The sequence below is a fragment of the Nycticebus coucang genome, chromosome 12, assembly GCF_027406575.1.
Source record: "Nycticebus coucang isolate mNycCou1 chromosome 12, mNycCou1.pri, whole genome shotgun sequence".
Lineage (NCBI taxonomy): Eukaryota > Metazoa > Chordata > Mammalia > Primates > Lorisidae > Nycticebus > Nycticebus coucang.
In genome coordinates, this window is record NC_069791.1 from 67078 (window position 1) to 139166 (window position 72089).

The 72089-nt window shown below is 38.5% G+C and overlaps 1 protein-coding gene across 1 annotated transcript; it reads right to left on the bottom strand.

Annotated features, from left to right (window-relative positions):
- Positions 1–12754: 12754 nt before the first annotated feature.
- On the bottom strand, positions 12755–56934 carry CAND1 (cullin associated and neddylation dissociated 1). The gene is made up of 15 exons (XM_053555385.1): positions 56448–56934; positions 46960–47103; positions 38692–38846; positions 30338–30461; positions 28315–28571; positions 28126–28231; positions 26321–26466; positions 24913–25205; positions 23145–23286; positions 21068–22561; positions 20271–20366; positions 17584–17753; positions 17333–17497; positions 15483–15590; positions 12755–14746 (listed from the first exon to the last, which is right to left on the bottom strand). The coding sequence occupies exons 1-15, from the start codon at positions 56930–56932 to the stop codon at positions 14522–14524; spliced, it is 4110 nt and encodes a 1369-aa protein (XP_053411360.1). The 5' UTR covers positions 56933–56934; the 3' UTR covers positions 12755–14521.
- Between the last annotated feature and the right edge of the window lie 15155 nt (positions 56935–72089).

Genomic DNA, 72089 nt, shown 5'->3' on the forward strand with positions numbered 1-72089 from the left:
CCAGTAGGTGAGACCGTCCTGTCTCAGACCTGGGAACATGACCTCACTGGCAATGACCAAGGATGGGTGAGACCTTCCTGTCCCAGCCCAAAGTACATCTCCTCACTGGTGATGACCCAGGATGGTGAGACCTTCTTGTTCCACCTTACAGGGCACCTCCACACTGTTGATGGTCAAGAATGTTGAGACCATCCTGTCTTATCCCAGAGGTCTATTTTGCTGGGGATGACTAAGGACACTGAGACTTTTCTGTCCTCAGGCCTGAGGGCCTCACCAGTCTAGGGAAGGCAAAGGAGAATAAAAGAGACTACTATCTCTACACCTATGGGCATTGTATCTCTGCAGTGAGCCAAGCCTATTATACAAGTGAGACCTTCCTGTCCCACCTCCTTGAAGGTGGCACCCTGCTTGGGAGTATGGAGAACTGTGACACTTTCCTGTCTGCAGGCCTGAGGACACTAACTCTCTAGGGAATGGAGTATGGTGACAGAGACCTTCATGTAGGGAGATTGAGGGCACCACCTCATTGGGGTTGCAGAGGCCCCACACTGAATGAGAATTTCTCATAGACCTGAAGGAAATGTCTGGCTGGAAATAATAACCAAGGTCCCCAAGGTGATTGAGATCTTTATTTGAAAAGGCCTGGATACTGCCTCTCTAGGTACTGCTGAGCTCCCTACAGTCAGTGAGACCTTCGTGTTTCACACCTGAGGACACTGCCTTGTGGGTGATGTTTGAGGATGGTTAGACTTTCCTGTCCCACCAGTGAGGGTGCCACATTCTTGGTAGTGAGGAAGACTGTGAGACCTTCATATCTGTGGGCTTGAGGGCACCAATTCACTGGGGAGGGGGGACAGTGAGACCTTCCTTCAGGAAGTCCTGAGGGCCCCACCTCACTGTAGCTGTAGAAGCCCCATGGTGAGTGAGAACTTCCTGTAGGCAGACCTGAAGGTGATGCCCAGCTACAGACAGTCAAGGGCACCAAAGTGATTGAAACCTTCCTGTCAACAGGACTGTGGGGTATGCCTTTCTGAGGATGTATAAAGAAAGAGGTATCTTCCTGTCCCTACAACTAAAGGCACTGCCTTGCTGGGGAAGCTGAGGATCCTTTTGTGAGTACTTCCTATCCCAGCCCTGAAGGGTGCCACCTCACTTGGGAATGCAGAGGACTGTGAGGGAGTCCTTCTTATAGGTAGACCAAAGGGCATTGCCTCACTGTGGTGGCCAAGGCCCAATGGTGAGTGATATGACCTTGTCAGCAAGTCTGAGGCCAGCCATTGAGACCTTCCTGTCCCAGACTTCAAAACACCACCTCCCTGATGATGAATGAGGATGAGGGATGAGACCTTCCTGTCCCAGCCCAGAGGGCACTACTTTTCTGGTAACAAGTAAGGAGTATGAGAATTTCCTGTCCTCAGGAATGGGGGCACCTCTTAATGAGGAGAGGCCAGGAGAGTGAGGGAAACCTCCTGGCTCTACACCTTAGGGCACCGCATTGCTGGAGCAGTATGAATGCCCCTTTTGAGATGTCCCAGCCCCATGAGGGCATCATCATGCTTAGGAATGGGGAAGACTGTGACACCTTCCTGTCTTCAGGGCTGAGGAGGTTACCTCACTGGGGAGTGGAGGAGGGTGAGAGAACTTTCTGTAGAAAGATCTGAGGGCCCCACCTCACTGAGCTGTAGAGGCCTCCAGGGTAATTCAGACCTTCCTGTCATTGGGGCTGTGGACACTGCCTCTCTGGGTATCAAGGCCCCTTCGGTGAGACGTTCCTGTCCCACACCTTTAGGCACCTCTTTACTTATGAAGGCAGAGGATGGTGAGTGAGACCTTCTTGTCCCAGTCCTGATGGAAACCCTTGCTTGGGAGTACAGAGAATGTGAGGAAGATCTTGTCTGTGTGCCCGAGGGCACCAACTTAGTAGAGAACAGAGGGTAAGATCTTTCCACAGGGAGACCTGAGGGTGCCGCTTTGCTGGGGCAGCAGAAGGCCCATGGTAATTGAGAACTTCTACTAGACAGAGCCAAGGGCAAAACCTGGCTATCAAAGCTGAAGCCACCCAAGGTGATTGAAACCTTCCTGCCAGAAGGCCTGTGGGTACTGCCTTCCTGAGGATGGGCAAGGAGAGTGAGAGAGACCTTCCTATCCCCACACCTGAGAGCGCTGCCTTGCTTGAGAGTACAGAGGACTGTGAGTGAGACTTTCTTGCCAGCAAACCTGACAGCGCCACTGTGGCTAAAGAGGGTTAACGCCAGTCAGTGATACAATCTTGCCTCAGACCTGACAGCACTGCCTCCCTGGTGATGAACCATGAGAGTGACTGACACCTTCCTGTCCCAGCCCAGGAGGCATCTTCACACCAGTGATGGACAAGAATGGTGAGACCTTACTGTCCTAGCCAGAGGCCACCACCACACTCATGATGACTAAGGATAATGAGACTTTTCTGTCCTCAGTCCTGAGGGCACTTCCTGGCTGGGGATGGCTGAGGAGAGGGAGGGAGACATTCTATCTCTACACCTAAGGGAACTGCCTAGCTGGGGTGGCCAAGACTACCAGGGTGAGGGAGACTTTCCTGTCCCAGCCCTGAGGGAGCCACCTTGAATGGGAGTACAGAGGACTGTGATCAACACCTTGTCTGGGGGCCTGAGGACTCCGACTCACTGGGGAGTGGATAAGGGAGTATGAGACCTTCCTATTGGAGACTGAAGGATGCTCACTATCCTTTTAGACAAATAGTGAGTGAGAGAACAATTGGAAAACACAGGAAAGAAATAAATGTAGACATAAACTTTACAACTTAACAAAAAGTCACTCAAAATTATCCTCAGACCGAACTATAAAGATTCTAGAAGAAAACATAAAAGATCAGTGTCTTTGGGTCACCTTACCTCTATGATCTTCCCCAAAATCAATAGCCTCAGAAAAACATCAGGTAATAACAATGGGAGACATTCTCCAGAGTACCTGACCAATCTTCCTCAACGTTGTCAAAGTCATCAAAAGAAAGGAAGTCTGAGGAACTGTCACCAAGAAGAGCCAAAGGAGACATGACTAAATATCATGTGGAATCCTTGCACAGGGAAAGGCAGAACTAGAAAACACAAAACAGATTTTAGTTAATATTAGCATATCAATATTTGTACATTAACTCTGACAAATGATATAAGTTAGGAAGACTTGTGATAAATGCTGATAGAAGAGTTAATAAGAAGGAAACTTGGTTGGAGCTACTTGGGAAATCTCTGCAATTTCTGTACAGTATCTGTGTAGGTCTAAAAGAACTCTGACATAAAACTTTATGGAAAAACATTGCTATAATTTTTTAAACACTTGTCCTTCTGAATCTTACCCTGCCATAATCTACACCTCAGCACATGGTTTCTGAGGGTGTTCCATTTCAATGAGAAGTCAGTGTGTCTGAGCACCATCACATGCAGGTGTTTTGCTCAGAAGAACTCGCAGCAGCTCTGCTGTGTACAGCTACTTCCCCATGCAGAGAGGAAGGCTAGGTGCAGTTGGTTAAGTGGCTGCTTATTCAGGTTCCAGCCCAGAGCCAGGTCTCCAGGTGACACTCAGAAAGTCTGTGAGCCAAATGAATATATGTCCCTGGACACACTGGAGAGGCATCCTAGCTAGGGGTGACTTGTCTGATCATAAGATGGCCCAGGTCCCATATGGAGCCTCACAAGCCATGCTATTATGAATACACCAGCTTGGGGCAACCCAGAGCTCACCTCCAGGAAGTAGATTGATGCTAGTATTTTATACTTAATTAGAGCTGAGGATGCTGCATCTTGCTTCAATTCACAGCCCTCCTACTTCCTGGATGCTATAGATAGTCTAGAGCTCACCTTGCCTTTGCTGACTGGGATCCAGTTCCAATGAAGACTTCCTACAAAATGTCAGGGGCCGCATAGATACAGCAGGATAAATACCTATCTGAGCAAGCTTTTGCCTTTTGGCTTCTGGGGCTGCAAGTGCTTCCTTCTGTCCAGGATACATGAGATTCCCCAGGAAAGAGGCCCCTTATGGCTTAGTGCCCAGAGAAAAACTTCTGTTTTATCTATCCTTCAAAACTCCACAGTCACAAACCCCAAAGTGGTCTCTGCTTAGCCATCACTGGATACAGGATCCCAGCACAGCCCCAAGTCCAGCAGCCATGCCCTGCTCTGATTTACCTGGGACACCCAGGAAGGGAATAAGGTACCCTGGGAGAGGTCATGCTATCTGGGTTCAGCATTCAGGCCCTGCTGTGATCTTTCTAGGGCAACTGTAGGGAAATGGGGCACCCTGAGAGAGGCTGCCACACCTAAATTCAGCAGTCAGGTCCTGCTGTGATCTGTCTGGGACACCCAGGAGGAGGACAGGGATCCTGGGAGAGGGCACAGCACCTGGGGTCAGCAGGAATGTGATCACTAGCAAAGGCAGAGAAACTGTTATTTGAATTGTGTGCCTCCAAATTTATATGTTGAGGTCCTCATCCAGTACCTGTGAATGTGTCCTTATATGGAAATAGGGTCTTGGTAGATAAAGTCATTATATGTAGCCTGAATCTACTATGATTGTGACCTTATAAAATGAAATTTGGACATACATGTGCACACAGGGAATAAAGTTTACAAATATTGGAGCTTTGCTGTCACAAGCCAGAATCTACCAGAACCTGGAAAGAGGGTGGAACAGATCCTTCTCTAGTGCCTTTAGAGGGGGTATGGCCATGCTGACATCTTTATTCCAACCTTCTGGTCTTTAGAAGCCCAAGACAATAAATCTTTGTTGTCCTAAGCCTACCTATGTGTGGTATTTTGTTATGGCAGCCTTCAAAAACTAATACAGTGACATTTTGCTCAGACAGGTACATTTTGCTCAATCCACCACTCTCTCCCCTAACTGAAGTTGCCTCCCCAAAACCACCAACAACAGGGTAAGAGACAGAAGCAGGGTCCTTTACAGGTCACAGCCACTTCTAGGTGGTCACTTCTTGTCCTACTTGTCTGGGAATCAGCACACAGCCTTCTGGGGCCAGTGGGAAGTTGAGGACAGGAGGGGCAGTACCCATGGAGACATCCTTGACTCACACCTGCTATCCCCAGAGCCCAGAAATCCCAGGGCTGGCCAAACCCCACCCCTCACACCTCTCCTGGCCCCTCCCCCTGCCTTCAGTACTTTGGAATAGCCATCACATCCCTTTTAATGTCAGGAGGAAAGGTGACTCAGGAAGGCACAAAAAGAATTGGCACCACCTGGTCATGGTGTCTCACCAGTGTCCACTGGGCCCAGGCTGCAGAACAGGCTCTGAGGCCACATGTATTTTCTCAGAAAGGTCAGGGGTAAACCCAGAAAGGGGAGGGGACATCTGGGGAGCTGTGGGCAGGATGCTGAGGCCAGAGGCCCCTCCCTACAGGTGCTGAGTGGAAGGGGTAAGGAGGGGCTTCCAGTCTCCACCTAGACAGGACCTCTGACCACTGCATAGTGCCTCTTCTTCTTGGGAGGTCCAGGTTCAGCTAGGGGTTAGCCCCAGAGATTCTAGTCCATTTTCCCCAATATGGATAGGATGCAGCTGACCAAGTCAGGGTTCTAGAACTTTCAGGACTAAGCCTGCTGCCTTCCAAAGACGGGAGAAACACAATGCCCTGGGGGTCCTCAGGAAGCCTGTGCCTCTGTGACCAGCTGCCACCCAGGCTTCTTCTTTCCAGGTCTCTGGGTTCTACTGTTTGCGGGAAAGGCCACAGGCCAGGGCTGGGATGGGCCAGAGCTCTATGTATTGCCTGGGACGAGTGAGGAGTGGCATCACTTGTATCAGCCCAAGTGGTCTTGCAGCCACCCTGAGTGGTGGTCAGTGCGCCCACCCTGAGTCTGCAGGAGCCAGCCTGCTGAGGGTTGTGGGGCCCCTAGTTCTCTTGTGCAAGTAGACAGGTGGCTGTCCCCTCCACTCTGTGCACCACCAGGGTTTGGAGCTCCCAGGGGGCTGGTACCAGTGTCCTCCTCCCTTCTTCCTCCTGGACCATGGATTTGCAGGACACAGGTGAGCAGTGCTATGGCTTCCAGATGTGGTATCTTGAAGCTTTTGTTCTTCTCTTTGCCTTACCATCTCTTCCCCTGCCCCACACTTGGGTCCTCCAGCCATGGTTCTCCATTCTGTTATACCTGTTATCCTACGGGAAAGAAGGTCTTTGTGCCTGTGTCCCTAACAGGCTAGCTTTAGACCACATGAGGGCCAGTGCAGAGTCTGGTTTCTCTGGGTCAAGGGCTGCTGACCCCAGCCCAGCCCACATACAGTACTGCCCTAAAATGCGCACGTGGGCACATGAACATCCCACAATCCACATTCCAACCCTAGGACTGTCACAACTGGCCGAGAAATTCAGCTTTCAGGAATTTATGCTCAGAAAATAGCCAGGTAAAGGGTGAAGAGAAGAGGACAAGATGCCCACCCTAAGGCTGTTTATACGATAAAACAGATATATTAGAAACAATCCACAGTCCAGCAATAGGGTACCAATGCCTGGAATAATGCTCAGCCCCACCAGGAAAAGCTAGTTAAGTGAATAAAAGGGGGAAGAGTTCAAAACATTAAACTTTATCTGAAAGCAGCAATTGTTTCACAAATACAATGAATTATAAACCTGAGTGAAAACCACACTGTTCACCCTGCCTGGGCTGTCCTCAACCAGACCTACCTCCCAGTACTCAGGGGAGAAGCCCAACAGACATAAATGTCAGAACTCTTCCCATACCTCACCACCAAGTTAACCAGGTGAAGTCTGGCCATGTGCATGGCAGATGGAAAGTCAGTAACCAGTGGAACATTCTCCTCTCTGTAGAAAAGCCTTTACCACACACAACTTACCTAGGAGATGAATTCTCTCATCTATCCCTGCCACAGTGGACAGACCTACTCTGACTTTGTCTCACAAGCATTTATCAAGTGCCACCTCCAACAAAACTATAAGTGCAGCAGGGGGGCTGGCAATCTCTCAGTGCTTCTTAGCAGAACCCCTTGGGGGACTATGGGGAACTCTAGGTGTTTTATTCAGGACAAAGCTCTGTGTTGAAAACCAGGCAATCTGCATCTGCTCCTCTTGGGTGCTGGGCTAGCCCCTGAGGGGCAGCTCAGTCCAGGCTGCCCCTGACAACTCAAGGTATAGCTCCCCAGAAGGTATAGCGGGCAGCCTGGCCATCAGGCCACTGTACCCGGAAGACAGCATTACACACACAGGCAGCCTCTGCCAGGTTCCTTCCCACCTGGGCCCCTCTGGACCTGTATAGACCCTTCCACTCTGGACTCAGGAAGGATGCTGTCCAGTAACACCAGGAAATAAAGAGAGGCACTTGCCTGTGAGGGCAATGGACTGTATTAGGGTAGGCAGTAACACCAGGAAATAAAGAGAGGCACTTGCCTCTGAGGGCAATGGACTGTATTAGGGTAGGCTGAGGAGTAGTGGGTGTGATGTTCGATTGTAGCCCAATTAGCAGAAGACAGCTAGGAAACTGTTGAGCTCATTCTTTCACTGTTTCTCTCGTAAGTTGACAGAAAAATTGTTTTCTGTAATAGTTAATACCAGGAGACATCTGGTGCTGTCTCTGTTTGACGTTGCAAGGGAAGCTTGTACCCTTGGGGGAAAATAACTTTTTACAAGCAGTGAATTCTTGATGACAGTCCACCAGATACTCTGTCCTTCCCTCAGTCCCAGAGACTAGTTCTCCCTTTGGACTGTGAATTGACCAGCTCAGGCAAATGTTAATGAGGACTTACACCTTCGTCTGCTCTGCTTCTTTTACCTTGCTAGGTAAACTCTGTAGGATATATACATATATAGTATATATATTAGTATGTCTATATTACTAATCTTAGAAGACTAGTTCATACTGCTGTAAGTGGCTGCTACTTAGTAATTTATTTTTCCTTGTTTGCCCATTAGTAAGATCATTCTTTGACTGACCCTACCCACCTCCCTCCTTGGCAAAACAAGCACCAAACAGGTGTGGTGTCTCGTGCAGAAACTTCAAGTCTGTCCAAAGCTAACCCTCCTGTAGGGCTGGCAGTGGTTCTCAACCTCCCTAATGCCTCCACCCTTTAATACAGTTCATGTTGTGGTGAGCCCCAACCATGAAATTATTTTCATTGCTACTTCATAACTGTAATTTTGCTACTGTTATGAATCGTAATGTAAATATCTGATATGCAGGATTTAGGCGACCTCTGTGAAAGGGTTGTTCGACTCCCAAAGGTGTCACGACCCCCAGGTTGAGAACAGCTGACCAAGGGTGACGTGAACGCACCCTTCATTGTCAGATGCCCTGCAGGGTGGTGGCATCTGCAGGGCACATCATGAAGTCTAGCCAAGGACCATGGGCCAGGTGCCCAGTCTGAAAGGAAGGTTCCAGTGCAAGGAACATCAGCCATGATTTGAGGGGAGAACAGTACACATGTCACTGCTGGGGCCAGAGCAGATGGGAGGGAAGGAGGCAGTACCATGGTTGGGCTCCTCTGTGCATCTTGCCACCTTGCAGAGACCTGGGGGACATGGTGAACCCTTGGTAGGCAGAGACTTCCTCAGGCAGGAGCTGCACAGCCAGTGAGATCTCAAGCCACGTTCAAGAATGTGGATTCCCATCTCAACTCAGCCACTGGAAGCCAGCACATCACTAAGTGTATGGCCATCCCCGTTCTCATTGTAACTGCAAGGATGGCCGCAGGGCTCTTGTGAGCCAGGTTCTACACACACTTAATGAAGACTATTACTGGAAACCTAAAACACAATAGCAGTTTATTTACAATGACCTTCAATGAAGTACTGTTCTTCAGTATTGAAAACGGAAAACATTTAGCAAGAGCCTAATAGTGAGTGAATATGTAACACTTGATTTGTAAAGTATTAGGTGACAGTTAATAAAAATTTAAAGAATATTCCATAAATGTTCAGTTTCTCAATGGTGCGCCAGGGTTTTTGTAACCATCCCCCTTACTCTTCACAACAGCCTAACTAGGTGGCCAGAGTGAAGTCCGTGGGCTTCAGCCGGAGCTCCATGAGAAACACGGAGAGGGCAGTGTTTCCCACATGCGGTCACCTAATCCTGCTAGGTTGTATTTTAGAGAAAAACTAATTTCTAAATTTAAATCTTTTAAATGTAGATTTCTGAAGTCTATGAATATAACTTTCAGCTACAGAGAAAACCTCTAAATGTGCAGTTTAAGTGTTCAACATTTCAGGCTTAAAAACCTGACCATTGTGGACTAACTCAAACTTCTGACCCACCAGCCTCATTAATATTTCAGTAACATTTATATAGAAGGTTATCAGTATCTCATGCCAATTCTCTCAAGTGGGACTGACATGGTTGGAAAGCTTAAAGACTACTCATTCAATGGTCTTGTTTCAAACTGGCAATTTGTGGTAGTTTTCCTGTCACCATGTGGGGATCAAAACACATACAGAAGCATTTTGTCTTTAATTGCTAATTCTAGACAAGTAGCACAAACCTGCTACAGGTGGCTTAACAGCTGTTTTTAAATGTTTTGAATTGTACAAAATATCACTATTTGGCAAGTTTTTAAATATCACAGCTAACCTAGAAATTACCCATATTGGGAAACAAGTTATTTAGTTCAAGAAAATAAATTAATGGAAAACTGTTCTCATTTAGAGACTCTAAGTTAATTTTTTTGAGACTATAAAAGTATAACTTTATATTTTAGGAGAGAGCAGGGAGATGGTGTAATATCTCAAAATGCCCACCTCACAGTTAATCATTTTGAAAATCCACTTAGTAGAATTCAAGTAAAATACTCTGGCTACTCATGGCTACTATTTCTCAACTTGTGCTAAAGTGCATCAATTTAAAAGCACTCAAACTGCCTCATGCCCCAGTGTCCCGTTATATTCCCATTTCTATGAAGTGGGCAGAAAGCATTTTATAGTAAGCAAACAACAGGTTGTTAGGGGATTACTGAAAGGCAATTCATTTAAATTAGTGGAGGTAATTCTAGAGAAGAAAACTAAATTGTGACAGTTTTAATTGGTAGAAGAAAATAATCAGAAGTAATAAATAGAAAGATTGAAAAACTGGCACAGTATCTGAAAACTTCTTTTGTGTGTAAACATGGGATGTGTTTGTCTTCTCTGAAGAAACACCAATACAGAATGCCAATTCTATTTAGCTGCTAGAAACAAGAAAAATTTTTCTCCAAAAAGGTCCTTCTCAACTGGGGAAATTTCCCCAAGCCAGCCCCGGAGTAGGGTAGGGGAGTAATTTGGCAATGTCTAGAGACAACATTGGTTGTCATGACCAGGAAGGAGTGGGTGATACTACGAACATGTGGTAGGCAGAAACCAGAGATGTTGCTAATCATCTTAACAATGCATATGATAGCTCCCCCATAACAAAATATTATCCAGTTCAAAATGTCAATAGTGCCATGGTCTAAGATCTTAATCTAAAATAACAAACATAAGTTTTTCTACTAAAGTATAAATTCTGGAAGAAAACATCGATTTTATTTCTGGAATAAGGAACCAGGAGTTTATTTCCAGACCTCTTAGGAAAGCCTAACTTAGTTCATGTATGGGTAATGACTGCAAGCAAATACACATTTGTGGATCTTTGGGGAAAAAACTATGCTAGCATTACAGTAAGCTAACATCACACACATTTAGCTGCCTTTACCTAAGTAAACATTGGGTTTTTACTCTAGTTTAAAACGGAAATATCCGTCAAACAAGTCAAATAGCTTTTCAGAGTAATAGAATTAATACAGACTATTAAAACATGGGGCTACTATGGTATTGTACAAATAACCACTTTTGAAGTACAACTGTTTTAACAGGTTTTTTGTGAGAACACTTGAGTAAAATCACTCAATATGTATCAACCATTAGTTACTGACAATGGCTAGACACTACCTCTAATACCCTTAATCTGGAAAGACTTCCATTTCTAATAATATAAGCTTTCTCTCTCCCAAGATCTCAGCAACATGAACTTGCCAAAATCATGACCGATACTTATTGGAGATCAAAATCAAAAGATATGAAAAGGCTGGAATATTAGGACTCCAATAACAGAAATAGGCATTTCTGTCTCCTAAAAGCCATTCTGAAATCTGACACACTGGCATTACAGGATCCAATACAATGAAACTATTTGCATGACCCATCTCAGTAATTTTAATTAAAGTTGGCTTTTTAAATGTTCTATGAACAACAAATCCCATTTTGGATTCAGAGCTAACTTTCTAAGTTACAAAGAGCAAAAATATATTGCTGAACGATCTTACCCTAAACTACAGCACAGGTGTTCACAAAATCGTTTCCAGTAGTAATGGGAAAACAAGCAACTTGCTGTACTAGAAAAGGAAAATACACAATTTCATTTTGCATTTCTGTAAGACTTATCTGGTTAGCTTTTGGTAGCTTGTGGCCAAACATTTCTACTGTGTTCCCTTTTGCAGCCAAAAATATCAAAGAGAAATTTTTTAATTAGAAAAGTAAGTTAGAACTAGAATATCTTTTTCCAAACACTAAATGAAGTGTTGTATTATCCATTTTCTATTTCATAGATGATTTAATAAGATTTCAAAACAGATACGAATTTAGGATGGCAGCAGTGTAAAAATTAGGATCAATTTTAAATAGAACTATAAGCTAAAATTTACTTGCTGAAATTTTTAAGCTCTTTAATTTCAAAACACTAAGCATAAAACTTAATGTGGACAGAAAAAAATACTTTACAAAGTATTACTATATACTTTGTCATGTGACCAGGTGCGGTTTACAAAGCTTATGACAACTGTTGTTTTTAATGGTTGAGGACTTTGTACGTATCATTTTTAACTTCAATCATGACCGTACATGTATAATCATATTCATGTGTTTGAGACTGAGCTAGATATAATTAGATATGCCCCTGTATTATTTCTTCACTATTTACTCAAGAATAGTATAAAAACAGACTAATTTGACCGTGGTTACGTAAAAATTACATAAATATGCAAACATTTGATGAAATCACCAATATTCCTAGCATTTAAAAATACTAACTCCTAGTGATTAAGCAGCTTTCATGTATGATTAATAAAATATATGACTATAATTTTAAAAAATCATCATTCAGTACTACTGATTTTATAAATACCCTTTTATGTTAGGCTCTGCCATACCAAACTTTCTTTCTGCCTTCTTTCATAAAAGAACCTAATTTCAAAATTCAATCCATGTTGAGGTTTCCTTTAAATCAGGTAAAAATAAACTAATTTAAATGTCCTCACAAAAATTAATAAACAGCTTGTTTTTGTATTATTACTTTCTAGACCTCCCACGGAACCTACACATTGAGAACTGCTAAGCAGAACTTCCTAATACTGCCAATAAGCAGCATGAGGGGGAGGGATATTTCCACTCCATACCTTCCACTTGCATTCCAGTGTCTGGACATTACCACTAGAACTATGGAGTTAATCAGTATGACACAGCACTTAAATTCCACGCATTCCTCTTTGTTACTTATTTTGTTATGTATGTGTATATACAGGTAGCACTAAAACCATAAAAGAGCAGCTTCTATATTTCTTCAGTACTAAAAGAATTTCAACTATGTTAGAAAAATGGCTTGAAAGACTCAACAAAACAAAACATGCATCATGGAAGTTAAAAAAAAGACTAAAGAAAAATCCAACACAAGAGAAGTATTTGGATTTCACTTTAGGCTATTAACTAAGACATTCACACAACATATGCATGTCAGCCTCCTATTCAGTCCTAGAGCCTGCAGTATTGTAATTTATTGTGAAACCATGTAACCAAATACTTAAATATATCCACAACATCTATACCACGGTAATGCATAGTACATAATAAACTGACATCTCAAACTAAATTTCTATTACAGTTTTACACAAAGTATGGTATAAGATTAACACCTGCCACATTTTGAAATGGCACCAACTTCATGTAAAGTTCCAAGTCAATGTACCAGTCAAAATCCTTATTATTAGCAATGTCTTCTGCATTATGATCTGAACATTTGAATCAAGCTGCTAATCTAATAACCACAGTATGTTATGAATTAAAATCACTGTATATTTGATGTTAAAGCAGGTTAAGTAATACAGAAGTTATTTCTAATTCACAGTTTCGAAAATAAAGGGTGCAGTTTTCAAATATCTGAATGCTTAAAATTGGTCACTCAATTTAACAACTGCCTCCTTCCATACATGTAAACTATGTTTGCACAGCATTAGGAGATGTCTTTTATTTCAGAAGTCAGTTCTTACTGTTACAGGAGCACCACAAATTTGAAGGAAGAGGCTACAATGTGAAATGAGCTCACTGAAGGATATGTTAAAATTATAAGGTACTGCAAAAAGCTTTGTTCCCCCAGCACAGACCCTTTAATCAGGAAAAGTAGTTAACACAGAATGTAAATTAGACCTACTAGCAATGGGGAAAAAATTTAAATCAACTATAAGAAAATACTACTATTAGCTAACAAACCTGTGATAGCCAGCTTCAGAATTTCCCTAAAACAAAATACAAAAGCATTACACAGTATCTGTATTCTGTGATAAGGAATGCAGACATCCAAAGGGAATGAAAGAAAAATCTGTCTTTAAGAATTTCTGGGTGGAACACAAACACACACACAAGTTAATAACTGAGAAAAACTGAGCACTTAATATCCACATTTTAAATGTGTAAGAACATTTATAATAGAAAAAAGTGGCAAATTGTTCTTGTGACTTGATTTGCTGAAAACATCTGCAAATTCATACTGGCGTAAAGAAAACCAAACTTTCAAAAATTTACTCCCCTCTCTCTCCAGATGTGTTTTCTGTGCAAAAATAAATATCTGAAAATTGCACTAATACTTTAACATTTGTATTATGAATAATCTGCACATGCTTTACAGACAATACATATTTGTGAAGTTGCTCATGCAAAATTGGTGTTTGAAACGGGGGTATTGTTAGTCCCATACTTAAAAAATGGTTATCTTTTTATAACTGCCAAACCTTCTGCAATGTAACAAATCTTATGGATATTCTTGTCTGCCAGCTAAGAATCAATTTATGTCATGAAAACAGTTATACAAGAAAAAGAAACATGGTTTTGTCTTGTACAGTTTTTGATTTTTAAATGAGAAAATTTATAAAAGAAAGAAATTCATGGTCACAAAATTTTAACATTTTAATCCTAAACATTACAGGGTAAATAGATACTGGACCCTATCTCCATACTCCATAAATTCTACCTCTTAGTTTCCATTTTAATTGTTGCCCTAACCACTAAAACATTAGTGGTTTTACAACCTCTGGATTATGGATACATATTTCTGACATAAACGCTACAAAAACAACAATGGAAGAAAAGCCAAACAAATTGTCTCCATGAAGGAAAAAAAAAAAAAAAGAGGAACATTTTGAAGCTTTAGACACTTCTCTTTCCATGTCTTATGATTAACCTGTCAATTCAGTGCATTACACGGTCATGTGCTCATGGTCCCTGTATGGAACAAACATCTAACTAGTGTCCATTGATTCCAAGTTAGTAGATGACGAATCTTTCTGGATGCTTTCAAAGATGGCTGCCAGCTCAGGGTTGGAACTAATCTGGGACTGGAATTCACTCATCAGTGGACTCTTCTCTGCTTCTGGAATGGTCAGCAGCGCTGCTACTGCTCTCATGGCAGACCGCTTTAATTCATCTTGCTTTTCAAATTCCTGCTTTACTGAGTTTGCCTTTACCTATAACATGAAATAAATTTAGATTACATGCTAGAGAAGGCAGCTCTCCTCTGCAAGAACAAAATTTACCCACATAGAAATTCTAGGTAAATAAAAAGCAAAGGTACTTTCTCATGTTCATAGGGATATTATAATCTAAGCACACCTGTTTTTCAACTTTTTAAGAAGTAGCTGTTCCCATTTCTTTTAAGAGAATATTTTACACAAAGCCTGTTGTAAAAAAAGAAAATCCAGGTCCACATGGTTGAAATAGGAGTGGGACTCGGAGCCTTACCTGACTAAAGTCCCACTTTGCCCCACTTCCCCCCAAGAAACTACTCTTCTAGCTACCCGATTTATTCACTATTCTTTAAACACACCATACAGTGACGTCTCCACCCCTTTACTCATGTGAAAGCCTGCTTGGTCTAAAAGAAGAAATCCTGTTTCTTCTCAAATGTCATCACCTTTATAGAAGTCCTCTGTGACTCCCCTTCCAACCATAATTAAACATATTTTATAGCTCCGATATTTTATCCCTTATCAGTATATACTGTTATTACAATAAACAAAATTTTTTAAGAGCAGCATTCAATAGTCTTAAGTTTTATGAAAACACCCACATTTAATAGCTTAACTTTTTAACAAACTGCTACATAGGGTGCTAGCAAAATTAAACTTGGAAAACTAGAGAAAAGAATTGGTAGGAATTCTGAAAACATCCACTCCAACCTAGCTTAGTGCCTGCCACACTCACCTTAGTCGTGCATGTGGCACGTAGCGGCTCAACCAGTCGGTCCAACCTCTGCAGCACTGCACTTGGACAAAGAGTGGAGAGTCTGACTAACATTAAGAATGTCAGCATCTATTAGGAACAAAAAAACACAAAATCTATACATTATTTTTCAAAAACAAAATACTAAATCCTGACATACTTTTTATAAGGAAAATAACTAGCATGCTTCTTTTTAACATTATCTGCCATTCAGAATCACAAACAGGTCTCAAACCTTATCAGAGGTGAGTGCTAGAGAGCTCTCATCTATAATGTGAGGTCCTTGAACACAGACCTAGAGGAGTGGTGTACAGTACTGGCTGTATACTAGTATTACCTGGGGCTGCAGAAACACATCCCTTCCTCAGTCTAGTCCCAGAGTGGTACTGAACCTGACAGGATAGTACTATAGATTTAGTATTTTCTAAAAAGCTTATGTGCACCAGAAATGAAAATCACTAAACTAGAAAGTTGCTGAACTAAAACACAGCATAATATTTTAATATTTTCCTTAAAAAAAAATCTGATCAGTAATTCAGATTAATTTGTCTAAAACCACATAAACCATAATCCTTAAATCCTCTTGGACTACAAACTCATAGAATTAATTAAGTACATCCTGTTACTTTTTGGGGGGCTCTCTTCATTGAATTCTGAGAGGATCAGGTCACTGCCACATATGGAAGCATAAAAGCAAGGGTTCTGGTTCTGCAGCTGAATTATACTGCTCAGCCATCACTTTTGCCCTACTTGGCCAAAGGCCTTAAATGGAATAGTAGATAAAAAAAGACACAAAGATGTATTTTTTATTTTTCAGATCACCCTTTTACTATTCACATTTAGCACAGAGATGAGTAAATAGGCAAGTTATAAGCAAAGTTCCTGCTGCAAACCTGAGCAGCATTGTCACCTCTCTAGCTGCCTCCACAAAGCTTGCTTTGTATATAGCAAAAGAGTTCTTCCATACTGTCCTCTAACACAGTTCTTAATGTTAAATACAGTGTATTATATTGAAAAACAAAAAATCCCTTATACAGGTAAATCATATAGCTATCATTCAGACTGGTCCCAAAGAAACCCCAGGAGACTTAATGGAGACAATGCTGGGAAATTATCCATTCCACGGGTAGTAAAGAGCTAAGGTCCAACATCCAGACAGCTCAAAAATGTCTCAGATTTATACTTCAAACAGCAAAACCCGCAAGGATTCCCCACCCCACCGTCAACCCCTTACTTGAGACAGTCTAGCTCTCTTGCCTGGACTAAAGCACAATGACAACTCACTGTTTCCTTTAACTCTTAGGGTGAAGCAGTCCTGCCTCAGTTCCATGAGGAGCTGGGACTACAGCCCACACCACCATACCTAGCTAATTGTTTTTTTTTTGTTGTTGTTTTGTTTTTTTTTTCAGTTTTTTTGTATAGATGAGGTCTTGCTATTTCCTAGGCTGGTCTCAAACTCCTGCTCTCAAGCAATCCTACTTTGCCCTTTCAAAGTGCTAGAATTACAGGCATAACTTGTCATGCCTAGCTCAGGAGTATTCTTTGGAGGGAAGATATAGGAACTATTCACTAAGCACAGAGCATTTCTTATGACTTTTACATTCATTTCTATTTCCTCCTCCAATAAAAGGAATTCTAGATCTTTCCTGTACATATGACACTGCCTCACCATTACTTCTGCATACCACAGTTTGTAACATGTTTATTACAATCCTGACAGGCCACCCAATTTTTCTCACCCATACATGTGAGTACAAGGATGAAAGTCACTATAGCAAAATCTTACTCTAAAATAAATACATATATTGTATAAACAGGCACACATATTTTACCTTAATATCATAATGGTCCTTCAAGCCATCTTCAACATGATTTAGAAATTCAAAGATATCTAGTCTATCAAGACAACTGTCTAGTAGCGTGTACATACACTCAAAAGCTGCCTTTCTAATATCCAGCCCGTCATCAACTGTATGTTTAAATGGACCCATTTCTACCTGTTAAAACAAAAAAGAGTATGTGGATATATTATACTTAAAAGGCAAGACAAACTTAGATAAACAGTGTACTATAACTAAGTTACCTCTCTGATAAGCTCCTTTCTAACTTTAGTTTCATTGTAAAGATGTGGAAGAACAGTATCCAACAGATCCCTTATTAATGATGGCTTGTTGTGTGCTGCTGAATTGAATGTGACCAAGGCTACTCTTCTTACATTCAAATCTGGGTCTTCTAAAGTTTTCAGAAAATCACCTAAAAGATTGTAAAAAAAGCAAAACAGTTATGGTGAGCTTAAAATTTTAGTTTTAATTTTTTAGTTTTTCCTAAATGGATATACTTTATTATTGTTGGTGTCATTGCCATTTCTTCAATGAAGATTAGGGAAGGACCTCATGGAATACTACATGAGCCATAAAATTTATTTTGGCAGCAAAGAAACTATCATTTCTGAAAGTGAGTAGATTTCCAATTGATAACCTATTTTCAGCACTTATAAGGATATTGAAAAAGAGGCCACGAAGTTCCCAACATTATTTTATACTTTATAAAAAGGTGGTCTTCACGGTGAAGTGACAGAACAGCAGCATAGAGGCAAATAACATGCATGATTCTCTTTGCAGTTTTACTAAAAGTAACAGCAAAAGTTTTTTAAACTAAGTTCAAAACAAGATAAGGACAGACCCATTGCTTAATAAAGATGGGATATAGTTCACAGGCATACAATTCAGCACATGACAGAGAGATATGTCTCTCCAAATGCCCTATTTTACTTTTATCTTCAATAAGAAGCATACTAATTCTTTTTTTTTTGTTATTGCAGTTTTTTGGCCGGGGCTGGGTTTGAACCCACCACCTCTGGCATATGGGGCTGGCGCCCAACTCCTTGAGCCACAGGCGCCACCCAGAAGCATACTAATTCTTAAAAAGAATGTAAAAGGAGGTAACAATCCCAACATAAACAGATTTAACTCTGCCTGGTCTTGCAAATGTGGCGAAGAAATTATAATGCAAAGACCTCTGGACTAAAAAAGATGATTATTCAAACCATTTCACAAATATATAATTCTGGGCAAATCGCTTTAGGCAAGGCCTTCAGTTTCACAGTCAATACAATAAGAACTGTAACACTTTTAGGGCTACTGAGCAGAATAAACAGCATGTATACTATTGAACACAGTGTCTGGTACACACTAGATATTCACATGTAGCTATTATTCATCATTATATGATCTCAAGTCTACCATCAGCAATCTTTAAAAATACACAGGGAATAAAGAGGCAACAGAAGCCTGCCAATTTGGGGGAAAAAAATAGCAATTTGAATGTATGGGAAAAACAGATTTCAGACACTGTAGATCAGTGAACTCAAAGTTGACATTAAGAAATTTATAGCACTGATTAAAAAAGAAAAAGTTTCAGAAATGGCATTGTTTGAAAACAATATAATCCTTGCTACCTCCTTTGTTGGCATGAAATTACCGTACTGGTAGATTAGAAGAGTAATTGGAATAGGGTATGTATCTCCTTTCAGAACAGTATCTAATATATTGTACTGTGAACAAAATGGTGCCATAGACTAGGATCAGTGGCCCCAATTCCTTCGTCTAGGAATTTCAACTTTTAAGGTGGTTCTGATATTCAAATAGTGACAAATGCTGAACTAAATCATGATTCAGGGAGAATGATAACCACCTGACTGGTACCTACACCAGTGATGTGGAGTGGCTGACTGTTGTACACCTGGGAAGAAGACTCCAGGGAAGTGGCTCTTCCTCCATCCTACCCTGCATAGTACTAAAATGTGAATAAATATATAAAGGCAAAAAATGGACAGGGGAAATAGGGGTAAGAATTTTCTCATAAAGACGTTAAATAATTTCTAGGTCCCAACAATAGTACCCACTCATGCCTATGTCCTACTTGCTCTGAGGCAATCCCTTTCTATTATTCAAACTGTCAATGGTGGTTTTTTTCCCTTTCTGGCACATTGCAAAGTGGTACGAAGCTACAAATCCCTCAACCCTTCCTGCTGGTACCTCCATTCTCCTGTCCTAAAGTACCAAACCGATATCTTGAATGTCAAAGTAGTTTTGGCTACTACTAACTTTAGGAAAATCAATGATAAAAACAATAAAAACCAGGCAAGTTATAAAATCACAAATAATCCCAAAAGCTAATTTTTGTCAACACGGAAATAGAGCCATTCCTAGTTTTTCCTAGGTATCTCTTTCTGGGAGTTAGCTCTACCCAATGTTACCCTTTGAATTCTTTGGTTGTTTCCAACCTTTATATGGGAGTCTCCATATATTACCTTGGGAGTTGGAAGGTTATAAGCAATAATAAAAAATGGGGGCCCCAGCAGCTCAAGTGAGACTCATTTACATCAGGGTGGAAACTTCTCACTGGCTAGACAGATCTAATATTTTGCTTTATCCATTAAAGTTGTTGTAGGTCATCTCAAACATGTTTATTAAACATGATTATTAAACATGTGTAGCTGACTATGAGGACATGCTGGTATATTTACTAATTTCAATTATTTTAAAAATCATCTGGCAACAACTTCAAACTCACAATACACACAATAGAAGCAAATGTAACTTGTTAAAGTTATAAGATCATACAGCATCAATTATCTTTATAATGAAATATTTTAAGAACTTTTTGATTCCTTGGTAGATATTTTTAGTTACTGAAATTAAGAATTTATTGACAATAATTCTATCTTCCCTCCAAATACTTAGGAGATTTATCTTTCTTTCCTCTTACCTATGCAGTTCTTCAATAGGGGATCAATAGGTTGTGGATGGTCAGAAATAGTGAACTTCACAGCTGTAACCACTGAACTTCGGGCATATGATGAGCCTAATTAAAAATAAATTGAAAGTCTATTGGAATGTAGTCCACTAAAATGCATGGACATCATTTTCAAATCACTTCATATAATATCACTGTCTTCAATTCCTTAAAATTCTCTTTGGCTAAGAAGGGTAGTTCTAATTTCACTCATGATTCTAAAGGTGCAAAGTTTATGCACCTTACAAAATACAATCCATTAGATTTCAAAAGAAATAGTTTCTTCTGGGAGGAGATGACCTAGAACAGCAGTGAGAGGGTCTAGTCCTCACAAATGGGAACTGGTTAAATTTGTGAACAGCTAAGTCTTCAAATTTTTTTTGTTAAAAAAGAAAGTAATTTCTAAGAAGAATGGCTGTTACTACTGTCTACTTGTTGTAGTGTGCATGACTCTGCTAAATCTGGAAAGTCTTCTAGAGATATGTCTTTTTCACATTTTAAGACTAAGTAGTAACATTAAAATGTAGCCATCACAAGAAAATACAATAGATTTATTTAAGCACTATCTGATTACGCGCCATCCTCCTGAACAACCACCTGTCATTTGAATACAGTTCTGTATTGAAACAAAAGACAGTACTTTCTCATCATATACTTAGCTTTTACATGGAAGAAAATACGTAGACATGGTTTAACTTCATTAGGCATCTTTCACGGTAATGAACTGTCAATAAAAATTTTTTTTTTCAAAGGAAAAGCTAATTACCCACCTGATATCAAGTACCCCTTAAGCCGGGGAAGGAGAGTTTCTGGATCAATAAGAGTGAGTTTTCCTAGACATTCAGCAACAACATTTCTGGTTCCTTCCTCTGCACATTCACAGTGCTTTAGTAATAAGGCCCAGATGTTTTCAACATATGGTTTAAGGCCCACCACTGATGCAGAACTAATAATTTCCTTCAAGGAATGAAGCAGAAGATACTGCCTTTTGGGCTGACTGGTTATTTCTTGTAAAACAAATGGCAGGTATTCAGGAAGGTTCCCCACACTAATGCTACCTAATGCATAAGATGCAGCTGATTTGACTTCTTCACTAGGAGACGAGAAAGCTTCTAATATTACAGATTTTAGTTCTAGCTGCCCACTTAAATCAATATGATGCCCAACTTCTCCAAGAGAAAGCAAAGCTAAGAGACGAATGGAATCTGTAGACCTTGAGTTCTTGACATCTTGAATAAACTGACCTACCACAGCAGGCCCCTCTTTTGGGCATGCTCGAGTAAGGGCAGCCACACATTTGGCAATGGAGTAATAAGACTGCTTATGGGTCAGAGCTGTGCTCTGAGAGTAAACTGGGCCCGTCAGCATGCGCAGCAAATCCATATACCCTAGATTACTTGTTCCAGTGACAACCAGAGCTTGGAAAAAGTCTAGCATGGCACTAAGAGCTCCCCCCTGCAATAAGGGTGACCTCACAAGTCCAATAAGTTCATTGAGAATGGATCCACTTATCTTGGAAAGGGAGGAGGGATACACTTTTGCCAGGGTAGTAAGAAAACTGATGGCCATCTGTGAAACATGCATATCACTTTCGCTGATAAGAGGTGGGAGCTCATCTAGAACTGCATCAATCATAGCAGCTGTCAAGCTGTCACTGTAGTTTTTTATTAGAATATCTAGGGCAGAAAGGGTACCCAATTTCAAAGCTCTCTGGTTTTTCCTGAGAAATGAAGCAAGGATAGGAACCCCTTCTCCCAGGACAGGCCTCAAATCTATCTTCAAAGGTGACCCAGCAATTAGTGTCAACGCTTTTACTGTAGTTAACCGGGTAATTTCATTCTTTAGTCTCTCCAAGAAAATCTGAAGAGTATTAGGCAAGTCAGAACCCAAATTGTCTCCAAGGTTGCAAATAATCTGCCCCATACACGAAATAGCCCTTTCCTTGACTTCTTGGTCAATGTCGGCTGCTTTCAACCTCTTGATGGTACAGGTGAACAGATCTTTAATATAAGGAGTTGCATCAAACGAGGAAGGCTGATCTAAAGGACGAATTACTTTGACAAGCTGTTGAGTTACAAGAAGTGCTTCAGACGTAATCTTGTAAAATGGGTCTCCAACACAAGCCACCACTGGAGGAACCAAAGCCTGCACGTGAGGGTGGAAGACTTGAGGAGAGTGGTTACAGAGGATAACGTACAGACACGACAAAGCGTCGATCTTCAAATTCGATGAACTTGACTTATCATTTAGTGAGAAAATGATTCCTAAAAAGTCAACAACACAAACAATCATTTCTGTGCAGTTTTAAGAAAGAAAAAATTAAAAATCAATGCCTAAAATACTGCTAAAGTAGCCTTCATCATGTATTTCTCTCTTTTTTTTTTATTGAGACACAGCCCCACTATGTTGCCCTCAGTAGGGTGCTGTGGCGTCACAGATCACAGCAACCTCAAACTCAGGCTCAAGCGATTCTCCTGCCTCAGCTTCCCAAGTAACAGCACTACAGGTGCCCAACAATGCCCGGCTATTTTGTTGTTGTCATTGTTGTTTAGCTGGTCCGGGCTGGGCTCAAACCCACCAGCCCTGGTGCAGGTGGCCAGCGCCCTACCCACTGAGCCACAGGCATTGTCTCATTATATTATTTCTAAAGTAGAACAACTTTCATAACCTGTAATAAATATTAAGGCCAAAATTCTAAATTCAGGTGTTCAAGATGGGTAGGTTAAGTTAGTTTTATGTGCAAGTTGTTGAAAATTTCTCTTTTGAAAGGGAACAATTATTTAAGCTTATCTAAGTCTTAATAAAAAGTCTGTAAGTCACAAAAGAGATTCACTGTCCCTTTCATACCTGGTACAAGTACAGGAATGTGCTGCGTCAGGGCACCGGGTAACACATTCACAAGCTCAGTTAACATGTTGAAGCAGCACTGCCGGGTCTTCACACTTTTCTCCTTCATCTGTTTGTGCAGAGCTTTGACAATGTTGGGAACCTGTAATTATCACATACTCATTAGCTGATTCAGCTGTTGGTATTTCCTCAGTACATACAATATGAATTATGGAGAATGAAAAAGGAGGGAATAATTTATCTTTTTTGTTAAATTACAAGTTCAGCTATCTACTACAATTGCTAATGCTAACAGAACATTAGATCTGAGCAGTGTGCTGCATGTACTCTGTGTGGTCTCTGGTAACTACATTTGCTTGACACTTAAGAAATTAGAGCAAAGCCACCATTTAGTGTCCTACAGAGCAAATAGTCTTCCTTAATTAATTTTAATGATGAAATGCACACAACTAAAAAGAAATAAATCAAATAATAAAATATGTTCAATTCCAAACTTAGGAGTATAATTTATAAATGGTATTCTGAATAAAAATAGCAGATAAGCATCAAAGGAAACCAAAGACAAATAATGGAAAAGCAACTACTGAATCAGCCCTTTTTTGCTTTCAGTTTGTTACAAGTAATCAATCTCACTACAACTGTAGCTATGAGTAAGCAAGGGTAAGATTCATTTTGTTAGTCATTACAATTAAATACAATTAAGTAGGGTGTCTAGAGACAAATCTTACAGATGCCAAGCTTTGGAGATTCTGAAGACTCTGAATGCCATTAAGCGCAAAGCAGGTAGAGATTAAAAACACAATCCCAACAACAAAACTACACAGACACATATAACTGAATGATATTCTGAGAACTAGACATAAAAGAAATTACTTAACTAATTTCTCAGAGCATTATTAGGCTTCCTGGGGATTCTACTAAGCAATATTCTCTATGCACTTATTTAATTGCTTATATTTTCCATATAATTTACCTCATTTCCTTCTACAATTAATCTTCACTGTTCACCTTTATGAATAAATTCACCGCAAAAATGTACTTACTTGTACTACTCAAAAACAAGATTGATATATTATGTATGTCCCTTCCCCAGTTCAATTCCTCTCAACATCTGCTTTGTCATCTAAAAAAATGGACCTAGTATTTATGTACCCCACAGGGCTGCGGTAGGGATTACATATAAGGTAAGAAAATGCCTGGCATGTACTAATATTCAATAAATAGAAGCTTATATGGCTCTATTGTTTAGGATCTTAAACATCCTAAAGTGAAAAACATGTATTTCATTAATAATAAAACTGGCATACATCAACTACTTACCATTAGTAGGCATTATACTAAACATTCTACGTAGATCATCTCAACTTTCATTACTCTGGATAAATATTTCTAAGTAAATCCTATAAGTAAAGTGAGGTTTAATAAAATGACTAAATAATTTACTAAAGATTACCCAGCTAAACTAGGGTGAAACCAGCTGTGTGAATACAAGGAGCCCTACTCCACAGTTCTAAAATGTTTCCATGAATATCAAAGATAAAGATTACTGAATCTAAAAATTATTTTTAACATTTTTATCAAGCAAAATCAAGAATTCAGTTAGAATAAATGGTTTATAACTAATATAATATAAATATGCATTAACTGCTATATAAACATATCCCAAGTTTTCTGTTTCTCTAAAAATATGTAGAACTTGTATTTCTACATAAAAACAATTTAAAAAGCATATTTACTATGACATCCTAAATCTTACTTTTAAACCAACCTGACTCTGAAGCATCGTTAAGGGTGTTTCTCCCTGTTCCATTGCATCAGGGTCACATAGCCAACTTTGCACAGGACGAGTTTGCTTCAAAAGAGAAAGGTATGCATGAAAAACATCTGCCTTTACGTTCTCTTCGCGCTCTTTAAATCTGGATATCAGTGCAGGAGAGACGGTCTTGTAGAATTCCGGGAGCATTTCATGCCTTGTACTAACGACAGCATCCAAGCACTTAGCAGCTGCACGCCTCACTTTCCAACTCATGTCATCATCATCACTGTACTCATCATCACTCCCTAAAGGGGAAGTTTTAATGTAAATAGGCAATTACGACAGGAGAAGTATATTATTTAATCATGTAAGTGAACTGACATTGTTAAACAAGACAGTTACTCCCACTTTCACTAACACAGACAGCAATAGGTAGGCTTCCAAACAACTGGAACTCAAATAGATGCAGAGCTTATTATTTACATAAATTTATAGTTGTTTTTTAAAAGATGGATGAAATTATAGATTTTATGGGGAAGTCATTACAGAAATTCAAAAAAAAAATCAAACTAAAAAGTATTAGCAAAATCAGTAAGAAGTCCACCAACCCAGATGCCTGTATTTACCCATTTAAATATCTGAGTTATGATTCTGGCAATACAAACAGAAACAACTCAACATGAGCAACACCTAAGTCCTTGAAGCAAACCCCAAGACTAGATTAAATACCAAAAATAACAGTGTTACAACATCAATCTTACGGGACTCAGAGATGCTTTGGATATTCACAAAAATTAAATGGTGCCTCAAAAAATGTTTAGCATTTTTCACAAACACAGCAATGAATAAGCAAATTAAAATTCAAATAGAACTGCCCTGATATCTATAATTACAATTTTTAAAAAAATAATTTATCTCCTTAACACAAATGCTTTGTAAAAAATATGAATAGTACTAAAGAACAAATCAAATGTAATTATTAACCAAGAGAAGGCAACTCATATTACTCATAAATATACAGTTTTCTGTGCATTTAAAAAAAATTGGAACACAGGTGGTGCCTGTGGCTCAAGGAGTAGGGCGCCAGTCCCATATGCTGGAGGTGGCAGGTTCAAACCTAGCCCCGGCCAAAAAAAAAAGAAAAAAAAAAATTGGAACACAACAATTTGTTAGTCACTAATCAGTTATCTCGTTAACAGCATTAATGTTTTTTAGACATGATTTTGAGTATGTTGCATAATATAGTTCAATACATAGATGCCTCTAACTTAATCAATTTGCTATAGTCAAATATCAGGGTTATTTCTATTTTCACTATTATAAATAAATAAAATGATATAATTTGCAGTAAGAATCAACTTCATCTATAACACTGTGTCTTTCAAAAAATTTCAGATTCCTTCTACTTAATTTGAAATACCTTGATCATCATCATCACCACCATCAGCATCCATTGCATTTTCATCTTCATCTTCATCATCATAATTATAATTAGGATCATAGGTAAGATATTTAAGACAAATATTTATAATAGTAGAAACATGAGGATATACTTCCTTAGGACATCTGAAGACAAAAACAAAAGACGCCCTGAATAGCTGTATTTTGTCCTTGATTCCTCATTTGCCACGTTTTGCTTTATTACCAACAATGACATAGGCAAGTGGTCCCCAGCCTATCTAGATCCCCAAGATCTTCGAATCTTTTTCTCCCAAAGACTTCATGTTTTGAAAGATTTACCTTTCAAATTAAACTTATTTAATCAACTTTAATATAAAATTTTCAACCGGCCGCAGTGGTTCATGCCTGTAATCCCAGCCCTCTGGGGGGCTGAGGCAGGCAGACTGCCTGAGCTCACAAGTTCAAGACTAGCCTGAGCTATAGAGAGACCCTGTCTCTAAAAAAATAGCTAGGTGTTGTGGTGGGCACCTATAGTCCCAGCTATTGGAGAGGCTGAGGCAGGAGGATCTCTTAAGTCCAGGAGTTTGAGGTTGCTGTGAGCTGTGACACCATGGCATTCTACCATGAGGGTGACAAAGGGAGAGTCTGTCTCAAAAACAAACAAACAAAAAAAAAACACAGAAAATTTTTTCCTTCACATTTTAGCTATGTTATGGTTAATGTGGACTAGTATAGAGAGAAATCGGTATATGCCACTCTATCTTCGCAAAATGGTTACTAGAAGATCAAGCCCAGGGCGATGCCTGTGGCTCAAAGGAGTAGGGTGCCGGCCCCATAACCCAGAGGTGGTGGGTTCAAACACAGCCCTGGCCAAAAAAAAAAAAGATCAAGCCCAGACGAACATGTTCTTTAGCAGACATTCATCTAGGCTTCGTATTCCACACAGGGGTTGAGAGGACAGACATATAAAGCTACAGAGGACCAACAAAGGAATAATCTGTGTTTACTTCAAATAAAGTAAAGACAGAAATGACTTCAAATTTTAAGAAGGTATTGTGATTATAAAACCACTTCTCAAAACCATGAGTGGCAAGGGGTAACTGCAGAAAGCCATCAAGGAAGGCTTAACATACCGTGCTACTATACCAGCCAAAAAAATCTGTTCCTCGTCCAGTATTTCTGTCTAGTACATAAATCACAATTTTTACTAAACTTTTAAAATATATATCAGAACCAAGGCTTCCAAATTGAGAATCACTGTCCTATCCAAATATATATGACAGACCTAATAAACTATTTAAAAAATATGAAATTCACCACTATATATTAATTTATCCTACTGCTTTCTCAGGATAGACTACACTATTACCCTGGTATCTCTTCCCTTCTAAAGAGGCTAAAGTAACCCCAAATAATTATAAATACCTTTCCCAAGTTCTTTACATAAAGTTCTAACAATTTTTCCAAGTTCTTTTAATGAAGTCCTAACAATGGGAAGGAAAAATTTTCAAAATAAATGCGATGACCACATTTTATAATAGTAAGATGACATTAGTTCCAAATATTGAATAGGTTGTTAATTTTTAGTAAAAAATGAATTAAAACCCATTTGAAATCCAATTGGTCATTTCTCCTCACATACCTAACCTAGATCTCAATTATTATTCTATTCTTGACAAGAAATTTTAAAAGAAAATATAGAGCATCTGGTTAAAGGGCAAATCATAACTTTGACTTAAAATGTACAAAAGCAAATTATGCAATCAAACGTGTGAACTCCTGTAATATCCTCAAATTAATAAAAAAGAGCATGTAAGAACTTACCTTCTTACAAATGATTCAAAGGCTTGAATGCAGTACTCTCGTAATTCATCATCATCTACATTACAAAATTTTACCACCAAAGGAATTATCTTCTCAAGGTATTCACCTAAGAAAAGCATTTTGATTCTTAAAAACATGCATTACGTTTTTTAATTTAAGAAAACTTTAAAACACTGTAAAATTTCTTACCTATTCTGTGACCAGCTTGCCTACTAATAGCAGCAATACATTGTATGTAGGTTCTTGTTGTTGACATGGAATCATTTTTGGACAACTCTGACAAAAGATGTTCAATAAGATCTACAAAAACTATATTTCCACAGCTCATAACAAGATGACCAAGAGCAATAATGGTTCTTTTCCTCACTGCAAGTCTAGGGCTGGTCAACTGAGGGAGCAGACAGGTCAGAATTGAAGGATGGAAATTAACAAGAAGTCCTCCTTGCCTTAAAACAAAATTAAACAAAAAAGAAAACAACAAATGAATTCAAAATGTCAGTACTACCAAAATGGCCTCTGATCTCAATGTAAATATTCAGGGTATAAATTTAGTCAAGACTAATCCAAATTCAGAATAAATAAAAGGAAAATTGAATTTTTACCATCTCCCCCAATACAACTAAAACCTGGGCTATGTGAATGTAGCTTTGAAATTTATATCCCTACACTTGTAGAATCTAGATCCACATCCCCAATTATAGGATATCCAACCAAGTTGACTGGGAAAGCATAAATGAATGAGAAATACAAAGCAAAAATCAATGATCTTTTCTCTGATTATAGCCTTTTGGACACTAAAAACCTCATCTTCTCTTACCTCTTTCCTCTCTCTTACTATCTGTCCTCTACACATCTCTATACTAAGTTTCATTGGTCCTGCTCGTCCAACATTTCTTTTCCAAAATCATTTTCACATGTACAGTTCAGTGAGTCACTCAAACACCTACAATGTGGCAGGACATTCCTAACGATCTCTTCACACACAAAATAAAAAGTCTGAATTATCGCTGCTTATCAAATTGAATATAAATTCCCTACCTACCTCAACATGACCCCAATCTACCTAAAGGATTTTCCATTACTTTCTAGTAAGTCTATATTATGTAAAACCTGAATACAATGTTACCCCTGCCAACACTACTTACACTAAGGTACTCTACATTGAGCATAACCACCTACTGAGGTGCTACCCATTCTTCAAAATTTAACTCCAGTGCTACTCTTTCCAGAAAAAACTTTCTTGGATCCTCCCCTTTTAAACACCAAGACATGTTCCACTCCCAGTTAGTCTTCAGTCCCATTCTGCCTTATCTGTGTACACAGAGCACAGCTCCTCACTTCATACACACACACCCTGCATATGAAGGCATTTGATGATTTTTATATTGACATGAATTTGCCACAGTATCATACACACGAATAATGATGATCTATTACGATTATGAAGACCTAGGGAAAACATGAAATTTGACAGGTCCTTTAGTGTTATCTTCTTCTACCTTCCAAAGTTTGACTTACAAAATCAACAGGAAAGTCAACAAATATACAAAAGCCAATCTCCTCGCTCCCCCACAACATGCAGTATAGACACGGCTGCTGAAGATTACCAGCATATTTTTAAACTGGAAAATCTGTAACTCCCACTGGTGGATCTCCTTATCTAAGTAGGTGACTGGATACAAGGGTAAAACAGGGCCAGGTGCAGTGGTTCAAACTGTAATCCCAGCACCGAGGCAGGAGATCACTTGAGCTTGGGAGTTTGAGACCAGCCTGAGCAAGAGTGAGGTTCTATCTGTACTAAAATAAGAAAAATTAGCCAGGTAGATCACTTGAGCCTCGGAGTCTGAGGTTGTTGTGAGGTAGGCTGACATCATAGCACTGTAGCCCAGGCAACAGAGACTACGCCTTAAAAAAAAAAAAAAAGGCATGGCAAAAGCAAATAAATAAAGTGTAAAACAAACCATGCTGAAAAATTTAAAATCTAATTTTATTAATAACTTTTCAGAACTACAAAACACGTTTGCTATATGCAATATTACAAAGTATAATTAGCTTGTTTCTTCCTTCATCCCCAACCTCACACATGTATAAAACAGCTACCATCTAAACATGAATAATTTTGGACCAAGTTTTATTGTATTTACCAGAGAAGACTTTAAATAAATGCATCTAATATCTATATCACAAGTAATGGAAGTAACGGGCACTTTACCTGCTCAACATATCAGCCATAATATCCAAGGCTTCTAGCTGAACAGACACATCTTCCTGTTTTGCTATTGCACTGGTGAGACGTCCAGTAATCTTTTTACATACATTAGCAGCTAATGCAGAGCCTGTATAAATAAGAAACCAAAAACAATTTCAGGCATATTGAAGTTTACCTTACATTCATAGTAAGCTACGAAATATTCAACAACCCTGCACTTAACCATGAGACTCAAGATCCATACCAGAAAAAAAAAAAAAAAAAAGTATTTTAAAACAGGCTGCTTTATAATAAAGTAATTTAATAGACATAAATAACAATTACAGATAACTATAGAAGGGATATAAAACACAGGGAAAAAAACCCTTAAGATTCCTTAGATTCTACCAAATAACTATTTCTAGGTACTGGCACGAGTGCTGGCCACAGGATCAGTCTTAGCTGTGGTGCTTAACCCTCTAGATGGAAAAGCCCTCTTTTCTAGTAAGCTAGCTTTTTAAACTTCAGTGAATTAAAAAGTGTATATTCTGAGCTATAATACTCAGTAATTTCTTTAAAAAAATAGACAGCTATAACCTTTAATAAGGTCCTTTCCAACCCAAAGATTCTGTTACCTCATTATAAAGCAGAAATGTGCCAGAACTCATAAATCAGGGTTATTACTATTCAAAGTAGGTCATATTGTTACTGATAAGTGAGAGGAAATAAAAGGAACAAGTAGCTGAATTCTTGTGAAACCCCAAAATTGGCTAAATACAAACATGTTTCAATGAAGAGGAAAAAAATGAAAATATCAATACAGCTAATACAATAACATACTTCAGAGTTGGTGAAATGTTTTACTGAATGAAGTAAACACTACAACACTGGTATGATACAGTGGGAGAAGCATCAGGTTTGAATTAAAAAATTATGGATCTGAATCTTCATTCAACCAGGTACTCAAACCTTGGTGTGAATTAACCTAGTCTGAATTTCCACTCCCCCATCTACAACGAGAAGGGATATTAAAACCTATATGGTTGGTGTTTAGACTAAATGAAATGACACACGCAGTATTTGACATGACAACTAGTACAGGGAATGACCAAATGCATAGCGAAAATGACAAACCCAGACTACATTATTACCAATCAATATCTTCCCATAAAACAGAGAAATGGGCCGAGTAACAGCTTCCCTGAAACTGGGCATGGCGAGTCTGGGGAGATAAGACTCCAGGCATCTCTGGCGGGTGGGATCTGCCTATAAATCATCCCTTTGAGGATACAGGGAGTCAGCAAGGGACTTCTGGACCCCAAGAGGAGTACAAAAACAGTGGAAAACTGGCAAGTGGTTGCATGTGTTGGATCGACCTAATCCCGCCGGCAACCTTAAGTACAAGCAGCAGTGAGACTGCAAACCGGAAAGGCCTTATCTGTGAACTGTTTCGGTGTTTCTGGACTTGGCACTCAGTTGAACTGCCTAGGGGAGAGCTTGAGCAGGAGTGCAGAGAACTTTGGGCATTGTCTAGGGCCCCACACTGAGCTGCTGAGCTGGGCCACAGGAAGCCACTGTGAGAGAATTGCGGCAGCAAGCTCCACCCTCAGGGTCCCAGAGCAAGGATCGGGCGGGAGCTAGTAACCTAGTGACTGATCAGCCTAAAGGCAGGGACTGAGCTAACTTACAGCCTTAACCCTTAGGCGCAGAGTGAGACTGGTTTTGGCACACTGGAGCCTCGGGCTGTTGCCCTGGGTAGAGTGCTGTGGTGTCACAGCTCATAGCAACCTCGAACTCCTGGGCTTGGTGCCGCCCGGACCTCCATAAGAGCTGCACTGCAACCCCTGACCTGCGTTCAGGGCCCACCACGTGCCCTGACCAAAAACTGCCGGAGCCCCGCGCAACCCCGCGTCCTCCCTGCCTCCACACTGGCCCGCTCGTCTGGCCAGGGATACTGGTAGCCACGTGCCCTCTGGAGCCCTCCCTGCCTCTGTGCAGAGCCCTTCTCCTGCCCAGAGACTGCCAGAGCCTTGGGCTCTCTGTGCCAAAGTCGCTGAGTGCGAGGCACTCCCAGAACCGTGTGCACCACCTCCCACCCTGTTGCTGGATCTGGGTGTGTTACATGCTGGAGCTGGTTCCACAACCAGAACTCGCTAGCTGGGTCAGCCCCAGAGGAACTACACAGGGTCACTCCCTACAAAGATCCAGCAACAAGAGAGTGATCCTGCTGGGGTCTAATCTTGAAAAGACACCTCCCCAACTTTGAGGATGGCCAGAGGCAACGGTGAAAAACAATCAGAAGGCAAAATCAACAGAAAAACTCTGGCAATATGAATAATCAGAGTAGATCAACTCCCCCAAGGATCAATGGGGCAGACACAGCACAAGACAAACAAATATCCGAGATGACAGAAATCAAATTCAGAATCTGGATAACAAATGAGATCGAATTAGAATTCCGAGCAGTAACCCAAAAGATATCTCAAGAATTCAACAAATTCAAAGACCAAATGACCAAAGATTTTGACACATTGAGACAAGAAGTTGAAGCCCTCAAAGATCTGAGAAACACAGTAGAATCCCTCAGTAACAGAATGAAGCAAGCAGAAAAAAAGATTCTGACATTGAAGACAAAACTTTCCAACACTCCCAAACTCTCAAAGAGGAAGAGAAATGGAGGGCAAAAACAGGCCACTCTCTCAGAGAGCTGTGGGATAATTCGAAGAAAACCAATATTCGTTTTATAGGGATCCTCGAAAGCGACAAAGTGGCTTCACAAGGCACAGAGTCTCTTCTCCATGAGATTATAAAGGAGAACTTTCCAGACAAGCCAAGAGATTCTGAATTTCAGATAGCTGACAGTTTCAGAACACCAGCATGACTCAACCCGTATAAGACATCCCCCAGACACATCATAATCAATTTCACTAAAGTTAATATGAAGGAGAAAATTCTGAAAGCTGCCAGACGAAAGAAAACCATTACCTATAAGGGGAAGAATAGAATAACTGCAGACCTCTCTGCTGAAACCTTTCAAGCTAGAAGAGGATGGTCATCAACTTTCAATCTCCTAAAACAAACTAACTTTCAACCCAGGATCCTGTACCCAGCTAAACTGGCTTCATTTGTGATGGAGAAATTAAATACTTTAATGACATTCACATGTTGAAGAAATTTGCCACAAATAAACCAGCTCTCCAGGACATTCTCAGACCTATCCTCCATAAAGACCAGCGTAATTCTCCACCACAAAAGTAAACCCACCCAGAAAATTTTGATCAAATTCCAACTTCCACAGTTGCAAAAGGATTAAAAATGTCCACCGGACTCTCAAAGGCTTATCAATATTTTCAATTAATGTGAATGGTTTAAACTGTCCTCTAAAGAGGCACAGGTTGGCTGACTGGATACAAAAACTGAAGCCAGATATCTGCTGCATACAAGAATTGCATCTTACATTAAAAGACAAATATAGACTCAAGGTGAAGGGATGGTCATCTATACTCCAGGCAAATGGAAAGCAGAAAAAAGCAGGCGTTGCAATCCTGTTCGCAGGTGCAATAGGCTTTAAACCAACCAAAATAAGGAAGGATAAAGATGGACACTTCATATTTGTTAAAGGTAATACTCAATATGAGATCTCAATTATTAATATTTATGCACTCAAGCAGAAAGCACCTCAATTTATAAGAGAAACTCTAACAGACGTGAGCAACTCGATTTCCTCCAGTTCCATCGTAGTTGGAGATTTTAACACCCCTTTAGCAGTGCTGGATAGATCCTCCAAAAAGAAGCTAAGGAAAGAAATTTTAGATTTAAACTCAACCATTCAACATCTGGACTTAACAGACATCTACAGAACATTTCATCCCAACAAAACTGAATACACATTCTTCTCATCAGCCCATGGAACATACTCCAAAATCAACCACATCCTAGGCCACAAATCTAACCTCAGCAAATTTAAAAAAATATTTATGCAATAAAAGCTGAACTCAATAACAACAGGAACCTGCATACCCATACAAGAAGATGGAAGCTAAACAACCTTATGCTGAAGGACAGATGGGTTATAGATGAGATGAAGAAGGAAATCACCAAATTTTTGGAACAAAGTAACAACCAAGACACGAATTACCAGAACCTCTGGGACACTGCAAAGGCAGCCCTAAGAGGGAAATTTATAGCACTGCAAGCCTTCCTCAAGAAAACGGAAAGAGAGGAAGTTAATAACTTAATGGGACATCTCAAGCAACTGGAGAAGGAAGAACACTCCAAACCCAAACCCAGCAGAAGAAAAGAAATAACCAAAATTAGAGTAGAACTAAACGAAATTGAAAACAACAGAATTATACAACAGATCAATAAATCCAAAAGTTGTTTTTTTTGAAAAGATCAATAAAATAGATAAACCTTTGGCTAACCTAACCAGGAAAAAAAGAGTAAAATCTCTAATTTCATCAATCAGAAATGGTAAAGATGAAATAACAACAGACCCCTCAGAAATTCAAAAAATCCTTAATGAATACAAGAAACTCTACTCTCAGAAATATGAAAATCTGAAAGAAACTGACCAATACCTGGAAGTATGCCACCTACCAAGACTTAGCCAGAATGAAGTGGAAATGTTGAACAGGCTATATCAAGTTCTGAAATAGCATCAACTATACAAAATCTCCCTAAAAAGAAAAGCCCAGGACCAGATGGCTTTATATCAGAATTCTACCAAACCTTTAAAGAACTAGTACCTATTCTACTAAACCTCTTCCAAAAGACAGAAAAAGAAGGAATATTACCCAACACATTCTACGAAGCAAACATCACCTTGATCCCCAAACCAGGGAAAGACCCAACAAGAAAGGAAAATCATAGACCAATTTCACTAATGAATATCAATGCTAAAATACTCAATAAGATCCTAACAAACAGAATCCAACAACACATCAAAAAAATTATACACCATGACCAAGTGGGATTCACCTCAGGGTCTCAAGGCTGGTTCAATGTATGTAAATCTATAAATGTAATTCAGCACATAAACAAACTAAAAAATAAGGACCATATGATTCTTTCAATTGATGCAGAAAAAGCTTTTGATAATATCCAGCATCCTTCATGATCAGAACACTTAAGAAAATTGGTATAGAAGGGACATTTCTTAAACTCATAGAGGCCATCTACAGCAAACCCATAGCCAATATTGTATTGAATGGAGTTAAATTGAAATCATTTCCACTTAGATCAGGAACCAGGCAAGGTTGCCCATTGTCTCCATAGCTCTTTAACATTGTAATGGAAGTTTTAGCCATTGCAATTAGGGAAGAAAAAGCAATCAAGGGTATCCACATAGGGTCAGAAGAGATCAAACTTTCACTCTTCGCAGATGATATGATCGTGTATCTGGAAAACACTAGGGATTCTACTAAAAAACTTTTAGAAGTGATCAAGGAATACAGCAATGTCTCAGGCTACAAAATCAACACCCATAAATCTGTAGCCTTTATATACACCAACAATAACCAAGCTGAAAAAACAGTCAAGGACTCTATTCCTTTCACAGTAGTGCCAGAGAAGATGAAATACTTGGGAGTATACCTAACAAAGGATGTGAAAGATCTCTACAAAGAGAACAATGAAACTTTAAGAAAAGAAATAGCTGAAGATGTTAACAAATGGAAAAATATACCATGCTCATGGCTGGGAAGAATCAACATTGTTAAAATGTCTACACTACCCAAAGCAATATGTAATTTTAATGCAATTCCTATTAAAGCTCCATTGTCATATTTTAAAGATCTTGAAAAAATAATACTTTGTTTTATATGGAATAAGGAAAACCTCGAATAGCCAAAACATTACTCAGCAATAAAAACAAAGCTGGAGGAATCACGCTACCAGACCTGAGACTGTACCAGAAATCAACAGTGATCAAAACAGCATGGTATTGGCACAAAAACAGAGAAGTAGATGTCTGGAACAGAATAGAGAACCAAGAGATGAATCCGGCTACTCACTGTTATTTGATGTTTGACAAGCCAATTAAAAACATTCAGTGGGGAAAAGATTCCCTATTTAACAAATGGTGCTGGGTAAACTGGCTGGCAACTTGTAGAAGATTGAAACTGGACCCACACCTTTCACCATTAACTAAGATAAGACTCTCACTGGATAAAAGATTTAAACTTCAGACATGAAACTATAAAAATACTTAAGAAAGTACAGGGAAAACTCTTGAAGGAATCGGCGAATATTTTGGGTGAATATTTTATGAGGAGGACTCCCCAGGCAATTGAAGCTATCAAAAATACACTACTGGGACCTGATCAAACTAAAAAGCTTCTGCACAGCCAAAAACATAGTAAGTAAAGCAAGCAGACAGCCCTCCAAATGGGAGAAAATATTTGCAGGTCTAATAACCGATAAAGGTCTAATAACCAGAATCCACAGAGAACTCAAACGTATTAGCAAGAAAAGAACACGTGACCCCATCTCAGGGTGGGCAAGGGACTTGAAGAGAAACTTCTCTAAAGAAGACAGATGCACGATCTACAAACACATGAAAAAAAGCTCATCATGCTTATTCATCAGAGAAATGCAAATCAAAACTACTTTGAGATATCACCTAACCCCAGTAAGAGTAGCCCACATAACAAAATCCTGAAACCGGGGCAGCGCCTGTGGCTCAGTCAGTAGGGCGCCGGCCCCATGTGCCGAGGGTGGCGGGTTCAAACCCGGCCCCAGCCAAACTGCAACCAAAAAAAAATAGCTGGGCATTGTGGCGGGCGCCTGTAGCCCGGGCTACTCGGGAGGCTGAGGCAAGAGAATCGCTTAAGCCCAGGAGTTGGAGGTTGCTGTGAGCTGCGTGAGGGCACAGCACTCTACTGAGGGGGATAAAGTGAAACTGTCTCTACAAAAGAAAAAAAACAAAACAAAATCCCAAAACCAGAGATGTTGGCGTGGATGTGGAGAAAAGGGAACACTTCTACATTGCTGGTGGGAATGCACACTAATACGTTCCTCTGGAAGGATGTTTGGAGAATACTTAGAGACCTAAAAATAGACCTGCCATTCGATCCTATAATTCCTTTACTAGGTCTATACCCAGAAGACCAAAAAATCACAATGTAACAAAGACATCTGTACCAGAATGTTTATTGCAGCCCAATTCATAATTGCTAAGTCATGGAAGAAGCCCAAGTGCCCATGGACCCACGAATGGACTAGCAAATTGTGGTACATGTATACCATGGAATATTATGCAGCCTTAAAGAAAGATGGAGACTTTACCTCTTTCATGTTTACATGGATGGAGCTGGAACATATTCTTCTTAGCAAAGTATCTCAGGAATGGAAGAAAAAGTATCCAATGTACTCAGCTCTACTATGAAGCTAAATTATAGCTCTCACATGAAGGCTATAAGCCAAGTATAGCACAAGACTATGGAGAAAGGGCCAAGGAAGGGGAAGGGAGTGGGGAGGTTATGGTGGAGGGAGGGTAATGGGTGGGGCCACACCTATGGTGCATCTTAGAATGGATACAGGCAAAACTTACTAAATGCAGAATACAAATGCCTACATACAGTAACTAAGAAAATGCCATGAAGGCTACGTTGAACAGTTTGATGAGAATATTTCAGATTGTATATGAAACCAGCACATTGTACCCCTTGACTGCACTAACGTACACAGCTATGATTTAACATTAATTAAAAAAATAAAAAATAAGACAGAGAAATGATAATTTCACCCCACTCACAGATGAAACAGTAACTTTTAGAATGCTCATTTTAGCAATAGTTTAGTAGTTAAGATCAATTTTAAAACTTACATTACCTAGACATTTTTGTAAGAGGCTAAAAGCTAATCAATGAATTCATTAATCATAGTTAAAAAATTCTAATTATAAGCTATAAAAGGCTCAGTTTTAATTAAAGCTACTAGTAAATGGAAACATTTCACCGCTATGTCTGCAGTGTGTTAAATTCTGTAAACACTAATGAACAACAAAATTAATACTGGAATATAAAGCTCATCATAGCTCATTTAGGGTTATCTTTCCCTCACTGCATAGGTTAGCATAACTCTGGTCTGCAGTCATGGTACATACAAGAATATAACATCTTGTTCCAACATATAAAAATTCTTCAGAAGTGACATGCATAGGAGATATCAAAATTCAATGATGATAGTATTCATTTAAACTGAATTTATTTTTAAGAAAAATAAGGCTTTAGATTTTAATTTTTCTTTATCATTTAAAGGGATGCCCACAAAGGACAACTCGCCTCTCTCCCTCCTTGACCAGAGTTGGGGGGAAAATGAAGGAGAAATACTTCTATGTAAAATGAAAATAGGAAGAAAAAAGTGCTCTTACTTACCACTGGAAGCTGGAGGAAGTTCTCCAATTACTGTTTTAAGACCAATACTTGAAATATCTCGAAGTTGTTCTTTATCAGAAAGCATGTTAGTGCAGAGGGTATCTACAATTGTCTCTACTTGGTATTCTTTCACTTTACTCACTAAAGGGCCAAGACTGTAATACAAAGAGAAAAAAAAGTTTTAATCTAAATAAACACAAAACCCCAAAAATATGCAAACAGAAACTGCCTGGTTCTGCCTAGAACTGTCAACAAAGTATATATCATGCTTGTATCATTAGCATATAAATATGGGTATAAAAGAAATTTTTGATCTATAAGATCGCTTTAAGTTGGGTTTCCAACCTTCTCCCACTGATTTCCTTCACAGCATCACAAATGTGAAGACTCTTTACATAACTCTAGCCCTTCAAATACAAAAAGAACTGCCTATTTATTTAGAGATTAGGGTCTCACTACATTGCCCAGGTTGGCCTCAAACTCCTGGGCTAAAGGAACACTCTCATCTCATCCTCCCAATTAGCTGGGACTATTATAAGCTCAACCACAATATCCAGGAAAAAATTTAAAAATAAAAAGGCTGGGTTGGCGCTTGTAGCTCAAGTGGCTAGGGTGCCAGCCACATATACTGGAGATGGTGGGTTTGAATCCAGCCAGGCCCCGCCAAACAATGACAACTATAACCAAAAATAAATAAATAAATAATAGCTGGGCATTGTGGCAGGTGCCTGTAATTCCAGGTACTTGGGAGGCTGAGGCAAGAGAATCGTTTAAGCCCAAGAGTTTGAGTTGCTGTGAGCTATGATGCCACAGCATTCTACCCAGGGCAACAGCTTTAGATTCTGTCTCAAAATAAATAAAGGCTAATTAGGATCTTGCTCCTAACAAGTTTTACCTATGATGAAAGTTCCTATACATTTCCAGTTGAGCATCCCTAATATGAACATCTGAAACTTTCTGAGCACCAACATGATGTCACAAGTAGGTAAGAACAGTGCACTAATATTCAGTGAGAAGCCACTGTACTCTGTGTCCTTAGCACAGAGCAGGTTAAGTTTGGTGTATGTATAGTCACTGATAAGTCACTATATTCAACATTAGTGGATAACAAAGGAGGTATCCTATCTTTGAAAACTTATCTATTTGGTGAGGCAAGGAACTCACATGACTATGAAATAAAGTTGGCATTCACTACCCTGCATAATTAAAAAAAAGTTTTAAATTCATGTTAGCATTTGTAGGGCCAAGAAATCGCAAGATTGCACACTAATACTTCAATGTATGGGGCTCTGATGGGATACAGTTAGAAAAGAAGACCATTTCAAATGGGAAGAACAAGCCTTTGTAAAGATCAGAGACTAAATTGAGTGGAATGCATACTGAAACAAAGTGGGAGCAATAGAATTGCTTAAAAAGCAGATGGAAAATACAACCGGAAAGGCCAGGCACCAGGTTATTATAAAGAACCTTTAAAGCCAGGGCAATGAGTTGAAATGTGGTAAAATTATTAATAGAAATAAATCCATTTTTTCAAGCATAAGTAATGTAATAAAAATAATTTAATTTAATGAATGCTCATATCAGTGTCTCACACAGTTGTTCAGTAAGTAAATGCCGACTGCTTTACTAGAGAGATAGTAGGCAGCATGAGCTGGGGAATTAATAGAAAGAAAGAAGAATAGACTGAAAGGTTGGAGAAGAGCCCAATCTAGAGTGATGAAAGTGGCAACAGAAACACAGCAGGGACATGGGGAGACCTAACATGAAACAAATTCATCTGTTAAATGAAAATTGAGAGCAGAGATAAAGGGACTCTAAAACCAGCTTTCAGCAATGACATAACAGTTTTGCTGAATTAACTTTTCTGCAGGTAACAATTATAAAATCTCTAAAACTATCTTTTAGAAAACTATTTCAAGGACAGAAAACAATGGATCAAAAACAGAAAAAGTCTATTTAGAATTCCATATCCAGGGAAATTACCCTTCAAAAATGGAGATAAACTACAAATAATGTCAGATAAACAAAAGCTGAAAGAATTCATTACTAAGAGACCGACCCATGCTGCAAGAATTGCCAAAGGAGGTTCTTTAGTCTAAAGGAAAATTACCAGATGGTAATTTGGATTAACAGAAAAAAAATCACCAGAAATGGATACATGTGTACATACACAAAAGGATATTATTTAAAGAACTACATTTTTTTCTTCAAACTATAAATAATGCTGCATTGTGGAAAAACATACACATACAGAAACACAGGAGGAAATAAACTGAACCATATTATGGTAGTGTTTATATAGTAATTTATACCAAGTAGTACAACACTAACTTCTAATAGACTGTGATTATTTAAGATGAAATTTATAATCCCTACTTGAGAATGACTAATATGAAGAGATAAATCAAAGTCAAAGAGGAATCAAAATCAGATATTATAAAATAGCAATTCTCAACTTTTTGGTGTAGGATTCCTTTCTAATGCTTTAAAAATCACTGATGACCCCAAAGAACTTTTATGTGGGTATGTCTGTCAATGTTCATCACATAAAAATTTAAAAATAATAAAACCCATTGTAGGTTAGCATAAATAACATTTTAAGAACTATATTCTCAAAAATGAAAAAATAGAAAGAATAGCACTGTTTTACATTTCTGCAAATTTTTTAAATCTTTCAAAATTAAAACAACTGGATTTTCATATTTGCTTTTGCATTCAATCTGCTGTAATGGATCACATGTGGCCTCTGTGAACTTAGAAGAACTGTAAGAGTCAACAAGGAAAGTAACACCTTAGTATTATTCATGTGACAGTTTTGATCCTTTCAGAGATGCAGGATACCCCAGACCTCCCAAATCAAACTTTGAGAACCACCACTATATATATTTCATTAACTCAAAATGAAGTGAGGGGAAAATACCAACAAAAAAAAAAGGGAACAAACAGAAAACAGGAAGTAAAATGGTACATCTAAATCCAACCATAGCAATATTTACAATAAAGGTCTATGAGCTAAGCACTCTTACTGAAGAGCAGAAATTATGGGCGGCACCTGTGGCTCAGAGGAGTAGGCACCAGCCCCATATGCCGGAGGTGGCGGGTTCAAGCCCAGCCACAGCCAAAAACTACAAAAAAAAAAAAAAAAAAAATCCAAAAAAAAAGCAGAAATTATAAAACACAAAGAAAAAAGCAAGACCTAAATACCTGCTATGTATAAGAAATATGATTTGATGACATAAACACAGATAAAACAAGAAGTAATAGCAAAAGACACACCATGTACACACACTAACCTTTAAAAAACTAGAGTGGTTATGTTATTGACAACAAAGAAAATACATTTCAAGGTAAGGTGTGTTACCATAGATAAAGAGAAACATTTTATCCTCATAGAAGGGTGAATCATCAAAGAGACAATCATAAACGTGCATATACCTAGTCACTGACAGATTCTAACATGTATGTACCTAGGTACTGATGGGGTGCTAATGTGCAAGTACCTAGTCACTGACAGAGATTCTCTCTGGGACCAAACTGCAGTCAGTTTCCTCAGAACCCTCTTCTCAACCAGGTCTTGACATTGACTCTTGTCCTTGCTGGGCCTCAACAGCCCAGTTGTAGCAAGAATCCTACCACCTTTGATGACCACTCCTATGTAATTTTCTATCCCCTGACCTCCTATTCCTGCTTGTCCTTATATCTGGAGTTGAGCCCAATCTCTCTTTCCTATTATGACAGTGTTTGACATTTACCAGATTTTGTCTTTAGCATCACACAGCTTTAAACTGCATGAAGGAAAATCTGACATTACACAAGAAAAAGACACATCAAACACAGTTGGAAACTTTAACACTCCTCTCAGTAATAGTCAATAGATTAACCAAAGGGGAAAAAAAATCAGAAAGGATATAAATGTGAACACTATCAAATACCAAACTGATTTATAAAATACTTTACCCAATAACTACAGAACAGACTTTCAAGTACCTAGGACAGCCTACCATAAAACATCTCAATAAATGTTTAAAATAAAAAGCATCTTAAAACATTGCAGAGTATGGTTCTCTCACTACAGTGGAATTTAATTAGAAACCAGTAAAAATAAATATCTAGATAACCTCCAAGTATTTGGAAATTGCTTCTAAATAACCAATGGATAAAAAAAAAAAATCACAACAAAGAGTAAAAATAGTTGAACTTCCCACAACAAAGAATCACCTAGTCCAAAACTTAAATAGCTGCAAGGCTCAAAAACCCTAAGCTACACTACAAGTGTTATACTGGTGTCAGGACAGACAGGTCAGGTCAATGGAACAGAATGGAATGTGGAAAGAGACCCATACTTTTATAGTCAATTGATTTTTTGACACAGATGCCCAAATAATTCAACAGAGAAAAGAAGGTCTTTTAAATAAATGGTGCTACAACAGATGGATATCCACATGGAAATAAAAAATTAACTCACATCCTTCACAAAAAATAATTCAAGATAGGTCACAGAACTAAAAGTAAAGGCTTTTAAAACTATAAGGCATGTTAGAAGAAAATTTTTGCAACCTAAGGTAAACAAAGATTTCTTAGGACATAGAAAACAATAACCATAAAAGGAAAATTTTAATTTGTTTATAAATTAAATAAAACTAAACATAAAAGTTTAAAACTTAAGCTCAAAATGGAAGACAACCAAAATTTGGTAATAAAAAGACAAACTCAATTGAAAAATACATAAATGACCAATGAACACACAAAACCATGCTTGACATCATTATTTATTGGTGACAAGCAAATTAAAACCACACCTACACAGCTACTGCAATGGCTAAAACCAAAGACCAACACAACCAAGTGCTGCTGACAGTGTGTAGCAACCAGTACGTTCACATAAAATAGTACGTACACTTTGAGAGACAATTTAGTGTTTTCTCTGTAAGCTAAATGGAAATAGCAATTTCACTCTTGGTTATCTAACAGTAAGAAATAAAGACATCATTCACTGTATATTTATTTATTCACAATAGCCAAACACTAGAAAGAAACCAAAACTAGTCCTATCAATAGACTACTAATAATTAACAAAAAGGCATGGACTGCTAATATATTCAACATGGATGAATTTCACAGATGTTACAAGAGCAAAAAAAGCCAGACCCAAACAAAAGAAAACATATTGTATAATTCCATTTATATGAAGTTCTATAATAGGCAAAACTAAGTTAAGGTGAAAAAATGAACAATGATGATCTTGACTAGGGATGTATAAGGATATAATTTTACCTTTTCAAATACAATTGAATACGATCTTTTGAAAAAGGTCTATTTTTTCTCCAATGCAGTCCTCTTCACCTCATACCTTACATCCTATTTTACTTCATTAGTCTATTAATTTAATGTCCCACTAACTCACTGCTTTGATTGTAGAGACATAACAGTATGTTTCCCATATCGCTGGACTAAACACACACCTCCATCCCCAAGAGCCATCCTACTTTTTCAGTTTTCTTGGCTATCTTCAGCACATGCTCACTCCCACCCCCAATATAGTCAATTTGTCTAGCTTTTGGAAAAAACAATGATTTTTACAATTAGGTTAGTATTAAATTAATGTGAACTGACCTTTACGATATTGAGTTACCCTATCTAAGGACATGGGATGTCTTTACACCTGTTCAAGTACATTTCTTGTATCAGAATATTTTAACCTTTTCCTTCCATACATTTAGTAAAAGAGAAAACTGTAACATTACTTTCTATCATATAATGCTCTCAAAGTTACTACCATATATACCATATAACGCTCAATCGAAGTCACTACTGTAACATTTCTTGTTGCATAAACTCCTAGGTATTTTGTCTTTCTGTGGCTATAATTAATGGTATTCACTTCCACATCTTCTAACTGGTTATACTGCTTACAGGAAAAGCTACTGATATTCCCATCAGCAAATAAAAGCTACTTTCATAAATTTTATATCCTACTTCACTGACTTTTTATTGTATGCTGAATTTTTTTTCTTGATTGGACCTTTTCCCACATATACTTTTTGAATTCTTATGCCTCTAACTTGCCCCTCACCCCTTGTCTTCCAATGGCTAATACTTACCTCCAAAGAAGCAGCAGAGATAGACTCTGCCTATTCCCTGAGTACTGTGAATGTATCTGATATTTTATTAGCTATTGGGGAGAGAAGACAGAACTTTAAAAAGGCCCATCAATTCCTATTTTGTTAAATGTTTACCTGGAGCATGTGGTGAACTTTGTCAAGTGGTTTGATAAAGCGTCCCTGACCTGTTCTTCACTGTTCAAGTATGATGCTCATTTTTGAAGTTCGTTTCTCTAGTTATACTATGCAGCTGAAGTGCTTTTTGCTTTTTAAATCAAGAGTCAATGCTGAATCTTATCAGCATCTTGACAACTAACCAGATAGTTTTTACTTCCTCCAATGAAAGGATGAAACCCGATGAATTAACTAAATTAAAAAAAAACACATAATATTGAACTATTCTTACATTCTTGGGGTAAATCCTACTTGAACCAAACATTTAAATGAAGTTGGTCTATAGTTTCTATTTTTTTTTAGTGTTAATGCTAGTCAGGACTTGTTAACATTATTTGATTTAAAAATCTAGACAGTTTTCATACTTTATGTTCTGGAACAGTAGTAGAACTATCTGTACCAGAATTATCTGTTCCTCATGGTTTCAAATATGTCTGTAAAAGATTTCTGGACCTTTTTGGGGGGAGGAGGGGCAGCAACTTCTCTGACAACTTTTCCAATTTCTTGTTAAGGCTGCTTAGTAATTTATCTACCTATGAGGATTTTCCCTCCTCTAAGAATCAGCTCTTAAGATTATTTCCCATCGGGCAGCGCCTGTGGCTCAATGGGGTAGGGCGCTGGCCCCATATGCTGGAGGTGGTGGGTTCAAACGCAGCCCCAGCCAAAAAAAAAAAAAGATTATTTCCCATTATCATGATTTAATCTCCTAATATATTTGTTTAGAAACTAATTCCTTTTTTCTTGAATATAATTTAATCTCCTAATATATTTGTTTAGAAACTAATTCCTTTTTTTCTTGAATATAAACTGTTTCTTCCCCAACATCTTTAATTATAAATATAAAAGACCGTCAAAAGATGGTCTTGAATTTCCTAAACTTTAACTCAAATAAGTCCTACATATGTTCCAATTCCCAATCTGGGACAAAGACTAATTATTATTATTGCTTTTAAAGGCTGGAAAACATTGAATATACATTAAACAAAGCTTAATTTTGTTTATTTAGTACATGGCAAATAAATTAAAAGATGAAAAACTGAAATGAAATTACATACATATTTGCATTATTCTACAATTACTTTTTAAAAGACACATCTTAAACTTAGAAATGTCCCAAGTTAAAGAAATTTGCATTGCATGCCTAGAAATTCTATGCTGACCAATCATTTCTTCCATTTTTGTTATTCTACAGAAGATATGCAATAGTTTAGTCTAAAACAAATTTGAAAACTTTATAAGAAAATCCAATGAAGAAATACTAATGAAATGCCTTATTTAAACGGATACCAAATATGACATACCACATGACATATTAACATAATTCCATAATTTAATTTTATATGAAACTAAAGATTATGCTTATTAATAACTTACTGTATATATTAAGGGCTTCTAAAATGCAGCATTCATGATTTAAATAGGTACATTAATAGAATTTACTGAAAACTCAAATTCTGTACCCTACTAAAAAACTCAACTACCAACATAATGCCTAAAAAGTGGTTCTCACTGCACTGTACATAAAATAAAAATTTCCACAACTTTTAGGAAAGATTCTTTAGACTACTGTATCTTCAGTATTATTTTAACTATGGTTTTAACTGCTATTCTTTATTAAGAATTTTATTAATTTTTATTTTCCTTAATCATTTGGTTATAAATTTCATTCCCACTGGAATATAGAGAAAGAGGAAAGTAGGCCTTTTAACCTGGCTTAAAAAAAAAAAAAATCAAGCTATAAACAAACCATTGTTTCTAGATATATGTCATAAGCATTAAAAGACATACTATGAAAGTCCACATTTAGCAATTTATATGCTACAAGGAAATACACTGTATGTCTAACTACCATTCATTAGTCACTTAAAAATTCTAAGAAAGTCTATAAAGAAAGTCTATAGTATAAGACTAGGACAATTTACTACTTATCACAGAGCATTTTAATCAGAGTTGGGAGAAGAGGAAAGGATTTCACAAGTAAAAAACAACTTACCATTTGACGGCTAAATTCTGTACCTCTCCATTTTTATCTTCCAGTAACTTCAAAATCATTTTCACTACTTTCCTTTCACTATCATCATCCAATTTGATAGAATCTTTCTGTAGTTCTGTCATTAGATCATTTGTAGCCATAAACCTATAAAAAATGAAATGTTGATAACTTACAATTTTAAAGCATTAATTAAAAAAGAATGATTTTTCGAATCAGTGCTATTTCACTCACTAAACAGTAACAGTATTTACAGAAGTCATCCATGTTTTTAAGTGATCATAAATATATACATAGATATTTTAAAGACCAGATATGCTCTTAATGAGGTCCTATTATCCAAAATTATCTTCCTCACGTCAGTCTTGATTTCAAAATTACTAATAGGACCTATAGTGAGTGCTCTTTTATTCTAATTAATTGCATCATTACTTTTGGGGGAGAAAAGTTCCTCTTTACTTCTTTTTTGCATGGGATTTGAATTTTATCTAGGAAACCCTAAAGCACAGACATTAATATCCTCGTGTAATACCTGCATGATGTTACCCTGGGATGGGGGGGGGGGAGGTGTCGCATATCACAAATTACTGTAAAATTTCCAAAATACAAATCCCCCCCAACTCCCATCACTGGCATATAATATTTTCAAAATGGCAAGGGGCAAATCACCTGATATTCACTTTCCTCCCTTTAAGATCACGAGAGGGAGATTTAACACTGAAAAGTCTGCCAAAAACCCCAAGTGATCAAGCTTCTGAGATTTAAATGAAAAGGTTGAACAGAGTTTAAACAAAGTGTCTCAGGTAAAATAAAGTAAATAGAGTCTCAGATTTCCCCCGTCTCTTACAAAACAATTCATTATTTTGAAGGAACTTCTCGAAATATGAGAGTATCACATTTGAATAATGCCCTATAATTACTTTAAAAGCCAAAAAAAAAAAAAACTTTTCTCATGAATCTTGGCTCCCTTCTACCTTTGGAAATAATTCTACTAAAATACTTACTTAACTCCTTTTTCTTTTATTTGAACTAGATCCAGTTTGAATAAAAATTTATTGTTTTAATGCACAAAATGGCAAAAATCCATGTTCAAATAAAAAAAAAAACAAACCCACAACTATTAGAGCTGAAATGATAAAATAGCTGAGGAGATAGTCCCACAACATGGACAATAAACCATGTGGTAAAGGTTGACAAAAGCCAACTTACTATTAATAATTCAGCAATTTACTTACAAGGTAATTTTAAGGCTAATTTCAATAACTAGTATTGAACTATTCACTTGATGATTTGAAAAGTTTTAAAACTACATGCAATCATATAGTTCAATTCCTTTTTTCTTTTTTTTGAGACACAGTCTCACTATATTGCCCCCGGTAGAGTGCCATGGCATCACAGCTCACAGCAACCTCAAACTCTTGAGCTTAAGCGATTCTCATGCCTCAGCCTCCCAGGTAGCTGGACTACAGGCATCCGCCACAATGCCTGGCTATCTTTTTGTTATTGTTGTTGCAGTTGTCATTGTTGTTTAGCTGGCCTGGGCGGGATCCGAACTCGGTTCCCTAGCACCATAACCACTGTGCTATGGGCGCAGAGCTGCGGTTCACTTCTTCTCAAGATTTATAAAACTGCTTATTAAAAAAGCCTGTATTTACAATGGGACAATGAAAGATTACACCAAAGAACTGACCGCTAGCTCAAAAGAACAGGGGTTTGCCCTAGGTTTGGGATTTAAATATTTTCCCCCCAGTGATGATGATGGGGGAGGGGCAGAGCATCTTAGAGTGAAAAACTAAGGAACAGTTCAATGAGGCTGGAGGATATAAACCTAGTGCAGAAAGGAAAGATGGTGGAAATGCAGAATGAGGGCAAGATGAGAAGGGCCTCATACATTTACTATGTTAGGACCTATGCTGACTGTTGCAGGTACAGGGGCTAGTCAAAACAAACACAGTTCTTGCTGTCTTAGAGCATATGTTACAGTCCAGTAAGAGGCATGCTAATTTTTAAAACTGCATATATAAATACCTATCTAATTAGGAACTGAGATACATCCTATAAAGGAAAGGAATTCGTCATCAAGAAAACACTAACAAAGTAACCTGACCTAGACTACATCGGGAGTTGTGTGTCAGTGAAGACAGGTCTAAAGAGTGGGCATAATCATGGGGGAGGTGAGGAATTGGTGTCAGGCAAGCAAGGGCCAGGAATTAAAAAGATTTGTGGACCATGCCCTGACTTTAGTCTTAATTCTAAGAGCAATGGGAAGCTACTGAAATTTGACAGCTGGGGTAAAAATGGGGAGCAAAGGGAATGACCATATTTTCATTTCGGAAACATTACTCCATCTACACTGTGGACCACACTTTGGAGAGAACCAATCTTCATTCACTTAGCCCAGACTGAATGGAGACCAGTTACAAGAACTACTGCAGCAGTCTAAATAAGAAATAATGGTAGTTTGAATTTGAGTCTTGGCAATCAATGAAGATAGAAAAAAATGGACAGTTTATCCTCATTATTCAAAGATTACATATTTATGAATCTGCCTTCTCTTTTAAATTCATTTCTAAAATAAAATTACTATCTCCCTTTTGTTAGTCATTTGTAGACAAGGGCAGACAGGTGAAAAATTTGAGTCATGCAACACATACAATGTAGGCAGTGGTGACACCGGGCAACACTGTGCCTCCTTAGTTCTTCATCCATCCTGTACACAAGCATCCTTTCCTCATCCTATTTAGTGCCCTGTTTTCCCTATGCTTGTGATTTTTGTTGATGATCTTCCTATTTAATATGGCTTCCAAGCATAAATGCTATCTAGCATTCCCAAGTGTAAGAAAGCTATGCTGTTCTGGAAGAAATACATGTGTTAGATAAGCTACCATTAGGCATGAATTATAGTGCTACTGACTGTGAATTCAATGTTAACAAATCAACCAGATACAATATTTAGATAATCTTCAAACAGAAACACATAAAACAAGGTTATGATAAAAATGCTGTGACAAGGGGTTAATAGGAATCTAACCCCAAAATTCCCTACAAGCAATGTATGAAGACTTTACAGCAAATAAAAGCTACAAATAATGAAAATCAACTTTATTTGAACTTTATGAGTCAAAATTACCAATTTTGCAAAATGCATTAGAAACATGTATAGCAAAGGAAGAGCAGGAGGAAAACCACAAGACCTGGGTGCTACATTCAGCTTATGTATCTTTGTCCAGAGTCACTGTGCAGCCACTGCCACATCAGACGATTCAACCACTAACCTACTTGCAAGAGAAAGAATTAACTCTGGTTAAATACAAACTATAGTGAGTGGATATTCCCCTGACCTTAATCAACAAAATCCCAGTCACGGTGAAAATATGATTACAAATAAATGTTCGACAGCCCAACTTCATCCGCCCTTTTGGCAAACAGTGGGCACTAATAAAACAGACACACACAGTAGCCCCTGCAGTCCAGAAACTGATTTGAGGCTCAATGTCATTACAAATTGATCTAATGCTTAACAGCTAAAGCATACCCTTTGCTTGGATAAACAATCTCAGAACACACACTTCATACAAGGTTGCTGAGCAACACAAAATACCAAACATCCCCCCTTTCCAATTAAATGAGCAAGTGCTACTTCTCTGCCAGTTCCAGTTTTACCCCTGCTTAGGTCTGCTCTTCTTGTAAAACTTATTAACATGCCAAATCATAGAACTGGCCTCACTCTCTAGTGCAACTCATTTTCTGGACTGACAACATTCAATCCAAAGCAAAGATCTGCTTCCTTAGACCCTTTCTACAATTACTCAAAGAGGCTCCTTTTAACATCCCGTTACAGAGGCATAACAACAAAGTGTGTTTTCTCCCTTATTGTAATGAATAAACTCTACTTGTTTCAGTCTGCTTTTGTTAAGAGAATTTCAGGGAAAAAGTGGTAAATGGTGCTTAAATATCAAATAGATGGACAAAGAAAATATCCACTAAATCAGTTACATTAGAAAATCGTTGGGATTTTAGAGAGAATAGTTCCTTTGAGTCCAGATGGGCACCAGTTAATGAGCTTGGAGTTTATCTTGTAGTCAATGGAAATTAGTGCGGGAGGCACTGATCATCTGTGGTATTTAGGAAGAAAACGCTAATGCAGTGGTTCTCAAACTGTGGGTCACCCGTGACCCACAGGAACTGTATTAAAGGGCCGTGGCATTAGGAAGGTTGAGAACCACTGCTCTAATGGCTAACAATGAACAGAGTAGATTAGAAAGGGATGAGACAGCAAAACTAATTTCAGAAGTACTCTGCATGACACTAAAGGAGAGAAGGTAGATAGGACAAGAATGACATCCCCCACTGGGAATTTCAGTGGATGTAAATTTAACAGGCCAACATAAGGATAAAAGTCTTAGATGGAAGAAGTGGAAAGTAAATGGTTACATTTCAGGCAGCCAGGGAATTCCCAGGTCAATGTAACCTGCAGGCAATGTCATCTCATTCATTTATTCAAGTATTTTGGAACACCAGCATAAGAAACCGTATCCTGCAAACATTGATACACATACGTGGCCTATTCCACTGGACTGATTAAGGGGAGAACTTACTGATCTTTAGTAAATTCAATGTGAAAAATGTAAAGCAGAAATAATGGTAGACATGGATACATTGCACAGCACAGTAACTCTCAGCACAACTCCTCCCCTCATACATACCCTTGCTTTCAATAGAAACCCAAGCGATACTGCCAAATTCATCACCTAGTAAACCTGTTACCTTTCAAAGATCTTGTATACACACCACGGCTATCTCATTTTTTCTCCTTTATTCCTTAGAAAGCTATGAATTAACTGGGAACAGTCTTAATGTTATTCATGTAAATAAAACTGATTTTTACTCATCTTTCTTCCCAGTGTCCTCAGTGTTCTTCCTCCTCTTCTTCAGTATGAGCCCTAATTATTGCTGATAATCAAGATATCTACATGAAGAACAATCATCTAAGCAAAATCAAGTTATTATCATCAACTGGCACAGTATTTAAAAAGTACCCAGAAATCACCTTTTTAATCTCTACAGATCTTTTTCTTCTGATTAAACGTGCTTTTCTTTGAGCACAAGTAGTCCAGATAATTTCACTTACTATTTCCTGCTATATTATTATAAATACCTACACAGTACTTTCAGCTATGTGGTAAGATCTCTAAGGTCCCTTCCAGCTCTGAGAGCTTATGATTCTTTAACAGGCCTGTTATTTTTATCAGCATTTTAAACAGTTTCAAAGAGTAATAACCTCCAACATCCAAAACATCTAAATAAATAAACTTGGTAACATAAATGGATTACTGAGCTGGGAGCTGCTTGCATTTTACAATGCAGTGAATTACTGTATCAAGCAGTATTTAAATAAATAAATTTTAAAATGGTTTCTTGAAGGTCCCTAAAATCACAATATACTTTCTTAACATTGGAACTAAAATCCAGTTCTACTAAAACAAGCACCCATTCAGAACCCACATGGTCAAGAACCAGATAGGGTAGACAATTCATTCTAACACAAGGTCCTTACGGTAAGGAGTTCTGTGTACATTACCCAGCCAGCTCCAGTCAAGAACATCTACTCCCTCCTCACTGAAGTCTGGTATAGTGTGCTTTCACACCTGTATTCATTTTCTCTGTGTAGAACTTCACTGTCAAGACCTAGCTCAGATCTCTCTGTAGGCTTGAATCTCTTGCCTTTAATATTCTCTGCCACTTGACGTCTGACAACTACACAGTGCCCTGGGCTATTTATCTTTACAGTAGTGTCTTAACCATTCAGCAAGCATACAGATTTGCTTAGGGCAAGCACTAGATCTTAAAACTTTTTGTAGTCTTTCTCAAGTAATTATTACAAGCATCTTCTAGCACAAAATAGTCCATAAACCCAATTTTAGAGGAACCTGAAATGTTTCTTCATAAAACATTAGGCCTGATTCTTCATGGCCTAATGTGCCCTCGTCAAAACCCTGGAGACCTGGCATAGTTGGACAGTTAAGAGTTCATGCTTTCTGGGGGTGGTGGTGGTGGTAAAGAAGTCCTAGAAATTCCAGACCTACTATATGACTAACTTTGCACAGGTACTTAATATCTCCAAATCAAAGTTTATTCAACTGTAACAGACCTTGCTGTTATCCACGTTTACTAGAGTTGTAAGAATAAACGAAATCAAGCTCGCAGTAAGCATTAACTATTAAGAACACAGAAATAAAAGTGATTTTCTTTAGCTTTTGATTCCTTGGAATATTTTAATTGATAGTGAAGCAAATGAAAATAAAAGAACTTCGTTGGTTACTGCAACCTACTGACTAGACAATATTAATAGGCATAAGTGGAGGAGTCACATGGTTCATTCACATTACAGCTTTCACTCTGCTATCTACACAAACACCTATCTACGGCTGCGTCACTTTATTTTTACTCTTTATTCCTTTATGGAGCACACATTCCTAGCAGTCTTTGGACTTGAAGTAACTAATGCATACTGGAATAAAGGTTTTCTGGAAAAAATTCTGGGCATACTCAAGGAACTTTTTCTTTTGAGGAAGAAGTGATGAGAAGCCCTGTTCCAAAGAATGTTGCTTATTTTCCTTCTAAAAGTTTGAGTTAGCATTCGTTACTTTATAAGTAAATTTTCACTAAACCAAGGCTGATAGGTGACAGACACTATCCTGGAGATTAGGATACACAAATGCCTCCTCTCTTTTTCAAAGGGTTCCTAGTCTTGACATTTCTTATGTCTTAACATATATCTTAATATCTCACTTTCAAATAATGCATAATACTAAAACGCAAAAGAATACTAAGCAATTTTTCAATAAATAGAGCCTATGATTTATGTCCTACGAAAGGATTCTTTTAAAATGCTAAAATTTCAAAAATTTGAAGCCTGTACACATTTCTTTAGTTTCTCCATAGTAATGGTCTAAGTAGATATTCAAATAAGAGACTTTTCAGTGACCTTCTATAATTGCCCATGCCCAAGCTTCTCTGAAATGAAAATGTACTTTCAAATTAAGTATCTTGCCCAAGATTTCATAAATTCAAAAGAAAAGAATCATACATATCTAGAACTCAGATTTTGTGACTAGGTCAAATCCCCTTTGGATTCTACCATGAGAACAAATTTTTTTCTTCATTTTGATGGCAGTGTTTTCTTCCCCTCTCCTTAATAAAAGACAGTGCTTTGCACATATCGGACATTCCATAATATTAACCTTGTGCTCAAGACCCCTCTGGCATCTCAAGTTCTTGCTGCATTTTAAAATATGTAGCTACAAATCCTGGTATTTACACCAAAACAAATACATTTCTAATGAGAACAAAGCATTATTTTTTAAAGAACAAATGTATTAAATGTCTGTGCTGAAAGTATGCAGAAAAATCTTCAAAATACTCATTAATCCTTAAATGTCTGTTTAGACTTAATACATAATAGAGTGCTTTACTTCCAAAGACTTGTCTTTAACTAGATGGTTACAGTGCATTATAAAAAATCTTTAAAACAGAGTTAATAAAAATACCTAATGACGACAAATTAGAAGTCACCATTGTTCCTAAACATAACAATGTTCTAGAACATTCAACTATTAGAAAACATACCAATATGACACCAGTCCCCCAAGCATCACTGGATTCACTGCATCTCAAACTGATGGGTGATCTTTATCAAATTCAGCAGTGACTATATTTTACCACCAGAGCATTACTTCTTTCATATATTTTTTAAAAATCAAGGCAAGTATATATCTTTCCAACAAATTTAAGAAAGGCAGCTTCGATCAATAACCACATATAGAGTAATACCACATGGTATGATTTCTCTAATCTTTCTAAACATATTACCCAGACATGAATCTAACTGAACAAAATATTTTTTATTATAGGGAAAGTGCTACCTTTAGACTGAAATTGAATACAATCATAAATTTACAATAAATCATAAACTAAACTGAAAGGAGGAGGCAATCATATATAAACACCTCACGTACAGCAGAAAATTATACATAAGTTCCACACAAACATTTATTTACATTTCAATGACTTGGAGCTAACAAAGTTCCAAAGGGAATCAAACTGATTCTAATCTGTAAAACAACACAAAATTTTTATTTCCCCCAATAATCTTGATTTTGGTCCTGGAACTATACAAATCTGACATTCCAAAATACCCAACACAAACATACATAACTTCCAAAATGTCACAACACTAAAATCTTTAGCGTCAGCGAAACTGGCTTTCAAATATAACACTTAAAAGCTCCCTAAGGTAGAACTTAAAAGAAAAAAGTGGTTTTGAAGACACAAAAGTACTTCACAGACCATTTCAATATGCCAGCACATCAATTTAATTAGGAACACGAGCAAGTACTCTTGTCATGGTCATCCTTTCACAAATCTGGAAAGTTCTTTCTGTAAGGTTTGGATGTAATTTCAGTTGCTAAAACACATTGTTCATATAAAACAAGCAAACACAAACTCCTTAACTACCACTTTAATTGGGAAACTTTTTTTGTTCTTTCCTTGAAAATGAGCACAAATTATTAACCAGTAAGGCACTGCAGAACAAAACTTAAAATACCGAAGAAATAAGCTTTTCTTCAGATAAAGAACTTTGTGAAGGGAGGAGAGGCATGAAGGAATGTAACAATCACTACAGTGTGCAAAAAAAAAAAAAAAAAAAAAGAGAGAGAAACCAAAATAATCTGTGAAAATATAACGTATCTTCAATACGCATGTTGTAAGAATTTGAAATAAACAGCACAAGTCTCCTGAAACAGAACTGTTTATAATTAAGCTGCATATTCATCCGCTCCTTATTCGAAAACTCCTTCAAGAAGATCCATTTGCTATGTTTCAGGCTCAGAAAATCATCCCTTTGGCAGTGATTTTGGATATAAGGATATAAGACGGAAACCCCGAGTCCTGCGTGGATTTTATCTGGCAAGGGAAACTGACAGGTGCTGGCGGGAAAACCCCACCGGCCAAGTTTCCTCCATCCTGGCTCCCCTCCCTCTTCTACCCACCTTCACGAAGAAGAATAATCCGAACAGAGTAAATAATCCAACCAGCAAAAAGCTCAAAAGGAGTTGTTCATTCCAGTTGAACACGGCCAGGCCCACGCACACCTGCGGGAAGGTGGCGGCCCTGGGTCTCCCGGCGGCGGCCTAGTGCCAAGCAGGCAGCTCCCTCCGCTACGGGTGACTTCACCCCTTCGCGCTACCTGCTCCGTGAAAGGCTCATCCCGGTGGGCAGGGAACGCGACGCGGGCGCTCGAAGGCGCAGAGAGGCCTGGAGGCCGCGGCCGCAACGGCCCAGACCAGGAGGCGGGCGGAGGCCCGGCCTGAGGGTCGGGGCGGCGGAGCAGGGGACCGGGGGACCGAAGGGGTGAGGCGAAGATTGCGCGGGGCCAAGGCTGCGGATGGAGCACCCGAGCTAGGGTGAGGGTCGGGTTTCGGCCTCACCTGAAGTCCTTGTCGCTGGATGTCATCTTTTCCAGCAAATTGGAAATGTGGTACGAGGCGCTCGCCATGTTGACGGCCTCGATCCCGCCCGCTGGCGCCGCCTGAGCTGCAGCCCGCGGCCGCCGCAGCTGCTGGAGCCCCTCCTTCCGCTCGCGCGGCTCCCGCTTCCAGGGTCGCAGCGCGACGCCGACGCTGACGAGGGAGGCGCCTCGACCGGCCGCCTCCTCCCCGGCGAGGCGTGGGCCTGTCCCGGGGGAAGCAGAGGCTACGGAGCGGCCTAAAGACAGCGCTGCTCGCCGGGATGCGAGCTCATGGGCGATGGGGCACGCGGCAGGCGTCTCCGGAGTGCCGACACGTCCACTCAGCACCGTCTCGCCGCGCTCCCTACACACTCTCCCGGGGCCAGAGGCCAAAACCCGCCTCTTCACGCCGGAGGCGGAGGCGGCAGACGCAGGACGCCTCGGAAAGCTGAGGTCAGAGTTCATGGAGGCCTCCCCACGCACGCTGCGGCGAGGAAAGCTAGAGAGAAATCTCGTTGGCTGAAGTCTGTGTCAGTCTTCACGTGACCCGTCGTCCGGGACGCAGGACAACGCCTCAAAGGGGGCTGTTCTCGCGATACTTCAAAGCGACGGTTAAAGGAAGAGGCGAGTGGGACCGCTGGGCCTTATTCTGAAAGTACCTTGTGTTTTCGTCTGTGGGGTTAGGCGACGTTTACGGGCTTGAGAAGTGTAAGGCCTGGGAGTAATGACATTTAACGGGTTATCCCGGGGGCCCACAAAATAATTATAAAGGGACACTGTTTTGTAGGACGCGCGGCCTACATGGGCTGGTTGGAGCCACGTGAACGCCTCCAACTCCGAGTCCTGCCCAGGCGCGGTGCTGCCGGGTGCGATAGGCCGCGGATGCTGCGCCCTGGCCGGGGGTCGCGCCGAGCGGGGCCTCCACGTTGCCGGTGACGGTCCTCGCTCCAGGGGCGGCGGGGCTGGCGGCGGCGTCGTCCTCACCTTCTGGGGCCGCCCTCGAGGCGCCTGAGTCTCCGGACAGGGGCCGAGTACTTCCTTCCCAACAATCAGGAGACCGTGGGCAGCATCACAGCCTCGGCGCCCCCCAGGCGTGCGTTGTGGGCATTGCGCACCATACGTACTGGGCGCCTGGTCACCGTGCGCTCTACCCGTCCCCCAGATATGCGTTGTAGGCGTCCCCCAAATGTGCACACGCGGAAAGCGAGAGATCGAGGCATTTGTTTTACTATCCAAATTTTTTATTTGCTTAATATTTTGGTGCCTTTACGTACATTTTGCTAGCTGGGGGTCAGTTCCTAGAAGCGTGTCAGGGTTTGAAGTGCGTGGGGGCTAGGACTGTCTGGGAGGTCTTTTGAAATGAAAAGAGTTGATTGACTAGACCAGGAAAATTCAATCCAATTCTTGTATTCCTGTTACAAACAACAAACTTTAAATAGCTGCCTACTTCCAAGTACATCAGATGCAATCAAATTACCCAGTCCCCCTTTAGCATTCTTAGTACCTTCTATTTGTTAGTATCAAACAATAGAAGGTAACAAATGAAATGTGCTTCAGCCACCCGGTGTGTGTCCACATTTCCCCTCGGCTCTTGTCTGCCCTGTGTACCTTTTAACACAATGTTTTAGATAATGTATATTTTTCTCCCTCTGATCCCACATCCCTTTGTTTTACCCAAGTCTGCAGTCACTAGGGCCTCATCAGCCTGTGCTTGAGCCCTGCAGCCATGATTAATGTCCTTTTTCTGAGAACAACCTTTTTACAATATTTAATGTGAAATACACACAGCCACAGACAAGCAGGTCATCTTTTTTTGTCTGGACCTCGACGCTTGAAACCTCAAACAGCAGTAATCCTTTCTTTTAGCCTGTGTTCAGACACCAAATCCTGATGTATCTTTTTATGTTGTAAATCCTTTTATTTACCGGCTTCCAACTATTGTATTTGGAGTCACGTATCTTAAATATAAATCATATCTAATACCACTTAACCAGCTGTCTTAGGCAATTCATTTTATTCTCTCTCAACTTGTTTCTTCTGGGGTAAAATGATCATCACAGCATGTCTCAGGGTTGTTTTAAGAGTTAAATAAGATATCCCATACAAAGTGCTTGGCACATTGCCTAGAACATAGTAATACTAACGATAATATTTATAACTAATATTTCTTATACATTTGCAAAGTCCAAAAAAAGTGTCTAATAAAAGCTGTTCTTTCAGTATATTATTTGGCCCTATTCCCAAGTCATTCACTCAGCCAGTTTATTGTTCAAAGCATTGCTTTTTTGGTGCTACTTAACCCATTTAAGAGATTCAGTGCCTCACTGTTAAAGAATAAAGCCTAAGTGTTTTAGCAATCATTAGTCTTATGTTATCCTGAACATTTTCTTTTTTTTTTTTTTTTTTGTAGAGACAGAGTTTCACTTTATTGCCCTCAGTAGAGTGCCGTGGCGTCACACAGCTCACAGCAACCTCCAACACCTGGGCTTAGGCGATTCTCCTGCCTCAGCCTCCCGAGCAGCTGGGACTACAGGCGCCAGCCACAACGCCCGGCTATTTTTTTTTTTTGTTGTTGCAGTTTGGCAGGGGCTGGGTTTGAACCCGCCACCCTTGGTATATGGGGCCGGCGCCCTGCTCACTGAGCCACAGGCGCCGCCCTATCCTGAACATTTTCTTTCTGTCCAGTCACTGTTCTAATATAGGAACTGCTCCTACTAAAGGTTTGAATCATTCAAAGATCTGACTTCAAGTCTTTGTATATTAAATGATAAATATAAGGACTTATTTATGGGTCAGACACTATTATTTAATCCTCAGAACAAATCTTAAGTATGAAAGGCACAAAGATTAAACAACTTGCTAAGGGTCACCTCTACTAGAGACTAGGAGCTAAAACATGCATTTTCACTAAAGCAGTTTTAATATGAAGATGAAATTAAGAACTTTGAGGAGAAAAAAAAAATTGTAGGGCTTTATGTGTGTTTCTATGCATCTCCCTTATTAGACAGGATCTACTGCAGCTTTTCCCAAACTGAACTAAGAACACTAGTTCCTTAAAATGTTAATAGGAACTCTTGGATTTTGAGGTGTTTGTTTGGTGGGGAGGTGCTGTTGGGGAAAATTATGTTTAAAGATTTTAGAAAACAGTTTTCCTAATTGTAGAATGTCTCAGAACACTAAATATGCTAATGTATAAGAGGAATAATAAGTGGTATATAGTTGCTTGACATAATTAGAGCATGGAATTTAAAGTTGTATTGTTAACTGTGTGGAAAAATGAGTGCTGTGACCATGAAACATAATTTGGAAACCGTTATTTGGTGATATTTTTCTGAATTGAGTGTGGAATGGATGACAGAGAGGAAGAGTCTTGATAAAAAATAAATTTGATAATTCATTTGAAAAATGGGTTAGGCGCCTGTAGATCAGTGGTTCAGCCCTATGCACTGGGGCTGGTGGGTTCAAACCAGACCCGGTCCTGCTAAAACAGTGGTTTTCAACCTTCCTAATGCTGCGACCCTCTAATACAGTTCCTCATGTTGTGGTAACCCCCAACCATAAAATTATCTTCATTGTTACTTCATAACTGTAATTTTGCTACTCTTATGAATCGTAATGTAAATATCTGATATGCAGGGTGTATTTAGGCAACCCCTGTGATAGGGTGGTTTGACTCCCAAAGGGGTCATGACCCACAGGTTGAGAACTGCTGTAACAACAACAAAAATAGCCTAGTTTCGTGGCTGGTTCCTGTAGTCCCAGCTACGAGGGAGGCTGGGGCAAGAGACTCACTTGAGCCCAAGAGTTTGAGGTTGCCGTGACCTGGGACACCACAGCACTACTGAGGGTGACAAAGTTAGACTGCCTAAATAAAAAAAAAAACCCACCTGTCTGCCAAGTAAATATGGGCTGTGCTCAGTTCCTACATTTCACATATAGTGAATTAAAGGAAATAAAGAAAATAGAGCTGTATTTATTCAAATGGTTGTTAATTTCTGAAATATAATTTAAGTCTTTGTTGAATGTCAAAGCTGCTATTTTGATAGGGCAGGAAAAGGGCAGTTCTGATTTGTGTTTCAAACAGACACAAAATGCTTCCAGTTGTGGATTATTTATCAATAGTGACTTCAACTTAGATATAGAAGGAAGTAAATGCTACGTAAGACTAATTTCAAGGAGATTTATTTCCACTTGATGGGAAACAACACTGTAATTAGAGTTTTTCCCATGGTCTACTCTTCTAAACAACTGGGAGAAGCTCTTGATTAATTTTTAGTGGCACTCTAAATCAAACTTAATTGTTATTCTATGAAGGAATTTTATTTCTTTCAAAGTTAGAAATACATTTGCAGCATAGTAGAGAAAATGAAAAAGATGGTGTCACAGAAGTACTTCCTTTGAACTATGTACCATTTTATTCTTACCTTTGATTTTATTATGGTATTAACCATCATTTGGCATTTAAAGATCCTAACATTTTCTCATATGAATTGGTAAGTGCATTGTCCAAGATTTTCAGACAACTAAAAATACAACTTTATAAATGTAAATCTGGCTATCAGTTTTTACAGGAGAATTCAGAAGAAAGTGCTAGAATTCAGCAAATGCTGCAGTTTGCTTTAACTATAGATTCTGTACTGATGATGCCTTACCTATTTCTTAAAAAAATATTCTTCCACAATTTGGCAATTATGAATTGAGCTGCAATAAACAGTCTAGTACAAATGTCCTTGTGATAAAATGATTTTTTTTCTTATGGGTAGATGCCCAGGAATGGGATTGCAGGATCAAATGGGAGGTCTAGTTTGAGTTCTTTGAGAAATCTCCAAACTTCCATCCAAAAAGGTTGTAATAGTTAAATGCCCACCAATCCAAGGATAGCTGAATAAGCTATGGTATATGTATACCATGGAATACTATTCAGCCACTAAAAAAGCTTTACAGCTTTTTGTATTAACCTGGATGGAGTTGAAACACATTCTTAGTAAAGCATCACAAGAATGGAGAAGCAAGACTCCAATGTATTCAATTCTAGTATATGGTTGGCAGGGTCGGGGAATGGGGGAGTGGAGAAGAGGGAGGGGGGTGGAGGGGTCATGGTGTGTGACAAACCTTTTGGGGGCAGGACACAATTATAAGAGTAACTTCACCTAACAAATGCAAGCAGTGTAACCTGGTTCTTTGTACCTTCCATGATTTCCCCAACAATTAAAAAAAGAACTGTAAAGTAATTTGTTTTTAAAATTCCATGAAATAATGTTTGGGAGAAAGTTTTAAAGTTTTCAATTTGTATTTCATAGGAATTCACAAAGAATAATAGGTGTGGCTTTTAACAAAAATGACAGAGAAAAGTCTTGAAATCCAACCTCAATGGTGCTGAATTGTTCAATTCAGATATCCTGTCCTTGATTTTGTTATGCCATTCATTAAACCTTTGAGTCTTTTGTGGGAAAAAAAAAAAAAATATATATATATATATATTCTGGTTACTACCAGGTGCAAGTTTTGGCTTTTGGAAAAAGGAGTTAAAGAGAAATCATACTAAACAGTATAAATTATGACAAAATGAAGCTGGAAAATTAATAATGTTATATGAAAATAAATTTAATATGGTACTGAGATTCTTTCAGCTGTGGGCACTCTATGCAATGACGTCAGTCCACCATTACAACTAATAGGTGAAGTGGTAAAAATATTCATCCTGAAAAAAATCGCTGATTAGAGTTCATGCTGTATTTACATCATTTTTGAAAATACAGACTTTTCTGTATGACCTAAGAGAATAGATTCAAATAAGCCCATTTGATATTTCATGAAGAAAGCAACAGAAATTTTACATCAATTCCTAATAAGTGTCAGGGCTTTGTTATTAATATATTCGATATAGTTATTAACATTTAAGATGTGTCACAGTCTAGAATTAGTTTAAAAGAAAATGTTTATTGACTGGGAGAACTTTTAATAGTTCAACTGAGGCTTAAAATGAGGAAATATTTGCACAACATTCAAATAACTTGTGTTCAGAATATATAATCAATGCATACAACTCAATAATAAGGCAGAAATTCTCATTTTAAAATGTGCAAAAGATTTGCCAGACACATCACCAAAGAAACTGTACAGGATGACAAACACCAGAAAAAGTGCTTAGAATCATTAATGTCAGGGAAAGACAAGCTAAAGTTACAGTGAGGTACCACTACATATTTTTTAGAATAGTTAGAATTCTTATTTGATCTAATCTCATACCAAGTTTTGGTAAGGATTTAGTTCAGCTGCAACTCATGTGTAGATGGCTGGTGGAAAACAGTTTGGTAGTTTCTTAAAAATAGTTAAAACATCTACTATATGGAGTATAGCCCTGCCATTTCATTCCTAGGTATTTACCTAAGAGAAAGGAAAGTATATGTCCATACAAAGACAATATGAATAATAACATCAATTTTCCATAGTCGCAAACTGGGAATGATTCACATGTCCACTGACAGGTAAATGGGTAAACAAGTTGTGACATATTTGTGCAATGGATCACTTCCAAGAAATGGAAAGGAGTGAAGCATTGATGCACATACTACCTGGATGAATCTCAAAATAATTATGAGTGAAAAAAGTCAGGCAGAAAATTGTTTAAAATATGAGTCTATTTATATGTAATTCTAGGAACTGCAAACAAATCTGTGGGGACACAAAGCACTTCAGTGATTGCCTGGGGATAAGGATAGAGACAGGGCTCCAGGACAGTTTGGAATGAGGAGAATGTTTATGATTTTGATTGTGGAAATTGGGTGGTACCTGTAGCTCAGAGAGTGGGGTGCTGGCCCCATATACTGAGGGTGGCGAGTTCAAGCCCAGCCCTGGCCAAACTGCAACAACAAAAAAATACAAAAATAAATAAACTTAATTGATTGTGGAAATCACTTCATGTGTATATATACCTGCATCAAAACTTAGCAGTCCGTATACTTAAAACGTGTGTCATGTATTGTGTGTCAATTACACCTCAATAAATCTATCCGAATAATAATAAACATAGAAGCCAATGTTACCTAAAGACAAACTTACTCAGAATACAAGAGTCAAAGTAACTACAGTTTTCAAGACATAAGAAGAATAACAACTATTGTCATCACTGGTAAGGGAGAGATTTTATTAGGAAAGAAAACCACAAATTGTATAAATCAGTATATTTTGTCCCGTATGTATCTACCGTCTGTAATTAGGTTACATTGTTTGCATTTGTTAGGTAAATTCCAAGTTGCAGGTGAGCCCTTCTCCCAGGAGGTGTGCTGTGTACCCTACATTGTGCCAGATAGGTGAGAGCCAACCACAACCCTACTCTTCTTGATTTTAAATGTTTTTCTCGCCTATGGGCATGTGGTTGTTCATCTGCTAGTTTCACGTTAATACTAAGTACATTGGATGCTTGCTTTTCCATTCTTGTAATACTTTACTTAGTAGGGTGCTCTCCAAATCCTTCCAGGATATAAAGCCCCCATCTTTTTAATGGCTGAATAGTACCCCGTGGTATACATATGCCACAGTTTATCCATTTATGGTTTGATGGGCACTTGGGTTGTTTCTACATCTTTGCAATTGTGAATTAGGATGCTATAAACATTCAAGTACAATAGTCCTTATGGTAAAATGGTTTTTGTTCTGGGTAGATACCTAGTAATGGAATTGTGGGATTAAATGGAAGGTCTATTTTTAGCTCTTTGAGGGTTCTTGATACTTCTTCCATAGAGGCTGTCTTAGTTTGCAGTCCCACAAGCAGAGTAAAAGTGTTCCCTTCTCTCCTCATCCACGCCAGCATCAGTAGCTTTGGGACTTTGTGATGTGGGCTATTCTCACTGGAGTTAGGTGATACCTCAGGGTGGTTTTGATTTGCATTTCTCTTATGATTAGGGATGATGACAATTTTTTCATATGTTTATTGGCCATTTATTCGTCTGTCTTGGGAGAAGGTTCATGTCTCTTGCCTAATGATAAATGATAAATGGGGCTGTTTACTCTTTTGTTTGTTTCAAATTAATTTGAGGAAACAAATTTTTAGGTTACATTGTTCTCACTTCCAAGGTAAAGTTCAAGTTACAGAAGAGTCCCTCACCTGAACACCTTGGCATTGTGCTCTTTTTTTGTTGATTAGTTTGAGTTCTCTTTTGCCTAATTGGTAACATGCAAATATATTCTCCCAATTCTGAAGGATGTCTTTTGCTTTAGTTGTGTCCTTAGCTGTGCAGAAGCTTTTTAGCTTGATCATGGGACATACCATGGGGGTCTTCATAAAATCTCTTCCCAGTCCAATTTTGTCAAGAGTTTTCCCCATACTTCTAGGATTTTTATCATTTTGTGTCTTAAGATTTAGATTTGTTTTATCCAGCAAGAATCAGTTTTTGTAAGTGGTTAGAGGTGTTAGTCCAGGTTCAGTCTTCTACGTGTGCCTAAGCTGGTTTATTAAATAGGGATTTAATTTCCCAGGACCATTTATTAAATAGGGATTCTTTTCTCTAGTGCATGCTTTTGTTTCATTATCAAAGATCAAATGGCAGTATCTAGTTCTTCTGTGTTCCATAGATCTATGTCTCTATTTTTGTGCCGATACCATGCTGTTTTGATCACTATATAGTATAACCTGAAGTCTGGTAACGTAATGCCTCCAGATTTGTTTTTATTTCTTAGAATTGCATTGGCTGTTCAGGTTTTTTTTTTTTTTTTTCTGGTTCCATATAAAACAAAGAACTTTTTTTCAAGATCTTCAAAGCCTGACATTGGTGCTTTAATGGAAATTTCATTAAATCTATGGATTGTTTGGGTAATATGGACATTTTAACAATTTTGATTAATGTGTAGATGGCTGGTGGAAAGAACCAGTTCTTCCCAGTGCCAAGAACATAGTATATTTTTCCATTTGTTAATGTCTTCTGCTATTTCTTTTCTCAGTGTTTCATAGTTCTCTTTGTAGAGATCCTTTACATCCTTTGTTACATATATTCTAAGATATTTCATTTCTTTGAAGCTACTGTGAAAGGAATTGTATCTTTAATTTGATTCTTAGCTTGACTATTGTCATATATTGGCATATATGAAAGGTACTGATTTGTGGACATTGATTTTATATCCCAAGATGTTATTGTAATTCTTGATCACTTCCAGGAATCTTGTGGTTGGGTTCTCTAAGTATGAGATCATGTCATCAGCAAAGAGGAAAAATTTAACCTCCTCTGGCCCCATATGAATACCCTTGGTATCCTTCTCATGCCTGATTGCATGGGCTAGAACTTTCAGAACTATGTTGTATAGAGAACAACAAGGTGATAGAAGACATCCTTGTCTGATTCCAGTTCTAAGTAGAAAAGATTTCAGTTTTACTGTATTCAGTATGATATTGGCTATGGGTTTGTCATAGATGGCCTCAATAAGCTTAAGAAATGTCTCATCTATGCCTGTTTTTTTAGGTTTCTTATCATAAAAGGATCCTGAATTTTGTCAAATGTGACAAAATTTCTGAATCCATTGAGAGGATTATATGGTCTTTGTTTTTGCTTCTATTTATGTGGTGAATTACATTTATGGATTTGCTTATGTTGAACCAGCCTTGCATATCTGGGATAAAGCCCACTTGATCATGATGTATAATTTTTTTCTTTTTTGAGACCGAGTCTCACTCTGTCACCCTGGGTAGAGTGTTGTAACATCATCATAGCTCACAGCAACCTCAAACTCCTGGCTTCAAGTGATCCTAATGCCTCAGCCTCCCAAGTAGCTGGTACTATGGGCACCTGCCACAAAACCCAGTTAGTTTTTCTACTTTTTTTTTTTTTTTGAGGCAGAGTCTTACTATGTCGCTCTTAGTAGAGTGCTGTAGCATGACAGCTCACAGCAACCTCAAACTTTTGGGCTTAAGCAATTTCTCTTGCCTCAGCCTCCCAAGTAACTGGGACTACATGTGCCTGCCATGACACTTGGCTATAATTTTTGTTGTTGTTGCAATTGACATTGTTGTTTAGCTGGCCTGGGCTGAGTTTGAACCCACCAGCCTGGGTGTATGTGGCCAGCACCCTACCCACTAAGCCATGGGCACCACTCCTAGTTTTTCTACTTTTAGTAGAGATGATGTCTTACTCTTGCTCAGGCTGGTCTTAACCTCCTGAGCTCAAGCAATCCGCCCACCTTCTCTTCCCAGAGTGCTGGGATTACAGGTATGAGTCACCATGCCTGGCCGTAATATATAATTTTTTCAATATGTACCTGTATTCTATTTGCTAGGATTTTTTTTGAGTATTTTTGCATATTTATTAATGATATTGATCTGGGTTTTTGTTGTTGTTGTATCCTTTCCTGGTTTTGGTATCAGGGTGATATTTGCTTCATAGAAGGAGTGGGAAGGGTTCTGCAATATAAGTACAAGCTCTTCTTTCAAAGTTTGGTAGAATTCTGGTATGTAACCAACAGAAAGAGTGAAAATCAATAACCTAAAGAACCATCTCAAAGAAGTGGAAGAAGAAGAGCAATCCAATCTCAAACCTAGCAGAAGAAAAGGAATAACCAAATTTAGATCAGAATTAAATGAAATTGAGAACAGAAGGATCATTCAGAACAGTGAAACAAAGAATTTGTTCTTTGAAAAGATTAATAAAATCGATAAATCCTTGGCCAGATTAACTAGAAACAATAAAGTAAAATCTCTAATAACCTCAATCAGAAACAATAAAAGGGGAAATAACAGATACCAAAGATATACTAAAGATCATCACTGACTACCACAAAGAACTCTGTGCCCAGAAATTTGAAAATGGGAAGGAAATGAACCAATATCTGGAATCACACTACCCCCTCCCCACGTAATCAGAAAGAATTAGAACTCTTGAACAGACTGATATCAAGCACCAAAATTGCAACAACAATAAAAAAGCTTCTAATATGTCTACAGTCTTGATACGGACTTTTAGAAACTAATACTGTATTTATGACATGCAAATGTTTGTCCTAATGCTCTATTTAAAATTACCTCGTAGATATATTTATAAACATGTAATTAATCATTTTGCCTCTGCCCTCTCCCTATTTCCAATGATTCTGGCATATTTCTTCTTCAGTATTGACTGTCACCTTAAACTCACTGTAAGTAGCTATGAAGCTAGAGGATTCACATAAACCTAGGTTCAAACCCTGACTATACCACTTATTCTGTAATCTTGGGCAACTTCTTTAAGTGAAAATAATATTAGTAGTCCCTTGTCAGGGTTGTACAGGGCATAAATGAGATAAATATACAATAGTTGGCACCAGATAGATACTTAATAATTCTCTATATTAAAAAACCAAAATTATTTTTTTCCAAAAATCCTCTTCCCTACTAACACATTTCTTTTCATAGGTCTACAAATATTTCAGTATCCTAGGTAAGCAAATCTTGGGAAAATATTTGTATGTTGTATTTGCTTCGTTGGCTATATTAATTTCAACACTAATTCTTTGATAATATGTCACTTAAATTTTTCCTTTCTAATAAATTCAGTTGGCCTCTCCAAGCTGTCTCTAATTCAAACTACATGTAGTAATTCAGTAAACCTCCACCATATTAGATAACAGCCAGGCAATTCAGGCAAGTTACTTAATCTCTCTAAGCCTTAGTTTTCTCCACCACAAATCAGGAATGGTAATATCTTATCTCACAGAGTTAATGTGAAGATTAAACAATATAATGTGCTAAAAATTCTTTTTACTGAATTTGGTAGAAGAGTAATCACCTAACAAATGGAAGTTAACTTTTACCATTTCCTAGTTTTCTATTTGGTATGTCCAACTTAAGATCAGTTTAGCTTTTTTAGTTGCCACATCTCGCAGGATCATTGATTTATTGATCATACACTCTACAGAATCCTCTATAGTTCTGTATATGCACCAGGCTTTGGTTATGCCACTTGACCCCCCTCTCCTCTACTTTGATAGAGGAGTTTGATTTCAAATGAATCTTAACACTGGCTGAACTTGAAATTGTTTGGAATGTAATTTTAAAATACTTATGCTGGCTGGGTATGGTGGCTCAAGCCTACAAACCCAGCACTTTGGGAGGCCGAGGTGAGAGAGTTGCTTGAGACCAGGAGTTAAGATCATCCTAGGCAACATAGAGACCTCATCTCCACAAAAACTTAAGAAAAATGAGCTGTGCCTATAGTTGCAACTACTCTTGAGGCTGAGGCAGGAGGTTCACTTGAGCCCTAGAATTTGAGGCTGCAGTGAGCTATGATCACACCACCGCACTCCAGCCTGGGCAACGGAGTGAAAGAAAAGAAAATAAATAATAAAACTTGATGCTCGGTTTGCATTGCAGACCAATTAAATAAAAAGTCTCCCAAGATAATTTTAATATGCAACTAGCACTAAGAACCACTATTTTTTTTTTGTTTGATTAGTTTGGATTTAGTTCTTATTTTGCTTTGTTTTGTTTGGGATCTTATTATAGAGTTTTTTTCAGTTTCTAGTGATTTTTATGGATTTTTATTTTGTGGTAGGATGTGCTAGCTACTCCTTTACTCCTTGCTGCTAGCAACTTTGGGGGTTTTTTTTGTTGGTTTTTGTTTGTTTAAGACAGAGTCTCACTCTCTCCCCCTGGGTAGAGTGCCATGGAGTCATAACTCACAGCAACCTCCAACTCTTGGGCTCAAGTGATCCTCTTGCCTCAGTTTTTTGTATTTTTAGTAGAGACAGGGTCTTGCTCTTCCTCAGGCTGGTCATGAACCTCTGAGCTCAAGCAGTCTACCCACCTTGGCCTCCCAGAGTGCTTAGGATTACAGACATGAGCCACCAAGCTGAGCCTTGCTACCAAGTTTTTTTGTTTGTTTGTTTTGTTTTTGTTTGTTTTTCTTTTTTGTTGCAGTTTTTGGCCGGGGCCAGGTTTGAACCTGCCACCTCCGGAATATGGGGCCGATGCCCTACTCCTTGAGCCACATGTGCTGCCCCCTTGCTACCAAGTTTTTGAACATCATGTCAGCAATATCCTATTTATTATTTATTTATATACCAAATTATTTATTTATTTATTTATTTTAAAGAATAAAGTAGGAACTGACCCCTGGAGAATTCTCCATAATGACACTAATTCATTAATCAACACTATACAGAATCTAATTGGTCATGTACTCTGATTACAGACCCATCTGATTGTATGCAATGCTTCTTAGTCTGAAACACCATCCCTTCTAAATCTTCTGCAAAGGAAAAGAATCTATCAAAGAACTTTCCAAAATCAAGACATATAATCCTATCTAAAAATATGAAGTTTTTAAGACCTAATTTTTTTTGGTAAACCTGTTTCCTCCACACAGATTTCTATTCTGTGCTTAAAGGCTTAATAATTCAAAAATTCTAGAGTTTTACTGGGAGTCACATCAAGCTCTCAATCCCACCATTTGCATCATCCTTTTTTAGTTTTAAATTTTTCTCAAATTGCAGGGTTTTTTTTTTTCTAACTCTAGGTCTTAAGTCCCTCTTCAGTTCTCTCCATGTTCTCAAAGATCACTAATAGCTACTTAGTAGTAGTCAGTGGCTTTTGATGGCTTGAGATGCTGGTATCCTTGTCTATTCTTGAGATATTCATTTAGGCCTCGAGACAGATGAGAACAGATCAACATATCTTTGCTATTTTACTATTTGGAGAGAGTATTTATTTGCTTTCTCTGAGAGATGATAGATCTTCACAGAAATGATAGAAATATACTTAAGGAATTAGTCAAGTTAGAGAGAAATTAAGTGTTTCAGCTTAATTTCTTCTGTTAAGCAGCATTTTGCCATTCACCTTCAGTGGTAACTTTATATGCCAATTCTTGTTTCCTATAACTCACATATAAAATGTTTTTTCTTGATAGTAATAATTTTCACAAGCTTCTTCTGACTATTTGTCCTCACTGATATTTTCATACATTCTTTGCTATGTCTCCAAATTCTTCATTTTGTTTTCTTTCTTTTTTTTTTGGAGACAGAGCTCTGTCACCCTGGGTAGAATGCTGTGGTATTGCAGCTCACAGCAATCTCAAATTCTTCAGCACAAGTGATCCTCTTACCTCAACCTCCCAAATAAGCTGCTCACCACAACAGTCAGCTAGTTTTTCTTTTTTTGGTAGAGATGGGGTCTCGCTCTTGCCGTTAACAAACTCCTGAGCTCAAGTGATCCACTTGCCTCAGCCTCCCAGAGTGCTGGGATTACAGGTGTTAGCCACTGCACCCAGCAAAATTATTTTTCATTAGCATTATTATTCATAAGTCTTTCCTTCATATTTTTAATTTTTTTCAAGACTCTTTCAAATATTAACTCACTGGCAAATATTCCAGGCATTCATATTCATCACTTTGCACATCTCCCCTTTTTTCCCTTATCGGTATATCAGAGGTTGGCTAACTTTTGTAAATATTTTAGGCCTTGTGGGATATACATTCTCTGTTGTGACTACTCCACACTGCCATTGTAGCACAAAAACAGTCATAGAAAATACATAAATGAATGCGGCTGTGTGACAGTAAAAAACTATGCTTTTGGACACCTATTTTTGAGTTTAATATATATTTCACATATTATAAAATATTACTCTTTTAATTTTTTTTTTTCATTTTCTGGCCGGGGCTGGGTTTGAACCCATGACCTCCAGCATATGTGGCTGGTGCCCTATTCCTTTTGAGCCACAGGCACCACCCCCTCCTTTAATTTTTTTTTTTTTTAAGAGACAGAGTCACTTTGTCGCCCTCAGTAGAGTGCTGTGCCACAGCAACCTCCAGCTCCTGGGTTTAGGCAATTCTCTTGCCTCAGCCTCCCGAGTACCTGGGACTACAGGCGCCCACCACAACGCCTGACTATTTTTTGTTGCAGTTTGGCTGGGGCTGGGTTCGAACCCACCATCCTTGGTATATGGGGCTGGTGCCCTACTCACTGAGCCACAGGCACCACCCTACTCTTTTAATTTTTAAAAACCATTTAAAATGTAGAAACTGTTCTTAGCTAATGGGCCTTATGAAAATAGGTGGCTGGATGGAATTGCTATCTGGGATATGATTTGTCAACCCTGTTGAGAGGGATCAAAATGTACAATACGTACTGTAATCAATAAGGAAAAATTATTTTTCTTTCTTTTTTTTTTTGGCAGTTTGTTGGCCAGGGCTGGGTTTGAACCTGGCATATGGGGCCAGCACCCTACTCCTTTGAGCCACAGGCACCGCCCAAAATTATTTTTCTTTTTCTTAGAAAACCTCGAATTGACTTGAAATGATGGATATAGCTGTTGAATAGACTTACTTTTTTAGCATTAGAAGTCTCTCTGCAGAAAATTTATAACAAGTTCTCAAGAGCTGCCTTGGAGAGCCTTCAGAAACTTCTTGGGCTCTGCTCTCAAAAGGGGTGTCTTCTATCTAAGCCAGCTTCCCACGGCCAGACTCATCTTTCACTATGGGATGTGACGTTTTCCCATCTCAGGAGGAATTTTCTGTCTTCCGAGGCATCTGCTGGTGACTTAACAATCTCCTCTACGAGCAGTCCAAAGGATCTTCTAGACAAAGGAATCTTTATTTATCTTCAGAATTCTCAGAGAGGATTTCTGATAGTCTATTCTGATATCCTGAATTCTTGAGAAGG

Excerpts from the sequence above, each read along its gene's own strand:
- CAND1 (XM_053555385.1), bottom strand. The coding sequence starts at position 56,932 with ATGAACTCTGACCTCAGCTTTCCGAGGCGTCCTGCGTCTGCCGCCTCC. Across the intron at positions 30,462-38,691 it reads ACTTCCTCCAGCTTCCAGTG|GCTCTGCATTAGCTGCTAAT; the intron begins GTAAGTAAGAGC and ends TTATTTATACAG. Across the intron at positions 28,232-28,314 it reads GCAAGCTGGTCACAGAATAG|GTGAATACCTTGAGAAGATA; the intron begins GTAAGAAATTTT and ends TGCTTTTCTTAG.